At 41.4% G+C, this 71,601-nt stretch overlaps 2 protein-coding genes, 3 long non-coding RNA genes and 8 other non-coding genes across 18 annotated transcripts; 6 read left to right on the forward strand and 7 right to left on the reverse strand.

Moving 5' to 3' along the window:
- Window positions 1–17,152: 17,152 nt before the first annotated feature.
- LOC108090022 lies at window positions 17,153–19,355 on the forward strand. Of its 2 annotated transcripts, none has more exons than XR_006245902.1 (2): window positions 17,153–17,490; window positions 18,821–19,355. It is a non-coding gene; the product is annotated as an uncharacterized LOC108090022 (long non-coding RNA). The 2 variants fall into 2 exon arrangements; XR_001771318.2 differs by having other exon boundaries at window positions 17,153–17,469.
- Window positions 17,638–17,708, forward strand: Trnag-gcc. Its single transcript has one exon. It is a non-coding gene; the product is annotated as a tRNA-Gly (tRNA).
- Window positions 18,047–18,117, forward strand: Trnag-gcc. The gene has a single exon. It is a non-coding gene; the product is annotated as a tRNA-Gly (tRNA).
- Window positions 18,184–18,254, reverse strand: Trnag-gcc. Its single transcript has one exon. It is a non-coding gene; the product is annotated as a tRNA-Gly (tRNA).
- Trnag-gcc lies at window positions 18,519–18,589 on the reverse strand. The gene has a single exon. It is a non-coding gene; the product is annotated as a tRNA-Gly (tRNA).
- A 10,757-nt stretch (window positions 19,356–30,112) lies between the features above and the next one.
- Trnag-gcc lies at window positions 30,113–30,183 on the forward strand. The gene has a single exon. It is a non-coding gene; the product is annotated as a tRNA-Gly (tRNA).
- Window positions 30,184–30,257: 74 nt separating this feature from the next.
- Trnag-gcc lies at window positions 30,258–30,328 on the reverse strand. Its single transcript has one exon. It is a non-coding gene; the product is annotated as a tRNA-Gly (tRNA).
- A 251-nt stretch (window positions 30,329–30,579) lies between these two features.
- Window positions 30,580–30,650, reverse strand: Trnag-gcc. Its single transcript has one exon. It is a non-coding gene; the product is annotated as a tRNA-Gly (tRNA).
- A 134-nt stretch (window positions 30,651–30,784) lies between these two features.
- Window positions 30,785–30,855, reverse strand: Trnag-ccc. The gene has a single exon. It is a non-coding gene; the product is annotated as a tRNA-Gly (tRNA).
- Window positions 30,856–48,130: 17,275 nt separating this feature from the next.
- LOC108090065 lies at window positions 48,131–49,552 on the reverse strand. Of its 5 annotated transcripts, none has more exons than XM_017188576.2 (4): window positions 49,082–49,551; window positions 48,746–49,003; window positions 48,481–48,685; window positions 48,131–48,412 (listed from the first exon to the last, which is right to left on the reverse strand). In XM_017188576.2, exons 1-4 carry the CDS (start codon window positions 49,373–49,375, stop codon window positions 48,261–48,263), a joined length of 909 nt encoding a protein of 302 aa, XP_017044065.1. In that variant the 5' UTR covers window positions 49,376–49,551; the 3' UTR covers window positions 48,131–48,260. The 5 variants fall into 5 exon arrangements, with proteins under 5 accessions (XP_017044065.1, XP_017044064.1, XP_017044063.1 ...); XM_017188575.2 differs by having other exon boundaries at window positions 48,481–49,003; window positions 49,082–49,174; window positions 49,235–49,550; XM_017188574.2 differs by having other exon boundaries at window positions 48,131–48,409; window positions 48,481–49,003; window positions 49,082–49,550.
- Window positions 49,553–55,782: 6,230 nt separating this feature from the next.
- Window positions 55,783–56,541, forward strand: LOC108090032. Its single transcript, XR_001771322.2, has 2 exons — window positions 55,783–56,331; window positions 56,415–56,541. It is a non-coding gene; the product is annotated as an uncharacterized LOC108090032 (long non-coding RNA).
- A 3,628-nt stretch (window positions 56,542–60,169) lies between these two features.
- LOC108090019 lies at window positions 60,170–62,304 on the forward strand. Its single transcript, XR_001771317.1, has 3 exons — window positions 60,170–60,989; window positions 61,311–61,402; window positions 61,455–62,304. It is a non-coding gene; the product is annotated as an uncharacterized LOC108090019 (long non-coding RNA).
- Window positions 62,305–64,797: 2,493 nt separating this feature from the next.
- On the reverse strand, window positions 64,798–65,493 carry LOC108090014 (ubiquitin-conjugating enzyme E2 N). Its single transcript, XM_017188515.2, has 2 exons — window positions 65,415–65,493; window positions 64,798–65,352 (listed from the first exon to the last, which is right to left on the reverse strand). The coding sequence occupies exon 2, from the start codon at window positions 65,334–65,336 to the stop codon at window positions 64,881–64,883; it is 456 nt and encodes a 151-aa protein (XP_017044004.1). The 5' UTR covers window positions 65,337–65,352; window positions 65,415–65,493; the 3' UTR covers window positions 64,798–64,880.
- Between the last annotated feature and the right edge of the window lie 6,108 nt (window positions 65,494–71,601).

A 71,601-nucleotide genomic window follows, 5' to 3' on the forward strand; every position in this document is an offset into this window, starting at 1 on the left:
TAGTATTTGTTGTCTGTTGTTTTTTGTTTTTTGTCTATTGGTGTCTAAGGTTATTTCGGGTGATTTGTTGTCTTTACACTTCAAGACACTTTATGTTTCGAATTTATGGGCCCATTAATATAAATATAAATATTGTACAATGCTAAAGAGTATTTTCCGCTTCTTCAAAGTCGAACAGATTACTTAGTCTGTTTTCGTTGTCATGTTTTTGTGGGCGCTCGGAATGGAATTGATTTCATAACGACACAATTATGTTGGTCTAATCTAAATGAAGAGCAATTAAAATGGAAATTTATGGCCCTAATGTGCCACATACTCAGCGAGTTCAAGAGCCTAGTCGCCTGTCATCAGCTTATTATATATTCTAGAATTTTACGAGCTCTGCCACATTTGAGAGATAATTTTTCGGATGGGCAATTAAAAATTTGTTTGACCAAAAATTTGGTAGATTTTCAGCTCAGTTTTAGGATTTTCCTGACAGTACTTTAGAATGAGTTAAAAATAACTTGTGCTCTGCGGCATTGTTATAATAAACAATAGACTGATATTCAAGTGCGACTATTTTCTTTAATAACATTACTGGCATTAGGCTACTTAGCTTCCGAGGCAAAGATAATAAACAAAATTTGTGAGGAATTTAGAAATGGAAACGACGCAGGAAAACAAGATAAAACTTTCTGTTGGGTCTCGTGATTGTCGTGCCGCCTCTCGACAAGGTCTTTTGTTCTAGAATTAGAGAGGATCTGTCTAAATTTAGTAGTCATTCAGTTTGTTTGCCTGTCATTTAGATAACACACATCTGGGAGATGGGAGATTTTGCTGGATTTGTTGAAACTGAATCCAGATTTAAACAGAAGGTGGTGGATTGCAGCAAAGTTAGCTGTTTACAAATCTTGACAGCTTTTATCAAATTATTTTATGGAGCAATTGTTGTGTTTTTTAGGTTGCTTAAGAGTTATTAAAATCTTTCTTGTTTTAATATACTAATTAAGTGGTGATTTATTTAAGTTTTTGTTCACTATCTTTTTCAGATTATTATATTTTAAGAGATTAGTAACATCTTGATAAAGAATATTGTAGAAATTTAAATTAATATAACTTTTTTTTTATAAATACCATTTCACTTCTCTTGAATTAATACCAAGTGCATTCGTATTTTAAAGCTGTTCCGAACCCAAATTGGCGGTCAGTCAGAGCTGTCGTGCATTAAGGCCGCCCACCATTTGGTCGACAGCCCAGGATCTGTCCGCCACTCTGCCAGTGGCACTCTTCTCTTCTCCTGGCCATTTAATCACAGTATTAACTCTTTTGCTGAGCCGCCTGTCACTCATGTCTCTTCGGTTCGCTCGGCGGTGGTTGTGGGACAGACGTCGATGTTATAAACACTACTGTCTTCCAACTGTCAAGTCGGTCTAAGTTTTTGAGCGCAAAATAAAAGCCGACTTGACAGCTGAACGGTCGACCAACTCATGTTGATGATGATGATTATTATGTATTTTGTATTTTTGCCGTTTCTCGTTTTTACTACCCAATGACAGTCGTACGCTGCGAAAATAAATGTAATCTATATCACTCAATTTAATATTGAATTTTTTTCAACTTTATAAGTTGCATTTATTACAGTTTTAAAGTATTCTCTCTATTTGAAGCAAAATAAAACTCTCACATTAATAAAATTAACAAACACAAATTGTAAAAAAACATAAAGCTGTTTGTTTGTAAGTTGAATAAACACAATTTTATTAAGCTTTAATTAATCTTGTGTCCGATTTCTTTCCGTGTTTTGAGACTCAGTTGGACTTGAACACAGACACAGACACACAAGTCGCCCATGCACATTCGTTTAGGCTTTTAAACGCTTAGGTCGTCTTATGTTGGACTTAACGCGCTGCCCGATGCCAAAAGCCAACAGTTGGACAGCTGAAGACGCCTCAAAAACTCGATGGCGGCGGCGGCGGCGAAACTTGAAATGAATTTGGACGCGCTTCGGATAATGAAAACGAAACGAGGCGCGCGCGCTCCACAAAACGGACAGAGCCACAACAACAACAACAACAGCAACAAAAACAAAAACCACACCGAAAAAAGCCAAGTAAAATCCCAACCGACACAAAGAATAAAAACGTCAAAAGTGATTTTGCGCTTTGGTCAGCGGCAGCGACAGCCGCAAAGCGAAATCAAAAAGTGCCGCCGCCGTCAGCACCTTCCCCCTCCCCCTCCCTCCTTCCCATCTTAACCACCTGCTCCCCTTTCGACCCCACGAATGGCCAGTGTCCACTGTTAACTGTTTTGTACAAGCTGATGAGCTTTTGGGCGCTTGGGGATTCTGACATTTCATTTTTTGAGTCCCTTGTTTTCTGAGCGGGGCACTTTTAGTTTTGACCAATTTTGGTTATTTCTCCGCGTAATTTTTAAGAGGTCAAAAGGATATTTATGTAAGAGCTTATTATATAAATTGTATTTATTTATTTAAGATTTTTTTTAAAGGTTTTCTCTTTGATATATTATAATTTAATCTGACACTATTTAAGACCATCTTTTCGTGAATATAGTGATACTTCCGTAATCTATTAATCTTACAACTATAAAACTGAACAAAAATATTACACAGCCCATAAGTTTCTTCCCGTGACAACCACAATTAACTAAATAAAAGTTCAAACGACTACGATAAATGATTGACCTTTTGCACTCGTAAATAATCGATGATTGCACAAAAACAAAAATTTAACAGCTGAGAAATTTCAATTAGTTTCCCATGCAATGGATTCGGGTTAAGGCCTCTTATTCCCCACGCACATCCGAACTCACGCAAAAGTGCAGGCCTTTTCTTCGCCCTCATCTGGCCAAATGCGAACTCACAAAAAATTGTTTATAAATTATTGATTAAATGACAATGCGATGTCAGAATTTGATTTATGGCCTGGCAAAAGACACGCAAGCAACGGAGTTGGCGAGTGTGAGAGTGGGCACGACAACACACTGAAAAATTATTAAGCAAACAATAAAAGATGGCCGACGTCCCCCGCCGAACGATTTATGACAGCTAATTATATACGGGGAAGGAGGCCCAGAGCTCCAAGAAGCGCTTGGCCCAAAGTTACACAACGGCCAATGCCAAAAACGCAATAAAGATGGGGAGGGTGGGTGGTTATACAGTCGGCTTTTTTCCTGTATTAATTTATCATCGGAAAACGGCGAAACAAAAGTGACATCAAGTCACTCATCAATCAAAAATTACGAAATGGCTAAAAGAAAAGTGGGAACAACTTTGCAATAAATTAACGCTGAAATTGATCCATTGCCTGCTAAGGTTTCCAGTTTTTCTTGGGTTGTTTTCAATTAGTGGGTTTAACTTCATTGGCTTATCTTTAAAATAGAATATGCTAATTATTGCGTACTGAAATGCCACTTCAAAAATCAAGCTTTTCGTATCAGTGACAACGACATTCATTAAAGTAGTCTTCCCCCTCTCTTTATGGAAATTTTTTCCCTGCACCTTGTGGCAATCTTATCACAACTAAGTTCATGTCTTACCCCAAAGAACTTGTTGAATTCAATTTGTTTGAGGCTTACAGAAAAGATCAATGGTACTAATGGAATATTTTTTAGTTTAAAGGTTCCTATATGAATTGAAAGTAAATCCCTCTTAATCCTTTAAGTTACCAAACCGATTGCAGTTTTTGTTATCAAGTTTTTGAGACTTTCTGATATAAGCAAGTGACATTATCTTAAATGGGGTTATTAAGGCCTCACAACTGGCTTAATCTTTTGATAGTTACCCAGTTAGGTACAAATAGCCTAACCTTACTTAACTAATGTCTACGTAACCTCTTCTGACGTATCAATGCTATTTCTTTGCTTTATGGACTTGGAATTAGTGATTTTGGTCAATTTTCAGCAAACCCAGTTTTTGAAAGGGGTCGATCATAAAAATTGAAAAACTTTTGATTGAAATTAAATACCCTCTGCTCTGGGTATAAAAAGATGTTGAAAACCTCTTGAATTCTTCATTGCGCACACCACACATTGTTATTTACTAATATAATAATCAGCTCCTATGATTTATGATGTGAAGGAGAAACACCTCAAAGTCTGAAGTATACGCCATATATAAAAAAGTGAAGATTTACAGCGGACATCATCTGTCACACTGTGAGGTGTAAATACCGGGGATTATGCTGCTACGAATGCTACTGGGTTCTTGGCAAATAGGAATCAGAGGCACCCACTTGGATAACCACTTTCGTAACCCTTTTCCACATCTTCCACCAGAACAACTGTGCTAATATTTGCCAAACATTCCCCGGGCGGTATACTCGTATATGATATGACTAAGTTGGGTTGCGTCGAGAATTCTTTATACGCCTCTCTGCACCGCCAGTGTTTATCAAGTGTAACACGCTGTGTCTCTGTTTGTTTTCCAACACTCGGTGTCTGGCCCAAAGTTGATTACAAATCCCGCTTTATGGCAAACAATCCAAACCGTTCCTCTTGACTCTTGACATACAATAACTGAAAGAGATTTACAGCCGGTGGACCTCGCTCTATCTCGGTGTAGCCGTAATTTCCAGTTACCAGATTTCACTTTTATTTGTGTATTTTATTTAATTTTTTGTTGGCTTGTTTAAATAAATGGAAATAAATCTGCACGTCAGGCCGGTGGCATGGAGTTGATTTACACCGTATAATGCGCATTTTTCTCGTGTTTAACAGACTTAATGTCTGTTTATAAGGCCGGGGCGAGCTCAGTGGGTCCGTTCGTGTGCTCTGGGTGTTGTCGCGCTATAAAATATATTAAACAAACTGATTTATTGCATTTTGATAACCCCTCACTGGGTCGGGCCACTGCCTCTCCGCCACTCGCTGTCTCCGATTCATATTCGTCGTCTAGGAGCTGTCGTCGGTCCTCAGATGGCTTCCAGCTCAACTGTGCAAAATGTCGAGCGACACCAGATGAAGAAGAACGCGTTTTATAATTGCCTTGGTTATTTATGAGCGACTTTTTATACTTATTACGTACACATATATATGCAGGCGAACGTACATTTTCAGATTTATATACTTTTATTACGGGAGAGTGTGCCTTTAATGATTTTGTTTACAAACGAAGTCTGTTTTTTTCGCTTTTGGTTTATTCCATTTCATACATTTTTTTCTAGGGGCGCCAAAAATTAATGACGCAATAAAAAAAAATAAATTTGATTCGGCAATTGATTTAGTTGTAGGAATAGTCATTTCTCATATATAACTTTGATTTTTAGAGTTGTTAGCCTTGTACCCAAATAACAAGCTTCACCTAAATTAGGACACAACGCTGTCAAAGGTTTCTTTTCCCTGTCTCAAGATTAGCTATTTTGACATTTTTGTGTCAAAATATTTGCGCACACAAATTCTTTGACTAAAAAATGAGGTAGAGGGTGACTTAAGCGATACGTAATCCAAGCACTCGACATTTGACGCAATCTGCAAAGTTTGTTCACGTGTGGCAAGGTTAATTTTATTCATAAATGAACTGATAATGCTTGAGTTTAGTGTGTGTACTTATGAAATAGTATACGTGATTGAAATGACAGACAGCTGGATTGACAGTCAAACAGACGAGATAAGAGCGCACTTGTTTTGAGGAAAAATTCGTACGCTAATGGGTTAGATATTTCTGATAAATTGGAATACACAAAAAATAATTGAAGTAAATTAATTTAAAGATAAAATGCAGTTCATTAACTATTTCAGGAATATTGCACTGATCAATATATTAACTTAATTAATTTGAATAAATATTTTATGACAAATGTTTACTATATTTACCACAATTTTTTTAATCTTAATCACACTTCGGTGTAATTAAGGTTATTCTGCTCATAAAAAAACAAACCTAAACCCTTTCAGTTTCAAAAATCTCAAATCTGAAGTAAGAAACAAGCCAAGAATAAGTGGCGAATGACATATGCACATGGGTTGCAATAAAAGAGCACCACCTTCTGCTGGCTTTCAGTCATTAAGTCATTTACATATTTGCCAACAAAATGTCAGCCATAAAATATAAACTAAAGCAACTGTGTGAGAGGAGCAACTCAGAGCTGTGGCAAAAGCCGGGAAGATAAATGAAGGCGCAGCTGCTGCGGCTACATCAACGCTAATTGCTCTGTGCATCTTACAGATACTCGACGAGCCGAACAGCTAAGATACGCGGGGCGCGAAGACTCGGAGATATATACGAAATCATAACTCATATTTCCACTTTTTTGTTGTCGCTTTTGGGACTCTTGTTGTTGTGTCTTCGGCGGACTTGTGATCTGTGTGACAGGGACGGATGGCAAAAGCAGCGACAGCAGAAATGTCAAAATGCATTAACATTTAATTGAGGCTAATTTAAGGCGAAATATTTTGATTGGCATATATGAAAATTTATGCGTCTCATTTCGGCCAGATCTTCGTCAGTTCTTTCGCTTTCGTTCGCATTCTGTGTTTTTCATATACATTTTTGTTTCTGTTTTTGTTTGTTTTTTTGCTGGCTGTCTGTTGGAGCCGGATATGTTTGAGAAATGAGTGCATTTTGTAAAAATGTCACATTACATTTAATTTATGCACGCCAACGCTGAAAGGCACTTTGGTATCTGTATCTTTTGTGTGCCCTTTTGCAGCTCCTTGCACTGGAAGTGTGGCATGAAATTGTTTTGATGGCGATGATGATATCGCTTGTTTGCTCCCCATCTCAATGGTTTCTCTGCGAAATTGTTTTACATTCATGGTGAAAGGCATTCTGATGTTTATTTTTCTTGTAAGGGGTTTGCTGGTGCTTGTTTTAAAATAAAATAAATTTAAATATTTTATAATAATATAATATATTAAATATTTTATTTATTTATATATAAAGGGTACAAACCTTTATGTAACCCAAATCAATAGATAAATAAAACACACATTTCAAGTTTCGAATAAGAAATTAATCCCAATTTCGGAACTTTAGCCATCAATCATTCAGCCGACTGAAGGACGTCCTTAACAAACTTTGCCCCGCCCAGTGACAAAATTTGACAGGCAAGTCGGCAGGAGGTCTTCAGCCGCCCCACTCGTCAGTAAGTGAATGTGAATGTGGACTTGGGTCCCGACTTCGGACTCAGGACTCCGGACTCCGGACTTCAGACTGCGGACTTCGGACCACCAGCTGCCAGGATCGAGCTGCGGCTGTCAAGCTTTTTAAACCCAAAACGTTGTGGACGAATTGATTTTGCTCCTCTCAGCAGGACTCTGAGCCAACTGACACTGGCAGGCGGTCCTTTGGGCAGTAATGCTACTTTAGCTATTTTCTTTTATTAAAAAAATCTAGAAGAGTAAAAAAAAAAATTTTTTTGTATTATGTTTTTGGATATTTATCTTTTGGTTAATTTTACATTACATAAAGATCTTTCAAGTTTTTGACTAAATTCTTTGCAGAGTGTATCTAAAGGAACATGCATTAATTAAATGTTTTTTATTTTTAGCTCTTTTAAGGTAAAATCAAATTTTAGCTACTTTCTGTAATCGATATTTAGCAGCACTGACAGTCAAGCTAGAATAAGCATCAACCACCTTGGACTTGTCACTGATAGCAGCTGGAAGTGGAAGTGGAACTGGAGCTAAGTGGATACGCCCAGCAGCTAAACAAAGTTTGAATTGACTTTGTTAACTCGACTGACTGGTGGGCTCAAGTGGTAGATACGTAGATACTTGCGCTCGTGCATGCCGCTTCTATGAGGCATGCTGTGAAATCTGCAAATTGCCGTGTCATTATTTGTTAGCATCAAACCGAAAACTCAGCCAGGATGGGATGTCGACGCCCCTTGGCCAACCTTAACCCCAAGAATTTAGCACAGAATAATACACACACTTGCACACTCACATGTATTGTGCTCGGCGTCAAAAAGTGTAATTGGCAGCCCGCCCGACAGCGGACAGTCGATTCCTGTGGATCGGTCCTGGAATTGCGAATTGGGGTGTAACCCACTGTCGGCTTACACACTCAAGTCAAGCGTCCTGCGGACCAACCAACAAACGACCCACCGACCAAACGACCAGCCGACCGACAGAAAACCCGGCTCTTCTCTCTCTGAACTCAAGCGAGCTGGAACCGGCAGACAGTTGGTAACTGTCAGTGGGCATGTTCGACTTGACAGCATAATATTACAAATCCCTGCCGAAAGCAGACAGTAACGATGACAGGACGGCCGGCAAACGCAACGGGGCAAAAGGCAAAAAGGACAACCGCAGAGCAGCCAGCCAGCCAGCCATCCGGAGCAGTTGGAGGTGGTAAAATATCCTATGAAAAGGCATATTTTATTCCTCAGGTAAAATGTCGGACTAGGGGAAATCATTTTACCCCAAAATTGTTTGCGGTTAGCCGAAGAATGGGTCGCAATTGCCCTTTCTTGTGGGGGAGGAAATTGAGCTGGCCAGGTCAGGGGTCTGATCCCTGAATAAAATCACAAGTAAATTGGTCTGATTATATTCCATATGACGGTTCAATCAATCAAACATTGATTTATCCTCGATGGCTGGAGGACAAACAGGACTTGCAGGGTATTATAAAAATGTTTAAATACAATCCTCAGAAATATTTTGGTTTATTAAAATCGCCTTTGCAAATAGAAGTATGTATATTTATTAAATTTATGTGTGGGTAAACTAAATGCCACTCCCTTATTCAGTGCATACCTTGGAGCTACCAAACGCGCAGACAGATCGAGATTTCCTTCCCCGCAAAACTTCCATTTACCCCAACAAACTCCGCCGGTAATCAATTAATGTTGTGTAGGGGAAATCACATAAATTTGCGTAACATTAAACGGATCGCGTCGTCGGCTTGAAACGGACGCATTCGATATGGTCACATTTCACAAATTTTACGAGGAGCCTTTCAAGTTGATAGAAACATTTACGAGCCACTCTCGCCTTGGCCAGTTCGCCAGACTTGGTCTGGTTCGGTTGGTAGCAATTGGTAAACAAGTTTATGGCCAGTCTGCATCCCCAACTCCGCACAGTTTCTCTCTTGATTCGCCGACATGGCTATAAATTTATTGCACTTCCTTTTGCATATAATTTTCAAATTAAGTGTTGCTTCATGTAAATTGATACATTTACTGAATGTATTTTCCTAGCTCTTGGCTGATACAACCGACCAACGACTAGTTGGCTGTCGGGCTTTTAAGATTTTAAGCGAACGAGGTTGGATGAGGCTATAAAACGCTGTTTTCCCATGATTAATGTGGTTCTTAATATTTTCCAGAGCCACGAGTGTCTGCAAAGCAGAAAATTTAGGTGCAATAAATTGCTTAAATGGTATGTGATCACAGTCGTTGTTAATTCAGTTTAAATAAAGTAAAACACGTACAAGTTAAGTGGAGTTCAGGGTCTGAAGATTAAACTTGAAGGTATCAATTCAGAATAAATATGGAAGAGTAATTTCTGTATATAATAAGTTAAGCATTCAGATCGACTTAAATGTAATAATTTTTTTAGTCCAGATTTTTAAAGAAATATCCTTTAATAGTTGGCTAACTCTGCTTATCTCACCTCGTTAATTTACAATCCTTGATGCCTTTCTTCAACTATTTCTTGGCCACTTCTTGCTGAACTCCTCGACTTTCGTTCAGCTGACAGTCACTTCCTGTCAGCGCAGAGCCCCCAAACCCCCTTTCGACCCCGCCTGTGACGGCTCATTAGCATGTGTGCGTGAATGTTCCCCCCTTTCCTTTGGTACGCTCGCTCCTTCGGCTCGCCATTAATTTCGCCAGCTCTCCCTGTTGCCAACTCCTTCCCTCCTTTGGGGCATTTACAACTTAGGCAACTTGCAGTGTAACGCTTTGTATTGTTCACGCAAAATTTATTTCCGCTACGTCATGAACATCCTGCTGTCGTCGTTGTAGTTGTAGTTGTAGTTGTCCTCATCAACATCCTTGTTGTATTTGTTGTTAATTTACGTAATAAATACGCTTGAAAATGTTGCACGCACATGCAAAATGAATTACGTTGCCGGGGAGCAGCAACAGCAGCAACATCAGCAGCAGCAACAGCAACAGCAGCAACAGCAACATCAACTTAACTGTCACTTGTCACAGGGACGTTTCAGGGGCCTCCCTCTGGATGTCCTGGCAGAGCTGTCGTCTCTCACATGTCAACGGGCGTCGCTTTGCTTGGCATTTTTGTGATGTGAAATGAAGCAACGAGGTGACAGCAGCAGCAACAGCAACAACAGCAGGAGGAGCAGGAGCAACAGCAACAAAAGGGGAGTTGCTGCTCCTTGCAGCGGCAGCATAAAATGAATTACTCGCGTGAACAACAAAAACTGTCAGAAGGCTGTCAGCTGTGTGGGCGACACGTGGGTGGGGCGCATGTCGCATTTGCAATCGCACAGTGTTGCTGCTGTTCCCTGTGTTGCTGGTGTGCCCCGGTGTGTGTGTTGCTTGTTGTATTGCTGGTGTGTGTGAGGTGTCAGCGCATCGCATTTGAAATCCTCGCACACTGAAAAACAGTTGACAGTCGGCAGTCAGAGCAGCGACAAAGTATTGCTCCCGACAGTCAACGCCAGCAGCAACAGAAGCAACATCAACAGCAACAGCAACAGTAACAACAGCAACACCAACAGTTACGGCAGCAGCAACATTGGCGACTCTGCAGCAGCAACATGTTGCCATCATTCGTGTCCATGGCTGTGCATATGAAATGTGAGTGTGCGAAATCTTTTGTGGGTCCCTGGCCCATGATTATCTTACCTCAAATTGCTTGTAGCAATCATGGAAAAAGCTACGTTGCGGTTGTCAACCACTCGCAGTTCTCCCTTATTTTCGTTTTCATTTTGCCTTCCTTCGGTTTTTTTTCCTGCTTTTTGGCTGGAGCAATTTTCATTTTCGCACTCCATTATAAAGTAATTTTTTTGCATTACTTATGCCTGTCAACGTCTGGCGCTTTTCGCCGCTTTCTTCTTCCTGTTTCCGAGGCAACGCCCCACGAACATGTGGGTATCCTTCTCGTTGGCAAAGATTAATATGTTGCCGCTTCCTGTGTTTCCACTGCTGCTCACTCGCTCAGTTTGCCGCTGTTTGCTGCTGTTTGCCCGCTCGCATGTGTGACAGTTTGCAAATGTGATTGACAACTGACACTGGCATATAAATTCAAAGCTTTCGCACACACACACACACACTCAACCGTTGACAGTCTACAGGAGCAGCAGGAAAAGCAACAACAACAACAACAAATGCCTCCTGCCTTGAAGGCATGACAAACTGACTGACTGAATGACGGACGTGCCGGGGGTCTGAGCAGTCTCACTGCCTGACTGACTGACTGATGGCCCGACTGTCTGCAATGCAGTTGGGTGTTGTCTCAACTGAACTCAGTTAGAGGACTGGGAAAGTAATCGCAATTCATCTTATTTCCCTCGCAGATTGCTCACGGAAAGATTTAGGGATGCCTTCTGCCTGTTGGTTGGGAGGAGAAAACCTCATCTATTTAGTAAAAATGTTAAGAGGAAAAAGAATAAAAGAGTTATAAATTCGTGTAAAAACGAATATCCGAAGTGGAATACAAATCTCACACATAGATATAAAGATAGTTTGGAAACGTTCAAGCAATTTGCTGGGTCCCATAGGTAACAACGATCATTAGTTTGGGCCCAAAAACTCTGGCAAGTCATTTCCCCGAGGCACAGAGCTCCATCTATACTTTGCTAGTTGCTTCCCGTTTCTTTCAATTACCCAGACATGGCCTATAGAAACTAATTCCAATTATCATGACAACTTCCGTTTCTCGGCTCAAATTACTGCGGCCTAATTGCTATTTAGGGCTCCTTTCCGAACGCCGAGCCGCGTAATGTCCAATTATTCAAACAAGAGACGGAGCCCATAAATGCTGACACAACCGTCCGTTGTCGAGTTTGATAATAGACCCATCAGACTTCGGTAGCCATCATCGCCGCGCAGCAGGTAGTTCCTTCCACAAGGAGGGGAAAACTCATTTGGAGGAGTACAGAGAAAGAATTTAACAATAAAAGTATTAAAAAATAATAAATTCCTAGGTCTCAGAAACTAAAGAGATTCACCAAAAGAATCTTATAGGTATAATAATGGGCTATAATAGAAATTATATCTTAATTTCTTATTCTTAATGAGAGTAGTTCTTATAGTTCTTATTGGTAGATATAGTTCGAGAGTTGAACAGTTTTTCTACACAATTCTTTCTTCTAAACTATATTTTCCTCAGTGCACCAGCAATAAGGCCCGAACCTGTCGCTCGTGCTGACGACAAATGTCTTCAGCGGAAGTGACACAACAAAAATCCCAGGCAACCGAAAGGGAACAAAAAATGCTTGATTATAAATGCCCGATGCCGCGAAGAAAATAAAACTAATAAATTGATGTTGATCTGGCGATGCTGGCTACCGTCTCGAAGCAAAAAAAAAAAAAAACAAAAAAAACTAAAAAGAAAACAAACGCGCCGTGACAATGACAAAATCAAGCGGCAGGGCTGACAATGATGGAAGTGACAACGACAATGGCGCTGAATGACAGGAGGATGTGATGGCACTGTAGAATGAGTGGGGCGTCGACAAGGGGGATCCGAGGGGGGTTAAGGGGGTTACGAGGGGAAGGGGATTCAAGCGGTGGCAGCTGTTCGCTAACTCGACACTCTTGGCGTGACTTGTCAACGGACATCATTCGGCTGCCGTTGAGGTTGAGGTTGAGTTGAGGTTGCCGGCGATGCTGGAGCAACGAAGATCATCATTCATGACGATGATGATGCGGTCTGCGCCTTTTGTTTATCAAATTTCAATGAGACGGGACGTCTGCAATGTGACGGAGGTAACTTATCTCTGCGAAAGAAGTCTTTGTACTCAGATGGGTTCGATTTCACTGGAACTAGTTCTACTGTATAATTCAAAAGGGGTTGATAAGAAAGGCTTTCCTAAGACAGCCTGTAACATAAGAGCAAATGGGAAATCATTATAAATATGACAGTTTGTCAAGACCAAGAACTACTACAAAAATCTTGTGAACCTTTTAAACTATTTTCTTAAATAATACCAAAATATTATAACAATAAATTCAATACTATGATATATTTTTGAATACATTGCTTTTCTTAATCAATTAAAAATATGTTAAAATTGTGTGATCATAATATCAAAATATAAACACATATTAAGGTTAATATTTCTCATGTTGTTCCCATAACTCTTGATCTCTATGCTTGCGGTCAGGCTTATTTAGTTTTTGCCATCCTGGCCACAATTCTTTGTTTTGCCGGCAGTCAGTCAGTCAGCTAGTCAGTCAGTCAGTGGAGTCATCGATCCATCAGCCATTCAATCATTCACTCATTTCGACTGTTGTCACTCACTCACACTCGTCGAGTGGAAGGATCCGGGGCAGATGGGGCACCGGAGTGAAGGAAGGAAAGAAGAAGGCAACCACGTTGCACGATTCCGTGGTGCGCTTCAATGAAAACAAACTGATATTTGCCTGACACTTGAGATTGATTGTCATCCATCAAGGGAGCTGCTGCTGTCGTCTGGCTGAGTGATTGAATGGCAAGGATGCGCTGTTTGCATTTCGAATTTACATGCCTGCCTGCCCGGTCCTCGTTCCAATTTGACTGTCTTTTCCCTCGTTTGGATGGCGTGCCCCTCCAACATTTGGGCGTTGGCCTGAATTGATATTCAATTACGAGGCTGGCGTTTTATTTTGCCACGCCAGCGGAGGCAGCAAAGTAGATCCGAAGGTTGTGGCTTTCACACTCGGTCCACAAGATGCTTGACCAACGTCTCCATTACCTGACAACCTGGCCAAAAGTGATGCCTTCGAGATCTTGTTTGTTTTGGCATGTGTTGGCCAAGACAGCCGAGAACCGCAGAAAAGCTGCCAATTCCAATTTCCCTTCTCGAGATTCATGTGGTTAAGCAGCAGCTGTTAAGTTGCCATGTGATACGCTACTTACACGAAAGACGCTCGAATCAGTGAAAGGGATAATTTTATTTATCTTAGCCACACCTATTTTTATTGCCAGCAAGGCAATTTAACCTCGGAAAGTATCAACTCACTCGTAATAAAAGTTGAACATAGTTTTTCTAATGAAATTTCGAATCCGTCTCAATTGCAGTTGTAGTTCAATTTGTTTTAATCAAAAAAATTGTTTATGTCATGTATTCATTGAAAATGTTGTTTTACTCTGTAATATCAATTTGCAGCAATTTATTTCCAATCAAATTTCAATTACTTATCAAGGCATTTCAATGGCGGTCGCAAATGTAGAGTCAAAATTTTGTAATAGAAAATCAACTTTAATTGGTGTTAGATTTTTGTTTTCTACAACATTTTATTGGATCAATTTTTTTAGGGTTTCTAAATTGGTTAAAATTTAAATAAATGCTGCAATAGGGAATTTTAGTCAGCAAAAATAAATGTTGTGTTTATCACTTTTACCTTTTTTTGGAGTGAATAATGACGCTGACCCACCTTGATTAGGTTTTTAGTTTCCTTCGAGTATTAATCTTTTATTTTCACCTAATCAGAACACCCTACTCAAAGCCATCCAAAGACTGAAATCAAATACATATTTTTCATTTCGAGATTTTTCCCCACTGGAACCGCCGGCCATTTTCAAATCGTCCAAGTAGCGCATAAAGAAATTGAATTCATTAAACATTAGCTTCCTGACACGATCGTCGCCAAGCCTCCGCCGGCAGAGACCTTAAAACATTTAGTGTCGCAATATGCAAATCCATAAATTTTCTGGCCCAGACAGACGGGGATGTGGAGGCCCGGTCCTCAGTTCGCCGGAGACAAGACATACACACGCGATAAAGAAATTCGATTAGGCATCAATTTTAAATGAGACGCATTCCCCTTCAGTCGCCTTCGATTCGTGGCAGGCCGCCTGCTGTGGATGCCACGTAACCTGATACGGTGACACTCGTCCATGTCGTTCACGTCGTCGTCGCGGTTGCAATCTAATTTATGACTTAATTATCGGGCCATATTTAATGTGTCCAATAAACTAGTCTACAAAATTATACCAACACGTCGTTGTTTAGGCTTCGCCGAGATCTCTGCTGCACTGAAAACTTGTCGATCGGATGGGATGATGTTAATGGATTTCCTGTTTGTAGTTGTTAAGGTAAAATATTTTATAAATTAGATTATAAAGTAGATTTCACCTCTACGTTTTAATTCCAGGAAAAATGTGTTTTTACAAATGCCAGTAGTAAATAAATATGAATATATGTAGTGAATGTAAGTTAATAGTATTCACAAATAATTTTAGTTACTTTCTCCTGTTCAGCTTTATAAGATGTAAATTGTTCTCAGTGCAGTGGACTTGGTTAGCCTTAACTTAATGCGTAATCGGAGAGCGGGGAACTTGAATTTCAGCAACTCAACTCGCCAACTGTCCATGGTGTGGCCTCCTTTAATTCTGCGGCCATCAATTTGCTTTTAAATGCAACAATTTGGTTGCCATTGCGGCGGCACCACCGCCAGAGTCCGTACACCACGTCATCGTCACCGCAGCATGCAGCATTATTTTTTTTTTAAATACATACGTATTTTGTTTTTATTTTGGTGTGGACGTCGGTCGTCGGTCGGGCCTGGCTTGCTGGTTCAGCAATAAAAATTTCGTGAAGTGGCAATAAAATTCCATTTAAAATGGCAGCGATTATGTCTCAACAGACCATTAAAGTCACTCAAATGACAACTACTACTTAGGCACTCACAGCCAACACACCGCACCACTTTCAGCATCGCCTTGGACGCACAGCAGCATTTATTTTTTTCCTCTTTTTTTTTTCTTAGCTCCTTCTGTGTTGATCGTGGCTCGCAGATCGCGACATTTGATGACGGGCGCCGGACTTGGATGTTGAGCGTTGTCGCACAGTGGGGCACATTTTATTACCTTGGGTGGTGGCGATCAACCGGCGAACCACTTGCGTGGGCGTCCCCGTCAATAAAGTGGTTTATCGCAAATGGCTTTGGAAAGTTCGCTGACCAAATTCGGAATCACTTTCAACTATGATACCTCAATCGAACATTTCAATGATCTTGTTAAGTTTATTTTTAGAAATAGCTGTGAGTGCAGTTAAAATAAGGTCAAGTTATGAATCACGATCGAATTAATATGGTATTTAAATTTATTTTATATTCAAAAAGTACCTTTAAATATACTTTTCCTTATATTTCCTCTTAAGATCCTTTAATGATTTCAATCCCAATGATTTCCTAATTGGTGAGCAACCCCAAGTGAGTGTGTTCAGCCTCTTGAAATTGAATTACCTTTTCAACCCCAGTCGCCTCATCAAGACTTTAAAACTCCAAGCCGAATTGCATTTTTCCCCGTTTTTCTTGTGTGCTCAGCTGAAAAGTGAACGAAACTACCCCCAGTGCGAATTTCCTGCTGACTTTGCATTTTATTATTTAATGGTAGTGTCTGGTTGCTACCACTGCTGCGTCCTTGCCCTCATGATATGCTCGTTTTAGCAAACGACTTTGGCTGCTTATGACCCGACTTCCTGACCATTTTGGCACTGTGCACTTTTTTAGGGCATGACGTCTTCCTCGACTCATGCATCGTTTAGATAAGCGTATTTTCCCTACAAGAGAGCTTTACAACTCCCGATTATATTCAAAAATTCCAAATTAATTAATATATATCAAACTCCTTTGAAGTGGAACTCTTGGATAAAATAAATATGCTTTATAAAGAAGTGAGTTGTGCTGGTGAAACCCAATCCATAAAGGATGTTTGTTCTTCCATCCGAAATTTAATGCCAAAATTTGACTTTCAAGTGGTTGGAAACAAAAAAGAGCGAGAAATGTCCCATCCTCCAGACCCGACTCCAGTTGATCCTCATTAGTGGTCACATGTCAGCCCGACGCGCATTTGCTGTATAATTTTGTCATTCATCATTTTTCGCCCATTTCATTTTGTGCTACATGCCGAAGGACTCGTATTTCACGCTCATCCTCGTCCCTGCGCTTCCCCCGCCGAGTGGTGTCATCTTTTTCAGCGTCGGATGACATGTGACAACAATGTGGAACCGTTGTCATTGTCGCTGCTAGCTGTTTTGCCGTGACACCTCCCAGCATTCCCCTCCAGAAATTTCCGGGGGGAGCCGAGTTGGCTCTGCTCTGCTAGGTGTGATTTTCAACAAGTACGCTCATTTTTCTGGTTCAGTTTTCCCTTTTTCCTACGCATCTCTTCGACGTGAGCCGTGTGATATATTACCCACCCAAAAACTAGGCGCTCGAGTGACTGATGAGTGACTGGATGGGCCACACTAATGAGGGAACCGAGTGTTGGTCAGCAACTGTCACTTGGCATGAAAATGTATGACATTCGGCGCTTGTTTGATTAGCCAGCGAAATTGGATGGCAACAAGAATATATTTCGCTGTGTCTTTTGTGCTTACACCTTGCCTATTTGACAATTTTCGTGCTGTCGGTAGGTGATCTTTGAAGAGTGGTAAATATGTACTTTGGTACAACGACAAGAATTCTTATTCTTATTTAAGACTATGAAAGTCTCTCATTCAATCGAAAGTAGAATTATACGGAACTCCCCATCCCTACTAAAATTGTGGCTGGGTTATTTGGCGAGGTCTCCAACGAAGCATCGGTGGTTCAGTGGTAGAATGCTCGCCTGCCACGCGGGCGGCCCGGGTTCGATTCCCGGCCGATGCAGATTAATTTTTTATTAATTAATTTATAACATGTGATAATTTATTGTTTTTTTTCTTTAAAACTCAGCTTCAATAACAGACGTATTGCGAAAGTAATGGGTGGAGATCTAATTTTCCTTCTTTAAATGTTCTGACCACATATGAAATCCGGTTTCCAACAGTAGGTGCATCATTACCAATGAAGCTCGACAATTATTTAGCTGGAATGGAAATTTATGCTTGAGAACGGTTAAGTTACAAACAGCATAATTTTGATAACTCTTTTTTGATAAATTCTATTCCCAAATTCCTATTTGTTTTAACTTATTCTTTGACAATTTAGATCTTGAACTTCAAGAAGCATCGGTGGTTCAGTGGTAGAATGCTCGCCTGCCACGCGGGCGGCCCGGGTTCGATTCCCGGCCGATGCAGATTTACATTTTTGGTAATTATATTTTTTATAAAAAATTTTTAATAACCTGTAAAAAAAGTTATTTTGCATCGGCCGGGAATCGAACCCGGGCCGCCCGCGTGGCAGGCGAGCATTCTACCACTGAACCACCGATGCTGTTAGGAAAATATCCTTTCCCATGCTAAAATTTTTTCGTTTTTGCAAAAAATTGGCGAACATCATTGCAAAAGATTCACAAGAGTCACCTCCTGTTGGAAAACCGGATTTCAAGTAGCAGGTTGCTATTGCAGGCGCAAAACGAGTTTACGAACAATTACTTTGGTAATTTTCAGGCTATTAAATTTTAATCTCCAAAAAACAGTTCGACAAATTATAAATCCAAAATAATTGGAATAACTATTGTAATTTAAAAAATTAGTATGCATCGGCCGGGAATCGAACCCGGGCCGCCCGCGTGGCAGGCGAGCATTCTACCACTGAACCACCGATGCTTCTTGTTTTCCGTCGCCAGAATTTTAAAATTTTAACTTAAATTTAAAAAGGCAGCTTGCCTAATTTTGAAATAAATCGAGGTACTAGTTACTTTATTTATCTTTAAAAATACATTTTGTGGCATATTTCAGATGAAATTTGCTTATATGATGAAATATATCTGAATATGATTTTAGCATTAAAAACTACTTTTGAGCTTATTGAAAACATACAAAAATATACAATTTCAGTTCCCAGAAAGAACCCGCCGATCAAAACGTGAAAGACGAGTACCGCTGACAGCCGTCTATTAACTTCTGTGAACTCAAACATCCGTCTAAGAGCCTATTAGCAACCGGAGCTCAACTATTCATGAACACAAACAAACAAACCTCTCAGGATACGCGGGCATCAAGAGCCCGTAATTAAGGTAACCTGAGCTAATTTCCCGAGCACACCGCACCGCGACAGACAACAATTGTCGCCAGATTTCCAACCATTGCTGCCAAACAACCCTTCCAGGCAGGATGTCCATCATCTGACAGGCCCATCCCATCCCAACCCAACCCTTTGTGTCCTGGCCCCGTTGACAAGCGTTGAAAAATATCAAATTTCATGCAATTTCATTTTGAAGTGGTGGCAGGAGTTGCGAAGAGCGAACCAGGAGAAAGCCAACCAACGCAGATTAAAAATTTGTAATATGCCGACCTCTTTATACCACTTAAGTTATGTTAAAAGATTTTATAAAAAGAAAAAATTACTAAAATACAATTGCAAAATTTTTAATAGTTGTCTGCTAGAATAAGTTTATATACATTGATCTAATAATCTTTAATAATAATAGTATTTATACTAAAAGCGAAAAATTTTTTACCTCCATCAAACAGATGTTGATAAACGATATACCCTTTTTCTCGCTGATTACAGGGTACAACAAAAGCAGACGCTGCGCGGGACTTGAGGGAAATATGACGATGGTTTTTGAGTGACAGCAGCGCGGCAACACCTAATTCAATTTAACAATTCATTTATCATAATCAGGCATCAAGCCGTTGTCACTCACAATTACGATCAAGCCGTAGTAAAGGCGCAGCAAAAAAGGCCAACAAAAGGACGCCGGGAATCTTCTGTCCTCCATCTTCCCCTCAATCTTTTCGGTTTCCCCGTATTCTTCAGTGTCGCCTGATTGCCCCGCGCTACTCGTCTTACTCTTCCTGCCGCCGGGATCTCCTTTCTCCGCCCCATTGTCCTCGTGGTCCTTGTCTCAGTCGCTTCCTGCCAGCCTGCCAGGGATTCGCTATCTGTCACTTGGCTGCCAGCGGTGCAACGCAGCACGAAGTCCAACCAGTCGGCGGCGAAACAGCCAACAACTCATTGTCAGTTAAATGTTGAGAGCTACTCACATTTTAAATGAGACAACGGCGAAACAGCTGCGAGGCGCAAACGACTGACAAGACCCGGGAGAAAATTGGGAAAATCCATATCAGTCGAAAGCATTGCGGTTAGTAAAAAGATATGCCGAATAATTGCTGGGTATTTTCGTGGCTATAAGGCATTTTAATAAAAAAATATTTCACAGAAAACTTGAGCTATCAAAATTTAGTTATTAGTTAACAAAATATATCTAGAATCTGGACTTTTTATTTTTGTTAAATCACTTGCTATAAAAAATTGTATTAAATCCAAAATTGGATTAACCAAAAGTTCAAAGAAGAAGTTTTTAAAAAGCCTAAGACAATTCTGCTTTCAGACCAAACATCCAATTGTGTTCGCAGATTATGGTTTAAGTAATTATTCGGCCAAAAGGTCCACATTTCTTCGATGTAAAGTTGGAAAGCCAGCACATGTGCATACTACATATATTTTGTGCAGCATTTCTCTTTGCTCAGCTGCCACTTCCACTGGCCATTAATTTAACGGTCAACAGCAGTGACAGAGGGAACACCCATGCTGCCCCCTGTGCTACGTTGCAGCGTTACGTTACGTTAGCAGCCCCCCTACTACGTCCATGGATGTGGCACTATCTGTTTGGGTCGCACCACCCTCACTTCGAGCCCTTTCGAGCTGTCAGCCAACAATGCTTTCACTGTCAGAAACAGCAGAGTTGTTGCTGCTGCTGTGCAATTTGTTATACGTTGCAATGTACTCGCTGTTGTTGTTGCTGTTGCTGTTGCCGCTGTGGATTTTTATAACAATTTCTACCATGCTGCAGAAAGGAGAGAGCAGGGAGGTGCATGGGGCATATAAGGATGGTCACATGTCAACAACAACGATGCATTCTGACAGCCCAATGACATTTTCTACATTTTCGTAAATTGCTTCGATTTGTTTGGGGGCCCTTGTCGTTGTTGCTATTGTTGTTGTTGTTGTTGCTGTTGCTGCCATCGCGGGTGTGTTATATGACCGAAAGCGAAATGGGTCCCCACTGCGTTGTGCAAATGCAACATGGGGAAGGATATGACATCCACGTGCACCACCCACATTTATTTATATACATTTTTTATCGGCTGCACATTTTTGTAAACGCGGAAAAAGAACCTGGTTCAAGAGCTTTTGGAATTTTGTTGAAGTTCGATACATAAAACATTTTTGTCAACTATCAATAAAATCTAAATAATTAACTGTTCCTTTTTCATTTCTTTTCCAGAGTACTTCAACATATTTCTTTTATAGCTTCGACTGACACATTCATAAATTTTAATATCAACTACTTCCTGTTCGTTTATGATTTTATAGCCGCCATAAATTCTCATTAAGTGAACATTTTTTGTACATTTAGTTTCACAGTTTTCTTTCATGTTAATTTAATTTAATAGCTCTTTTTTGAATATGCATTTTATTAATATTTCAGCTGGCTTCTATAATGATCTACACGCGCCCACCACATTAACCCCAATGCAAGCGTTTGTTTTGGCTATAAAATATGAGCCAACACGGCACTTAATTCTCAACGAAGCATTCCTTGCAACAGCCCCATGCACTGAAACTTTAAGTATGCCTAATGCATTCTATAAATACAATTTAAGTTTTAATTAAATGAAGGAGAAACAAAGTAAACGGAATGATTTAGATGTACCATATATAATTGCTCTTTGTCTATTTGCATAGTGCTTTTGATTTATAACATTTTTCTACAGTGGACGACAGCAACAATGTTGCATGCAATTGTGTTTAGCAATAGCTTTTGAGGCTGTGAGCTTGTGCCAAATTGAATGGACCATAAAGCAAAGACACAATAAACGCAACACGCAAGATTAACGAAATAAGTCTTGGATGTCCGACCACAGAGCCTCGTACCTTTCGAAGAGCTCTATTTAATAATAATATTTATGCATGGCCAGGCCGTCAGACTAATTGACTCATAAATTAGCCAAAGAACGGACCCCCTCGACCATCACCTTTTTCGCTTCTCGCTTTATGCTTTTATAAAATCTTGACAAATTCACCCGCATGTCTGTGACACTCGGACATCAAGCACGGGGTCTGGGAAATCATGATGGGAACTGCGACAGACAGTGACACAAAGTGCATTTGACAAATGACATTTCACAGACGGCCAGACACACAATCCTGGGGTGGATATTCAAGGGAAGGAGGCTGTGCGACGGGGGTACACACATTCTGGGGGCCCATCAAAACCAAAGTGTTTTTAAGTGAATTAGTTTCTTCTGATTCTTTCCTTTAAGTACTCTTCATTGGGGTATCGTGATTAAAGCAGAAGGGTATTCCATTAATTGAAATATTGTGTCTTTTTGGGGTTCAAGATTAGATCTTTCGTAAAATAAGTGTGTACAAAAATGTGTAATTATTAACTCAAATTACTGCACTACTCATTTATTACCTATTTGTTTGTATAAGGCACTATATATTCGTTGATTATATTTTTTCTTTTTATCGTTGCTTATAGGTACTTTGTGTATGTGTGCGTTTTTCCCTCAAAAATATTTCTTGTGAAGTTTTTTACATTTTTTTTTCGTTCTTTTATAAGCTTTTCGTCGTTCAGCGATTCGCATTGCCATCACCGTCTTCTTCGCCCAAAAGAAGATCTCAATTTCCACTTCAATTTGTCTGCTGTCACTGGTAATTGAGTTCAATTTACAATAATATGCTCTGACGTCCGTGCGGCTGAGCGCCAGCTGAGAGGCAGGGACATCCAGCCAGATGGAGGAGGAGCTTGTGGCAAGTGAACGAATGTCTTGCGATTGCAATTTGTACCCGCTGACTCCGGACTCCCGACTCTACACTCCACACTCCCCACTTCGATCCCAAAAGGAGATCCCCGACCCCTGGGATTGTAGAGTCATCTCTTTGGGGGTCAGTGGCTGCGGACAGGGGGTTCAATAGTTTCCAATCGAGGGGGCGTGACTGCCAGGGGGTCGAACATAAATTGTAATTGATGCCCTGGATATTGATGGCACTTAGTGGATTTGAAGTGGTCTGCATTTCAAGAACAGTTCAAAGATCTGATGGGTGGGCTTCTTAAATCAAGTAATTTGTGTTATCAAAAGTTGCTTTTATAATAAGCTACATTTTGCCAATTAATTTATTAAACTTTCATTACACTACCTTGCATCATTTATTATTCTTTAATAAAGATATTAAGTTATTGCATGCAATAATTATATTCTTGGTCAATTACTTAGACAATCCTGTTGGCCAAGGTAAGTTTTGTAGACACCCAATAATAAACCTTTTGTTATCTCCTAGTTCTTTTCCCGCTCCAACGAGTGGTGGAAATTTTTGCAAAGTTTTCAAATAAAGCCAAGGAGAACCAAGAAGACCTTGGCAAGGGACTCTTAAGCTGGTTTCGGGTTCATGCATAGCGTATAATAAATCTTTTTAACGAAAACAATAAATCGCATTTCACGCATACTCTAACACAGGCCCAAACACACAGACACCGTTTGGGGGGAGCCAAAAATAATAATGGCAAGACCTAGAAAACGGCTGGGAAAAGGGAAGCCGAAGTTAGCCGGGCCAAGAGCAGCGAAGGTAAACCCTTTTGCCCGAGGAAAATTGTAGAATTTATGCATTGGGTGGAGGAATTCTCGCCGAGAGACAACCAAAACCCATGGGCCAAGTAATTTCTCAGCGTGAAGCAGTCAACGAGTTTCCTCTTTTGAAAAAAAAAACACTTAGTGTAAATTTTATACTCTTAGAAAGGGTTTTGTAAATTTTTAAAAAGCTTACGATTTATAAAGAAGCAATTTTTACAATTGTTTAAGTAGTAAACCAGCATTATCAGAATTTTCCTTTATATTTTTTATTTTGTACCCCCGTATAACAATAAATAAACTTTAGCCATCTTCGGAAAAAAGTTTGTAACTAGGAAAGGAAAAGATTGTTACGATGTAAAGCTAATTTCCGAGAAGGTTAAGGTATTACCAAAAACGTGTATGCCTGTCATTTAGGATTTCTGAACCTATTTAAGTGTGTGTGTCTGTTTGGGAGTGTGAGTGTGATTACACCTACTTGAAGTCATATATCTTTCACTTTGCGCTTTCAACAGTTTGTGACGTCGTCTTCGTCTCCGTCTCCGTCTCCATCCACACATTTATCCTCCACTTGGCTCCACTCGAGGGGGCGGTTAACAAAAGCTCTTTGATATACCGCCAGCAACTCGACGCGACTCGACTTTCGAGACATGCTACCAACACTTGAGCCCTATACCATATACCATACCCCATGCCCCATACCCCATTTACCATTCCACATACCACACCGCATACCCTCGCCTCATTTGCTGCTCCTGACTCTTACTCTGCCCGAAAAGCTCAGAAGTGGGCATGTCAGCGAAAATCACCGTAAATTTTCCGCATTGTTTAAAATTTATTACACTTTCAGATTTGCCAACGAACCGCACCGCACCGAACCGAACCGAACCGAACGTGGCTGTCTGTGGGGTGTTGGCCCGGTTGATGAGGAAGTCGTTCGGGGCACGCCCTTTGTTTGCCGGGGTTTCTCCGGGGCCCAACTGCTAGACTGCTATCTCTGACATGTTGCTGTCTAATAAGTGTAACCAGTAATTTTCTTATCACTTAACCTGACTCATGGAGCTCCCACCCACTGCAGTTGGGCCTTGTAATTTGAATATTTTAAAATCTTTCTTAATAGCACGTTCCCATAGGCAGGGAAGGATCTTTGCTCTTTTGAGATACGAATTTAGTTCTTAGCTTTTTACACTAACAAAATGCAAATGAGTATTTTTAATTAACATGTTATGCTCAGAAATTTCGAAGTGTGGGAGTGTGTTTTCAATCAAAATTCAAATCATATTTCTGAATTAATTTAATGCTTCACTTACATAAACCGATTTTAAAGCTCTGTGCATTCAACCTAATAATAATAATTTGGCTTCAATTAATAATTCCTATCAAACGCTGAGCTATTTTAAATGCTAAATTTACACAACGGAAGCATAAATATTAAAATATATATACTAATGTTATCCCATAAGCCGGCAGTGTGTAATTTATGCATAATTTTCGGCTAATCCATATTTCATGTCGGACAACTGCATTGGCTTGTGGACAAACTCTGCGCTATCAAAAACATCCTGTTTTTGCGGAAAGCCCATTTATAATATATATACGAATATGTGCAGTCCTGGATATTTGTGTGTCTAATAGATACGGGTGAATAAAAAAATGGTAAGCCAGAACCAAACTCGAAATTCGAGTCTAAGCTCTGACTGCATCCGCTTGTAAATCATATTAAAATATTTATGCTGCCGCTCGATGTTTCCCCTGTTGTTGCTTTATTTTGCTGTTTTTTTTTTTGCTGTTTGGTTTTCACATTTTGTTGTGCCACCGATAAATTGTGAACAAATGACATTATGCACATGTGCTTCAGTATCTGTGTGTTTGTATGTCGGTATTTGTGTGTGTGTGTGTGTGCGGTTTATTTAGTGCATTTAGATAAAGCGAGCGAAAATGTCAACTTTTGCGACTATTTTTCGTGTTCATAAGTTTGTCGGGACTGACACTGCCACAGCTACTGCAACTGGCTGCAATTATCGTGCTACAAATCATGGCAACATTGGTTATTGTTGCTGCCGCCGCTGTAGTTTATGGCATTAGTTGTGTTAATTTATGTCCCATTTATGAAATATTTACAAATTTTTCAGCTATTATTATTTTGGCGCAGATTTCTCACCACCCCCCTTTGCCGCCCCTCTTTTTGCCACTCGGCCTTATCGGTTGGAATAGCACGAAAATATTTTGTAAACCATTTTTCAGCTGAATTCAGCTGGGATCTGTTCGGTTCTGTTCGTTTCGGTTGGGTTATTTATGGGATTTTGGGTGCCTGCTCTCTATGACCTCCGCCGGATGTTTAGTCGCATTTACTTTGCTGCTGCCAGCGGAGGTTGCAACTTATAATATTTATTAAAATTATGCATACGATTTGGCGTTTAATTTATGTAATGACGGTTAAAGAGGGAGCTGGTTTTATTGAATGGCAGACCAGTGCAAGCGTAATTAGTCCCAAAAGCCGGCTCTAAATAATTAATATCAATTGGCTAAAATTCAAACGATGGATGTATATTAGAAGGGTTACTTTATTTTCACTTTTTGGGTACAATTTGGAAACCTATAACTTGTTAACGATTTGTAGACATTAGGAGCCTTATTGTTATTAATTTAAAAATGTAATTCATTATATTTTAATTCAAATCAAATATTGATTGCTTAAGAACACTCTGCAATTTATGTTAGTGAAGTGGAATTAAATTTTGTTAACAAGAAATATTTTTAATAGCTACTTTCGATGATCTGCATGCAGTTGTTGACTTGACTAGATTCACATTCTCTCTTTCTCCCTGTGTAAAACACATTTCCCAATTTATCTTCCATCTTCCATATCAAACATTGACCAAGTCCAGAGACCCAATGTCACAACAACCTCCAATCGATTCCCAGCACAATTGCAGTTGATTAAGATGCTGATGGCCCCTGCTCCGCCGCTGTTGTGTAAATGTTTGTGTTATTGATTAATTACATTTACAACAATCAAAGTTCATTGAGTGATAGCAATCAAAACAACGCCAGCGAACAACACTGGATGCAGTGCGATGCAATGAATCTTCGAGTTGAAGTGGCGGGACCAAATGGACATGGAGCGATCGGAATGGCCGACTGAATGACTGAGCGACTGGATGACTGAGTGACTGAATGACTGACTGAGTGACTGAGTGAGTGAGTGACTGAAAGACTCGCGGAGAACATGTCTAATGCGGTGTGGCATGGTGTGGTGTTGCCCCTTGCTGGCTGATTGCTGCATGTTCGGCTTGTCGCTGCTTGTATGGCATTTGTCTGTTTTGGGCTCCGCGTTGCTTTGATCTTATTTCTTTCTCCTCTCCTCTGCTTTTTTTTTTTTTTGATCTTCACTCGCTTTGATTGATCAATTAAATTCATTTGTAAACAACTTCTTGCCGACGATGACGCGGCATAAAGAGTACAGATGTATTTCCATCGTGGAAAAGGAAGACGGCGTCCTCAAAGAGCGCCCAAGATTTATTTGGTTTTCTATTTATACGCGGGAGTCAGTCGATCCGATCTGCGGGCCGGTTAAAACCACAACAAATACATCCCGCTGATAATAATTACCAGATGATTTGGTCTATCCGGATAAATTGGTTTTGAGGTTGCAGCTTGTGGCAGGAGTTTTTAAATTTGAATGATGCAAGTCTTGAAAGGAATATGGTTTAGTAAAAGATGGTATTATACTTAACTTTGATTAAATCTTGATTTGAATAAAACAAAACCTAAAATAAGTATTACTTGATGAAATGTATATTGTTAAAAGACTTTAATTAATTCCTAAATGCCTTCTTAGTATTTTTCTTGAGTTAGTTTCTCCGGCAATTCTTTTTATTAAGAGATCAAATGAAATTATTCTTTCTTGATTTTCCTCAGTAGTTTCTGCCACTGTGCTGGCCATGTACTGCAAGTTTATCGTACATTTTTATAGCTGTCAGTGCGTTGGCTGTCAAGTGTCAAAAACATTTGCAGCTTGCAGCGCGCCAAATGCAAAATGCAAATGCACTTACGAACGTCTCTCGCCAAATGCCTGACAATGACAGGCCAACAGAAGAAAATACAGATATATGTGGAAAAAGTGTACGTAGTTGCTCGACGGATTCGCATTGTTCGCCAGATATGTATTACACAAGTCACAGGCAGTCAGCATAACAGCAGTTGGGTTTTACAATAGTTCCTCGTGTTTAAACAGGGGTACACACATGACTAACCGACCAACTGACTGACTGACTAACTGACTGAATGACTAACTGACTGAATGGCTGACTGACTGAACGTATAGTAATGATGATAATGACGGGGCCGGGGGGTTGATGATGCTCTGACATTGCCTGACGCCTTGATTAAACTGTCATTTAACTTCATTTATTTTGACATAAAACTGACATGAGACCCCCATTCTAAGTGGCAGCTTATTCAATTTTGAACACCCGTCAGCGGACAAAGAGTATTCAATGAAATAAAATTAAATAATATTTATTAAATAGTACGTATATGGATTCAATAAGGCAAGGTCCGATTAGGTCATCACGACGTTGAGTAGAATATATACGAGTACAGTCAGAGATTGCATATTCAGATCGAGTAACAAATCAATTCCACTCATCCGCAAGTCATCCCAAGAGGAGGCAACTCATTTATGCTAAATAACAAGTGATTAAAGTTCGTTTTGCGCCGATATAAAGCTGTCACTAAACATAAATTACAATATGTCAGTCTCGAGAACCTTTGACTTTTATTAATGTAAACATGAAAAGCAACACGCACGCCGAACCTCCGAACGAGCGCACAACAGCTACAACATGCTGACACTGAAAGCCGAGATAAGTTACCCAGTACCCACACACACACACGCACACACACATTCCCGTCTTGAAACCCCAGCCAAGACCCAGACCCAGACCCATAACCAAAGGCCCAGGCCGAGCTCCACTTGGAGCCAACACTGACTGGCAAAAGTTTTGTCCGAGCGTCGGGTTGTGTGTTTTTGTTATTGAAGAAACCGATGCGCAGCGGCGCAAAGATGATGCAACACTTGAGGTTGCTAGGACGTTGATTATGGTGCAAAGCCAGTTACAGGCTCCACTTCCTATAGTTTAGCCTTAGGATTTTGTGTAATAAATATGTTCAAAATATTTGCTTGTTCAAAAAATGTATTTCTTAGGTTTATTATACTCTATCAAAATCCCAAAATCTTAGTTGTTTCAAAAGTTTTCTTCAGAAAGCAAATAAATTTATTCACTTTTATAAACTATTTGAGGAACTTAAATATAAATTTAATAAAAAAATTCCGTTGCCAATAGAATAATTTCATGATATAGTTTTTTATATTACCCATTAAAAATAAACTTTAGATAGCAGAACTGCTTTCCATTATTTATTGAGCATCATATACATGGTTCCATGCTTGGATTTCTTGCAAAATTTCCATCTTAGCTGAGATGTACTGTACTAGTTGGCCCTCCCTGTCCATTTTGCATTCATCCGACTATATCTCCGTGTGCCGTATTCTGGGCTTTTGTGTGTTTGCGCTCACTTAGCGATCATATCATTTTGACATGCTCGTGTGTTTAAGCTGTCAAATTGCCTGCTGTCTACGGCTGCTGTCTGCGATAGCTGCTGGCTCCATCTCCATCTCCGTCTCCATCTTTATCGCCGTCCCGTTCTGGCGGAGTCTTAACTATCTTTTCGCTTTACATGGACTAGTCGCACTCTCCTCGGGGCCCCGGTTGTCTATTTGTATCTGGACAGGCACTTCGGCCGGCCTCATGCCTCCTTAAGTTGACGTGTTACGCTGTCAGCATGGAGAAAACCTCAATTTCAAACTGTCAGTTTATATGTCAGCTCCAACTGACAGTTCTCCATGTTGTCGCTGTCTCTCTCTCGGCGATTCGTTTCGTTTCGTATGGTTTCGTATCGTTTCTTTTCGGTTGGTTTACGTGGTTTGGCATGCGCTGGCTTTAGCTTTGGCTTTGGCTTTGCCTTTTCCACGGACTCGGATGCAGACGGAGACGGAGACTCAGACGCAGACGCAGATACAGATACAAAGCCAGCGACAGCGACAGATACTTAGATGGGCATTTGAATAATGCGCACACAAGTCGGGCTTACAAGAGGGGCTTGCCATGGGATACTGCTTAAGGCTGCTCATTTGGCCATGATCCTAACTCTATTCATGGTGCGCGCCTTCTTCAGGGGGAACAACTCAACTCAACTCGACTCATTCGGACTGCCTGTCCGCAAGGTGAATGGGAAGAAGATACGGATGCGAGTACGAGTCCGCGGAATCCGGTGATCATTTCCCAACTGATGCTTGATTAAGTTTTACAACCGCAATTCCTGGAAGCCTGCGACCGATGCTACTGTACTGATTACTTGTGGATCATGAATTTCATGAAAAAATATTTGGTTTAGAAATATGATTATCAAATATACTAGATATGTTCACGCACTTCCCTTACTATGAACTTTTTATTTGGAAATTCAGATGCTGTATTTTAAGAAGCATCGGTGGTTCAGTGGTAGAATGCTCGCCTGCCACGCGGGCGGCCCGGGTTCGATTCCCGGCCGATGCAGATTTACATTTTTTTTTTGTAATTATAGGTATTTTTTATACAAATTTTTTAATATCCTGTAAAAAAAGTTATTTTGCATCGGCCGGGAATCGAACCCGGGCCGCCCGCGTGGCAGGCGAGCATTCTACCACTGAACCACCGATGCTGATGAAAAACTTAATATTTTCCAAGCAGAAATTTTCCTTTTGGCGAAAAAGTTGGCGAGCAACAATCCCAGAGATGCACCTACTGTTGGAAACCGGATTTGAAATGTTGTCAGTAGCATTTGAAAAACCAAAACTTGATTTTCACCAATTACTCCAGTACTTTATCTGTTACTAAACCTGCGTCTCAAAGATAAATAACACATGACCGAAATTATCATATGACAAAAAATAATTAATGAAAAACTTAATCTGCATCGGCCGGGAATCGAACCCGGGCCGCCCGCGTGGCAGGCGAGCATTCTACCACTGAACCACCGATGCTTCTTAAAAAGTTCTTTCTGAGATTCCCAATATAAAGTTAGTTTCAAGAGGACTTTTAAAATAGTTTTACCAATGAGATAGTTGTCTAAAGAATTATGTGATAAGGATAAAATAGTGCAACAAAATACTTTGTCTGCATCGGCCGGGAATCGAACCCGGATCACTCGCGTGGGAGGCGGGCATTCTACCATTGAACCACCGATGCCTCAGTGCGCATTTGGGAAAAAGTTGTAAATATAAGCATCATTAAGGATCTTTAAGTTACAACAATATCATAAGTTGAACAATTACAATTAATAAATTTCTTTTCTACTTTAATTGTAGCTAGATAATCATTTCTTTTCTGGAGTATTTCATTCATTTGAAGATATGTTCGGAAATTCAAATATATTTTTAAAATATTTACAATAATAAATCGTATGAAAAGTTGATCCAAATTCTGTTTAAATTGGTGCTGCGCTTTTAAATCTTCTTGGCTCCCATTCACCTGAGAAAGACACCCTTTCTCAGCGAGGGACAGTTACCTGGCCGTGTTCTTAAGCGATAAATAAAGTTGTGAACATTGGCCCGATTTGTTTGTAGGTAGGTCCGCCATTCGGTTCGCCTGGCGTGGCATGGGTTGGCTGGGGCAACCGCCATCCCCACGGCCTTATAGCTGCCGCAGAGCTGCCTCCAAGCTGCCTCCAGCTCCAAACTGCCCCCAAGCTGCCCCCTGTCCACCGACCCCATGCCATCCATCCCGATCCGAGCCTTGGCTTTGTCGGCCCTGTCGTTCGTTGCACTGCGTCGGACACAAAAGATTTACGATTATGGCGCGACTATTAAAAAGTTTCGCCTCTCGCACACCTCCGCCACCGCAGCTCCTCATCTCTCACTCAAGCCCACATCCAAAGTCAAAATATTGTGTAAAAAATAAAGCCAGCAAAGTCGCAGTCGGCGACGGAGTAGGGGTCTGGTTTGCAGCCGGCCTCTCTGGATCGATTAATTATGTGCGGAATTTGGTTTATTGAGTACGAACCGCCTTTAAATTGTCTAAAAGACCCAGAGAGCTGTCAGGGCATGTTCATTCGTTCGGGGGCGAGATCGCAGATCGCAGTTTGCAGATCGGAGAACGGGTTTCAACGGCTGACTACGCCTGTAATTTATGAGTTTAACTATAATTTTTAACATTTACGCTGCGCCTGCGTGCGCTTGCAATATGACAATTTTACTGCACGACAAGGAGCTCAAGGAAGGGAGTAGTCGGGAGTCCCATGGATCGTGGTTCGAGGGATCGGAGATCGGCGATCGGCGATCGGCGGTCGGGGAACAGGTCATATTTGGACTCGACGTGGACAGCTGGTCAATTGAGTTGGTTTCCAATGCCGGCGTGTTGGCGGGGCAACCATTTTGTTGTTTTCGATTAGACTGTTAAGTTGTCAAGCTGAAATTGATTTGTAGCCACTGGCCGGCCGATTTTAAATTGCTCAAATTAATGTTACACAAGGTGTTGCTCTCGATGAGGTTACAGCCGTCCGGCTGCTGGCCAACTGGATGCTGATCGTAAATCGATCTGGCTAACCATGTGCCAACTCGGCCTGCCGAGGGGTGTTATGACTGCTGTTAGATGCCGGACTAATCGCGGTTTTGTACGAGTGTCCGAGCGTTAATCGATACTGATTGGTGTGAACTATTTGCCTGGAAAATTGCAGCTGGCTAGCTGTCCTGACATTTTTCAAGTCCGCTAACGTGTTTGCTATAAGTATAAGGTATGTATAAATATTAAGTCTGTAAAACCATTTTCCAACGTTTTATTTTATTACCAGTTTTTTATAAATACATTTAAATTTCAAGTGGTCAACTTGTTGTCAGGATTAAATTCCTACAAAATATGAAATGCAATTTCGGAAATGATAGCATTTTTATTATCAGAAAACTTCCCAGAGGCTATCGCTTTCCTAGAACTTTATCTGATTTATTAATTCTACCAAAAATAGAACTCAACATGATTAACTAGCTTTATATGCATCCCAAAATAATATAAATATAGAACAACTTCAGTATTTTTATCGGCTTGATGAATGATTGACACTTAACACTCGGTTGGCAATGGAGGCAATCTTTCTGATCGGACCTGAACAAGTGGTTAATCGGTATAACGAGCGCCACTCCACGGATTACCAAGTGTGATTTAAAACACCTCAATTAACTGTCAAATAAATTTTTTTCTAGTTTTTGCTAGATTATCAAAATATTGATTGCGATTGCGACATGCATGGGGACACCATCATGGTCGGACTTAGCAATCATTTTTCAAAATCCACTTCGATTAGGCGTTGTGCACACGTCGACTAATCCACTAAAATTTCCGGCTCACTGATCCGTGGACTGCAGTGGGGCGGGAAAAAGGGGGTGGTGCGTGAAAAGCAGCTCGCTGTAACTAGCTAACTGGCTAACTGACTGGCTGACAGACAGATTCGGGGTCTCTATCCTCCGGATCTGGCTTCAAAGGAGTGTGCGACGCCTTTGACGGCATCGGATTTGAATGGTCCCGCCCCTTCACTTCACTCCACTCCACTCCGTTCCATTCTATCTGGGGTTCCAAGTGGCGGGGGCTTGTGTGTGTCACGACCGACTATAATCTGACATTTAATTAATAATAAAGTTGACAGTTTGTTTTGAGTGACTGTGACAGTTTTAATTGAGATTTGTTCTCCAAATACCCTGCACGTTCGCTGAAATGCTTACGCGTTTTAAGAACTTCTTTTGAGGAATTTGATTATAAATGATGATAACAGTTTAAGGAACGTTCATTACATTCATAAATAAGAAATAATTTAAAAATTGCTATGATAATAAAATAAAAATAATTCCCTTCCAGCGAACTGATTGGTTTTTACCCCCAATGATCTCACTCCCACTCGATCTTCACTTTTACCCACTTGTATTTGGACATCGACAAATGACCATCGCTATCTGCCTTTGATCTTCAAGTGCTTCAATCGTAGCCCCCTCCCCCTTCCCCTTTCCCATCCCCATCCCCTTAACACTAATTGGGGTGTGCAGGGCATTCGAACCGACTTGATACCCGAAACAAGCGGTGAGAGTCAGTGAGTGAATGAGCACCCACCAGCGTCAACGAGGTGCCACTCAGAAAAGTCCAAACCACTTAAGTGCCTTGGGGGCCAAGAAGGGGGATTTTCCAGCCGAAAAAAAACACCGAAAAAAAACACGGCTTTTGTGAGTGTAGTCAGCCCGATTGAGAGGCGATTAGCGAACAAAACAGAAGTGGCATGTTTTGATGATGATCAGGCGGGCACGTCTGATTGCCGGCAATCAAATCCGAACGTTGTGGGGGGGTTGGAATCCCATATACCATATACCATATTCCATATTTCGTATTCCGTTGTCCGATGTCTGTGGGAGAGCTCCGTAAGCTAGACACGCGTAAAAACGCTCCCAAATGACTTTTCAATTGAGTTGTTAAGCTGTCTGATGACGGTTGTCAAGTTCCCCTTTTGCCCCCGCGACTCACCAACAACAATTCGCGCTATATGGCAAATGCTTGCGCGATAATTGAGTTTTATGATTGACACGACAACTTTGCTTTTTAAATTGACATAAATTTCAATATGTCGCATACAAAAGCGAGGGAAACAGCGGCGAGTTAAGCGAACCGAAAGCGATCTATCTCCGTATTCCCCTCTCGTTCTGTCCCGGCGATAAATTGTGCAATAAATTTCAATTACTGTTATTTTGCCGGCAAAGCGCCCATAGAATCCGCACATAGAGTTCCAACCCAACTCAGCTCTCGACCAAAAAGCCATATAAACTATTTAAGTGAACTAACAAAAAAATACGGGGGAAAAAAAAGGAATGTGGAAAAAAGAAGGCGAAACAAGAAATATGCGACACACAAATTGTGATAAATTTTATGTTAAAGTGCATGAAATTATATGGCGACACATTTGGGCACTCATAAATTTTATTTAAACAATTTACAATTGTCATTCGAGAATTGCTTGTCGCAATTGTTGTTGCTGTTGTTGTTGTTGCAGTCAGCGAATGGACAGTGACTTTGTTGTTGGGCTATAGTTCATGTTGTTGCTTTTCTGCGGCTTTGGCCTGCGAATTATTTATGTTTTATTGTCAGCTGGAGGTTATTATATTGCCATATTGAAGCACGTTAGCGCTATAAAAATAAAAAAGTCAATGATATGCAAGTCTGAAGTGACTGAAAAAATAATGGCGTTACGATTGTAAACGAAGGTTGGGTTTAGGCCAATGCAATTGTTGATTGGATATTTATGGGGAGCCATTGGATAAGGTCCAACGCCTTATCGGTGTCTATAGGTATATTTCAAAAGTGAATGTTTCAGGCATTAACTGACATAAACAATAAAATACTATCTAATATTAATATTTAGTTTATTTGTTTAGCACTATTTCTGAAGTATTTTACCTAAACTTTCCAACTGTCTTAGGATGACAGCTGGGTAAACCAAATAGTTACTTATTCAGTTGGCTTAAATTAACCCAAAGACTTGGCCCAAATGGCTTCAATCTGGAATGTGCAAAACATTTTGCCCTTTCCTGGCATTCGTAATGTGCGTTTGATTTGCAGCTAAATTAACCCAGCGAGTCGCTGCAAAACATTTCCCATTGAAGCGCAGGGGCAGCCGCAAGTCAATCAAGTTGGAACATCAAAGCGAATGTCGCCTGCACTTTGCACTGCCCAGGAGATGAAGGCGAACCGTTGCGAAAGTTTTGTGCAACCCGGATTCCAGGGGACTTCACTCAAAGTTCTCGCCCTCGTTTCGTTCAGCTGACATGGCCAGACACTCGCCCATCCACAGCGATCCACTCCGGCATCCAGAGTCCAGAATTCAGCATTCAGCAACCAACCAAGAGCATTTAGTACCCAGAACCACTGGCTGTGCCAGTGACAACTTACTTTGGCATTTGGCTGTCAACATGCTGTCAGACATTTAAACAATAAATGACCAAACACTTTTCATTATGTTGCTTTTTGCGGTCGAGAGTGCAGCAGACAGGAAAACCAACCGACTTTGACTTTGGACCTCAATCGGAATCCCAATCCGGTTCGAATCAAAGCCCTTTTTATAAATTGACTGATTCTCGCACAAAGTACGAGTATGTTGGCCATTCATACGAAAATACTTTTCGAATTTCGGTCCATGATGTGGGTCAACTGGGGGTGGTCAGAGGTCAACGCTTTTACTGCTGTTACTGTCATAAAAACGTTGCCAACTCCAGCCAAGAGCCCAAAAAAGTTATCCGACTTGCCTCCTGGTTCGGCTGAATGTGCTTTTCGGTCGGCGATACAAATGCGAACCCATTTCAAAAATGTTGACACCCAACATAGGGCAATTAAATTCATTTTTCATTCATCTGTTACGTGTGTGCCTGCCTGTGAGCTGAGCACAGTTGGCAGCCTTGTTGAAAGTAATTGACATATTGCGTTGCAAAATTTGAAAGGTTTTTCTCTTATGGGGGGGCACACACACACACACTCATACAATCTCACATTCACAATCTGCGGCTGGAACTTTGTGGACTGGCATTTCGGGAGCCTGGCTACAATGAGAAAATTTGTATTTCGGTAAATGTTTTTGTGATCTGCCATAATGGAATGCCGAAGTTGAGGAGTTCAAATCTAATTTTGTGCTTTGCTTTTTGTTCGAGGAGGAAATCAAATTATTGCGCAGTTCTAGTGGAAAACTTGTTGAAAATATTTCAAATTATTGTTATTGAACAGTCTATGAAAATTCATTTTATTTTCTGCTTGAAAAGTTTGTTAATATCTTTGTAGAGCAGCTTCTCTTTGGCAGTATTGAACACATAATAATTTCCCATAAAATATCACTCAACGCAGCCATTAATGCCCAGAATCGATGCCATATATCCAGTGCCACCGATTTATCGCCTCACCCCCAATCTTCTTGTCACTTTCAGTGTCAGTTGGGCATTAAGTGCGTTTCGAGGCCATTAATGGACTCTAAACACGTTGTTGGAATTCTTTGCTCCGGGACAGAAGAACACATTCGAACAAATTGCTCAACACACATTAGGGAGATTTCGAATGGCTTTCTCCCCGGTTCTCAGTTCCCATTTCTCGTTTCTCGGTCCTTGGACATCGCTCCTTTCCAAACCCACGCACTTTGGGTTAAGTCTCCTCCATTGGCGGGCCATAAATTTCGTTTTATTTATGAGCATTTAATTTTCGTAACATTAATTTAAACATAACTGCCAAAACATAAATTAGCTTCCGTTTCAACTAATTATGTCCGCTGCCATCCCGCTTTCGTGGCAATCGCTCAAGCATGAAAATTGTTGACTGCACAAAAGGCAACATCTGAAACACCCCCGCACAGTCGAAAACCGCATAAATTTAAATGTTTCCCCCGGTCCCTCTACGCATTTAGGGATTGTGTGAGCGCCACGTTTTATCTTTCCCCTCCACGGGGATGGACTATATGATGGGTCCGCCGCTGGAGTGGAGTGGGTCGATCGCTTTGGGGCTGGAGTTCTTTAAGTGCCGTTACACATGCACCGCCATCGCCACCGCCATCGCATGCATATAACTTCTGATCTGTTTTGCCGGCTGGCCTTTTGAACTGCCTTCAAATTAGTTGTTCATCCAGGCAATTAAACAAAATGGGATGAGCCAGGGATGGAAAAGTGCATACGATTATGTTTATATTTACTTATATTTATTTCGGAAAATTATTTTAGCAATGCGTAGCTCTATAATATTCTATATTCCTTGAAATAATAATTTATAACAAATAATTTTAGCTATTTAACGTGCTTATCCACGAATTATTCTGATACCATAATTCTGACTAATTAAATTCTCTGATCAAAACCAACGATTCTACTAAATATAATCTTAGATAAGCAGTTTATAATTAATATAAATTAATAAGCCTTACACTAATTTGAGTTTTATTAAATATTATAATTTCTTTAGATATCGAATTTCACTATCATCTTAATCAGAATAAATTTCTTCCCGTCTTAACTCCTTCAGCAGTTCCACTTGGCTGATTCGGGTGCCCTGGAACCCAAAAAACAAAAGCCGAATAAAGAAATACGGCCAAAGACACGGCACAAACATAATAATCATAAATATATCAGGCAGCTAACTTTCGGCTTGGCATAATAAAATCCAATTAAAAACCAAAGAAAGCAAATGTTTACGACCTGACACAGTCCAAGGGGCGAGGAGCCCCAGAAGGGAGTTGGGGATGCCGAAAAGGGCTGCCTGTCTGTCGACGGATGCATTGAGTTATGTTAATGGGAGGCAGAATGTCTGCGCCCCCACAAAGAGGAGCCCATGTCGAATTAGAGTGTTATTTTGGGGGTAGAAATATGATTCGGAAAGTGGAATATACAAAAATATTCATAAAAGGGTTTGGAACATATTATAATATAGTTTTTAAGCACAATTCATATATAAGTAATCTTTTAATAAGTTATTTCTGTAATTTTGTAAACCAAAATATCTTTGAAATCAAAATATAAATCATAGTTTATGAATGATAGTGTATAAAATGCACAAATAACCCCTGTGGTTTAATATCCGTAATAAATCCAACTTGAACAGCTTCTAAGGAATATTACTCTGCAAAACAGATTTCCAGCACTTGGGGTGTAATATTTTGGCGACTAAAGTTTTATTCTCCCCCCATTTGGACACAGACAAAACGGTAGTCAACAAGCACTGGCAGCAACAGCATCCATTCCATTCCCAACTAACACCACATAATTCACAGGAAATGACAAACAGCTGAGCTCCAGCCATCAGGGCAGCCTGCCCCTCTGGCGGTGGAAACCCCCCAACAACCCCATCACCCCTCACCCTCCCTTTAATTCCCTGCCCCTTGTCAAGTGTCAGCGTAAATCTTAAAATTCGCCGAGCAGAAAGTGTTGCCTTTGTGGAAATTGACTTGGCCAAAAGCAGCAGTAGCGGCACCAACAAAACCAAAGCCAAAAACAAAAGCAAAAACAGCAACATCTGACCAGACTTCGACTTGAAGTGGGTGTGACGAGGTGGACCGAGGGGGTGCCGCTTTGCACTTTATTATTTATGGCTGTCGGGTTGAGTACGAATTCATTTTATTTATGAAGCAAGTCAGCCAAGCGACCAGCCAAACAGCCAAAAAAGAAAGACAACCAAAAACGAATGGCCAACGGACAACTGTGGTCGTTGTGGCTTTCTCAGCTACTGGAAAACAGAAAACACCTCTTTTTCCCTTAGTTCAGATCAAAGATGTTTTGGGTTGCTTTGATACCTAAAAAATGATTTAACATTAAATACATTTTAATTATTCCTATGAAGAATGTTTGTATCATGTTTAAATTGCAACTGTCCTTTTATTTTCTTAACATTTAAAAAAAAATGTATTTCATAAAAAAAAATTTGATAATCATTACATTTATAATAAATCAGTAATATAAGCAAAATATTTATGATTTCAAGACCACAAAATTGTTATCTTAAATATTTATTCTTAAAACTAAAGCGTAATACACATTAACGTTTAAAAAAACTTGATTTATTGCGTCACAAAAAGAGATAACTTATTAGATCCTTGGATAAGTAAAGATCCTAAATCATTCCACTGTCTTTATGGTCAGGAATCCCCAAAGAACTTAATGCCATCCGCAGTTAGCTACACTTGCACTCTGGCTCAGCGAGACAATAAAGGCCACCCCTTCGCCTTTGAGCTCCTCCCTTTGGCCACGTTTGTAGCAATTTTCGAGTCGGCTAATTAGCTTTGGGTGTATTGTTTATAAATTTATGACGCATGTTAAATGGGTTTAATTTATTTATGGCACTTTGACCGCCCGTACAAGAGTCCGAGACCAAGAATACAGTCGAGTCGAGTGCCTAAGCTTTGGCCAATTGAATTTTCGTTTGTGAATTATGTTTATGAGCTGCTGGTTCGGTTCAGTTTGGTTCTGGTTGTGGCATGATGGGCGGTTTTGGATGGGGGGCACTGAGGCAGTGTTCTACATATTTGTGCGGTTAATTAGAGTCGCCCCGTGGCAGGGTGCCACCAGAGTAACCGAACGACAAGAGACCCAATTAAAACTTCAAGTTGTCAGCTATCCAGCTATCAGCACCATTTTCCTCCCCCGCCGGGTCAAATGGCTCTATTATGCGGATTCGAAGGAAAAGCGGGAAAATCCACCCCGATAATGATTATGGGAATACAAAATTCCGATGACTATCGTTATGAGTATGGTGATTATTCAAAATGCATAAAACTCTTTAATGTGATTATGGGATAAGAATGACTTAATTGAATATTTTCGGGTTCTTGAGGAACTTTGGGTATATTTGCTTTTAAGATGGGTAAAGAAAAATGTTGATTGGTTTGAGCGGACTTATATTAAAATTAGTTATTTTGAAACAATTTTAAAGTTAAAACAGTTGTTTAAAGAAATAAGGAATAGTTCTTAGATATTAAAAATAAATAGTTAAGTTGTTTGATCATAAACTGTTTTATTATTGTAGTAACAAATAACTTTACTGAATAGGTAGTTAGTATTTTGAGGGTTAAGTCTCTGGGTTAGGGTATTTATCAAAGGGATATTGATCCAGCCAGGGTTTTCTGGCCATAAAAGACTCCTTAGCAAGAAATTCGGTTGTCACACCCAGGCGCCAGGGCCGAATGATCAATGGGCGCTAATTAGTGTGTCCTCTGCCTCGGAAACTTTACACATGCTCGCCGGCCTGCTGGCCATGGATCCCCTCAGCTGTACGCCCCCCTTCCCCTCTCTCCAATCCCCCTTGAACCTAAGGGGTTTTCAGTTACAAGTGCTGATTACGGCCAAGCCCTTCCCCCTGTTTTTGTTGCTGTTGTTCAGCGTTGTTTTTTCCTTTGTTTTTCGGGCTTCCCGCTGCGGCCGCAGGTCATTTATTATGCTGCTGTTGTTCGGCGAGACTTGAATTTCAATCATGAGCTGTTGTTTCTGCCGCTGCTTTCGCTGCCGGGCCTTCGATTAGAAATTGCGATAATGTCCAATGGCGACAAAGTTTCCAGAGGCGCCCAGAGCGAAAGAGAATGGCTGGTTGGTTGGCTGTTTGGGGCACCGACTTTCCCCGATTTGCCCCGCCATATCCTATATCCTCGCCCATGGGCGCCTGTCTGCAGTTTGTCAATGCGACGGCAGCCACAGGGCTTATCTGCACTTGGCTGCCACTAAATTATGTTTTATCTGCATCTGTGGGTCATCGTGTTACTCCCATGCACACGCGAGTACATCCGAGTATAGTGTGTGTAGTATATATCTCTCCTCCGCTGTTGTGGTCACTTTGATCGATGGGCCCGGAGCGCTAATGAGCAGCAATTAATAAAGCCATGGACTTTGTTGACCGCAACAATATTCCAGTGTCCGAGTATTTGTGTGGCCGTTCAGGGGAATAGAGACATCCGGTGATCCGAGGGGCAAATGGAGGGGGTGTCCCAGCGACTTGTCGGTGTCCAGCTGATTAATGCCCCGCCACGATAATGAGGTTTTGACTTGGGCTCGGGCCTTGGCTCGGGAATATGTTTTAATGCCCATTTGATTGATGCTCAAGGCGGGTGCAAAACCGCTTAAGGCACTGCCAAAAAGTAAATTCGGGGGAAGCGTTTTACCGACAGCTGGATGACTCGAGGGTTGATGGGTTAAGTCTTAACGAATCAAAAAGGGTTGGACAACTTAAGCAAAGATTTGTCCATGTCATAGCTTAATTATTTTAATTAAGTTTTCAAATAGATGAGGCACTTCAAAGTTCCTTATACATACGTGCAAAACTTTCTAATTTTTGAAGAAATATCTAAGAAATTATTTTACCATCTAGCTTAATGAAATGAATAATAAATATGAAATAAATAAATTAAATAATAAAAAATAGTTGTAAGAGCCACAGCAAAATACGTTTCAAAGAAATCGAATTCTTACTCATTGATATTTAAATAAATGCCCTCGAGGTTTAAGCATTGATTAATTTCAATTCATTCCGCAAACTTTTTAGTCAGAACCAAAAATAGCTAAACAAGAACTTTCTTTTCTCCCCGAACTTGCTAATAAAAAAGATGAAAGCTTTATTCAGGAGCCACCTTTCCATTCTATTTCCATTCGCTGTCGCTCCTTCGTTTTATTTATAAAGCGCCCAAGGATAGGACAGCTGCAACGATTACCACGGAAAAAGCGGATATAAATATATTTAAGTTATGTAAATGAAATGCGCTCTGCAATTGCTTTTGGCCCAGGCCCCGCCCGCTACACTGCGCAAAAATACATACTTTTTGGCGCAGTAGTTTTGGAACGCGAAGCGCGTGCAAAAATAATTTATGGGGGCCATCAACAACCCTTAGAGCCGAAATGATAGATGGCGTGCCAGGATGTCTGCCATCCAGCGAGAGTCGCACTGAAACTGAAACCAAAACTGAACTGAGTCTCCGGCTGAGAATGAGACTGAAACTGAAACTGAGATGGAGAACCGGAGAACTGGAGCCAAAGTTGAAGGCGAGTTAACCCAAAACCCAAAATATGCTGCGGGCGCTATATTTCTCGCACTCACTGTCACCGAACTGCGGAAGTTTGGGGGAATCCGGGGGAGAACCATCCTTTCGACTGGAGAGTGTCGAGCACTTTTCGAATTGAAATGTCGCTTTGGCTGGCGCTAGAATTTTTCATTGCCAATTGCTGCCAGGAGTGGTGGCCCCGGGTTTTTCGCCAAGAGCTGCCATATTTCTCGAGAGCCAAGGCACAAATGTCACATCAATCTTGTGTCCAGCGTTGCGTAAGAAGTAAAGAAAATATTCATTTTGTTTTTTGCGCGGGGTTTCCCATCCCCATCATCCTTGTGCCGAAAAAAAAAAATGAAATCAAGTCTTCTTGCTGGCTGCTTGTGAAAATGATTAATGGCCTGGCATGTTGTGCGAATTTTAAATGCAAGACAGCGAGTGCAAAGAGGCTAAAAGAGAGGGGCAGTTGGCCAAGTATTTTGATTGAATGAACTTGCCAAAGGCGCTCGCATTCGAGTCAGTAAATAATGAAGCCGTATTATGTGGTAGTGCTTATGAAACCATGATGTTTTATTTCACCATGATTGGGAACCTCTACTTAAAGGTTTATTATATAAATTAATTTAAGAATGAGCTTACTCTACACTCCCTTTCTTTTCGAGGTTTAAATTTGCGCATAACCCTAATTAACTTTACTGTACTTTTTGCTAAATTGATTACACATTGTGCTAAGAATTGAAAATTTAGCGCGCCATAATGCAATTAAACGGGGACTCAACATAATTTGCCAAGGAGCGTTGCCTTCAGAACACAAGTTATCAAGCCATCAAGTGAGATTCCCCTCCCCCTCAAAAGCCACCACAGACTTGACTAGACTAGCCGCCCCTTTTTGAAAGTCCCCTCTGCTCCACTGTTCACCTCTAACATGGCCACAACGTCATTTGCGCTGCTTAAAAGTTGATTCGAAAAGTTTTACACCGCAACCGAGCGGGGAAAAGGTGGTAAATTTCCGAGACAGGAAGTGAGAGCGAGATCCTTGAACATGCCGCCGTCGACGCCTCTGCTTTTGGTCCTGCCACACCCTCACATACCGACACACACACCAACACACACACGTGCAATTAGGCATAATCACCTACACACACAATTAAGCAGGGACCCCCTCGCCAACACACACCTCGCACAAATACAAACGCACACATGCAGACAGGACTATAACCTGCTTGCAACGCCGTCGTCGCCGTACAATTTCCGCAAGTCGTAAAAGTCGGTAATTTATACCTTTTGCCCCATATGCTACGGCATGGTAATTTGTTAAGTAGAGTTAAAATAATTGCTCGTATTTATAATTTACACATTTTGCCTTGGAAATTTATCGTCGCGCTGAAAGTGCGCTAGATATCACACACACACACACACACTCATATACAAGTATAATGGCGGAACAGGCCCCAAAGGAGGATCCTGCTCTCCAAAACACAACTGTAAACTGGCGAGAAGTGTCGCGGGGGAGGGGCAGTGGGAAAGGGAAAGGGGGATGAGGGGTTGCAGGTCGGCCAACTTGCCTCCGCAATTTTTCGGTGTATTTTCCACTTTTGCGCTGCGCGCAAATTTATGGCCACAAGTTGCCCCTGCTAAACTGAATGAATGAGTAAGTGAGCTCCTGCTCCTGGCGATGCTGCTGCAGCTCCTCCTTTCCCCTCCCCCCTCTTCGTGCCCCCGGCAAAGTTGAAAGTTTTAGCCGCTATTAATTTCCCGCACCACCCCTTTTTTCGGGGGGGATCTGAGTTCGGGCAACCTCTCTGTGGGGAATATGAATTGCAGTTGAAGAGATTTACCGACCGTTGGCATTCTGAACGAAAGAAAAACAATTTGATTTCATTTGATAAATGGACGGTATGAGAAAATATGACATCTTACTTTAAAAAGGATCATACAACGATATTTAAAATACCTTAAACTATTTCTTCTGTTTGGAGAATTAATCATTTATCATATCATATACTCATAAACAAAATGTAATTTAAAATGCATTTAAGCCATATGTCCTTGCATTTACCATGTGTTAAAAAAAGCCAAAGGAAATAATAAGAGACAAAGTAACATTTTATATGAACCCCTGGCTTGGTAACATTCATTTTCCGACCAAATTACCAAGTAACTCCATTTTGCACGAAATTTCGAAAACCATAAAACATTGTGAACGATAAATTTCATTTTAATGGCTGGAGAATCGTTGGGGAACGGCTCTTTTCGCTCTCACTCTCGCACTCAGTTACTTTGTGTGCTGGAAACATTTTATAAAACATTTATTTGCTTGATTCCTAGCCTCATTTCCGCCAGACATTTCGCACCCGCTTTGAGCCCCATCCTCGGAAAGCTCCAATTCCCCCTTTTCCCCGGTACAATTTTTACCCCAATTCAGCAGAAAAGATATATATTTTGTCTGCACTCCGCGCTCTTCCTTTTTGGGGCCATAATGAGGCCATAAAAAGGGTTAAATAAAATGTGCAGCAATTGCTTTGCTAAAGCCAACGAGGTCTAGTGTACCCCCCCCTTTCAACCCCTTTACCACTTTTTCACCCCCTTCACTCCTTATTTCCCAATGCCAACCATTAGGTTCCGACCACTGACAGCGAAAATTTGCCCGATTTTCGCGCCGTTGCTTAAGAATTATCGACGTCTTTTTATTTGGTCGAGGAATGTCAGAAGAGGCGTTGGCTCTTGGTAGGAAAAGTGTTTGGGGAGGGGGGAAGCGGGAAAAGTGTGCGACGGGAGGGAGGCAGAAATTACAGCTTGTAGCTACAAATTGCTTCCGTTGCAGGCACTTCGGAGCTCTTTGCTTTTGGCTTGGGAGGAGGGCAGCCCAAAATAGACACATCAATGAAATTTATTAGTTTGCATGTGCAAGTGCAGCTGGCGGTGGTCGGGATTTTCCATTTCCCGCCGGACCGAGGTCTAATTCGCTTCCTCTGCCCCTTTCGAATATATTTCCCTTTGGCCCCTCGACCCCCGCAACGGATGTAAATTGCTGCTAATTTGCTTCGTACACTGAAATTAATGGAAACTGAAATGGAAGCCAGGTCGGCGGAATACCGGTAAACATGATAAATGCATTCGGGGTTTTAATTTATTCAAAAGTAAGTAGAATGGATATTTTAGCTTACATTTGGATTTTACTTACTTAAAGTTTTTTTCTTTAGGATTGAGGTCTTGAACTTTATGATATTAAAGTTAGCGGTTGGCATAAATTTAATTACATGTAATAAAACATCTTTTGAAACGAAAAGGGGTTAAGAGGTTTTAAGTCGTAAAACAGCTTGGAAAGCTTTATTAATAGGAATTCCCCCGTTCAGGCAACCAAAAGGGTATATGTAAATATAACTTATCTTTTAGGTTCCCTTCAATTTTGCGGAATTGATTTGTTTCAAGGGCTTTGATCTCGCCGCGCTCCTTTCACACATTTGGTGGCTTTATGATGTGCCCCATGTGCACGACAAATGCAGCGAAATAAAACTTGAAATCGGCTTCCCGATCCGCCCACTTCCCCCACCATTACGCCCACCCACCTCCACACCTCCCTCGTTACGTTAGCTATCCAATCTGGCTGTCTCGCTTTTACGATGCCTCAAATGGTGTGATAATTAGGTGAACAGACGTCTGCCAACGTGCTTCGTTCGGTGCAACATCAAAGCGGATACCGCTCCCCCAACCCCCCGCCACTCTGCCACTCCCGCAGCCGCCCACATTCTTGTGTAGGTGGGCGTGTGCTCCGTCGGGTTTCCGCCCCTGTGAAATGTGCGATGACGAATTCCCAGAACTGTTTGTTATGTCAGTTAACAACTGTTGGGCATTCCGCGGAACTAGATTTAACAATCCCGATTCCCGACGTTTGACTGGGCGTCGACATTTCGGATGTTTACACGGTGATAGCTCAGTTTTTTATTTAATCACTGCTTCAGATGTGTACTTACAGTCTGGGTAAACAGCATTTCAGATGCAAAAGGTCAAAGGTAGATAAACAACTACTGGACAACCTAAGAAAGAATTATATAAATATACGAAGAAACGTTTCTGGAAATTTATAAATTGAAGCCAAAGAGCTTGTATTTGATAGGTCAATTAAATCTGGAATTTATCTTAAACACATTGAAGTACTCATAATTAAATTATAATTATAATTATAATAATTATAATATTATATTATAATTACATAAAAAAAACTTCAGTTCTTCATTCTTACTAAAAGTCGATGACCCACTTCGTCCCCTAATTCAGCATATGATTTATGTACTAGACAATCAAGATCAAATCTATTAACCAAACTCATAAGAGAGGTTAAAACGTTGTGTAAACCTTGGGGCCGTTGTGTCCAAACAAACCTCATGAACAATGTGGTCTGGGTTGCCATATTCGGTGGTCTTTCCACCTGCAAACGGCAAATAATGTTGCGGGTCAAAACGATTCAAGCGCCAACGGAACGAAACAGCGGTGTCAGCCACTTTGCAACTCGTTTGCTGATCCGCGGACACATGTTGCGGCATCGTTGTCCGTCGCACATATATCTATATATCGTGTGTGTATATCTGTATTTTTTGTTTGCTCTCTAGCTGGTTGCATGCCGCATGTCGCAGATTACCATCGGCATCGTCATCGCCAATCGTGTCAGCTCCGCAGATAAGCACCTGCCCCCAATGTAATTCCCCTCTTGATCAATGGATATATGGATATATATACACTCCACTGCGACTTCGATGCCACAAATCATTGCCAAACATGATTTCTTATTATGGCCAGCTAAGGTGTGGCTGGAATTCGTGTTTGCCTTCCAGTTTCGACTTGTTATTTCTGATTTAAATGCTTGTAATTTTAATTATAATTAATTACGTACTTATAAATGTGTGCAGCTTGATTTATCCCACAGGATGCTAGTGGATAACAGGTGCAGTCAAGCACCAACAGGTTTTGTTATAAAAATATATTTTGAAACACCTTAATCAATATTTTAAATGGAAAACTGTCAGCCAGATGGAAATGCAAGTTAATCAGATCCAACAAAGATGCATATCTAAGCCCAGCAAGATAAATGGGCATGCGCTTAAGTAAATATATCAATTTCTTTGATAATCCCAACCTGAAAGCTTCCTGCTGAGATCCCCGCCCTCCACATGTCCCCTCCTCCTCCTCCATTCCTGCCACATGGAGTGGGCTCCGCTCATTAGCTGCTGCATTCGGAGATGCCGAACAAGCCACTTAATTTAAATTTAAATGTTTACTTCTCGCTATGCGTGTGTGTTGTGTGGGGCCAAGTATTTTGTCTGCGTTGCTTTTAGTGTTCATACCCCTCCCCAAACAATATATCACTCCTTTGATGCACTTCAAAAATAATAGGTGAACTAGAAATGCAGTATCTAATTTTAAAATGAATAAAATACAATGAGCACCTAAATGTGAGAATACTCTGACAATTATTATAAGTTTATCATAGCATATTCTGTTGGTTTGTTTTGTAAATGTATTCTAATTTATTTGTAATAATTTTTAAATTCTCGTTCAAGTTTAGTTTTATTTTTATGAATTTGTTATTTTACCAAACCTTTTTTTCTCTGTGCATCATCCGCTCTGTGTCACGACAGGGCAAGATTTATTTTCGGTATTCCATGGGCGACTAAAATGCGCTGTCAGCGCAGCAGTTGCTGCCATACGTCGCCATCACACGGCTATAGCCTCGACTACTCGACTACATATCTACATGACTATATGGCTATATGGCTACATTAGCTGATGGTGGTCCGGAATACGGAGCGAGGGACCCACAGAGCGATCGTTCCCCCTCATTGCACTTGACACCCGAAATTGATGCGCCACTGCGCTCAAGCCGGGCCACATTAATTAGGCAAAATATTGACACGCTGACGTGTGGTGTTGGCCATTGATTAACGCATCTTTTCGGGGGTGTGGGTCGGGTTTTATTGGATTATTTTCGTTGGGATTATGTGGCGACTATGGGAATTGCTTTGGCTTAGTTTCGATCTTCACTTGTGCATTTTGTGTATGGCTGGCGTTGGCTATTTCAAAGTGCCTACTTGATGGTCTTCATTTGCGGCAGATACCAGACATTTCCGTTGCTCGAATGGTTGCGGGTTCGCTTTTTCTTGTTCTTAGAACAGCCGTGGAAAGGACGAAGGAGGCGTACGATCAACTGCATGAAGGCTCCCCAACGGGCGTGACCTACTATTTGATTAAAGCTTTCGGTTTAGGCTACATGGAACTGTTCTTAATGGAATGCATTTAGTTCTTACCATAATCATGGGAATTTCCCTTCAACTTGACATCTTTTGGCTCGAAGTCCTCTGATTTTTTGTCCACAATCTCTGCACTGGTGGCCACATTCGAGTGCAGCGATGAAGTTTTTATTGGAGGCTTGGGTGCAATCTTTGAAGAAGATTTTGAAGAAGTTTTCGACGCAGCTTTGGAATTGGTCTTGGATTCAGTCTTCAATGCAGTCTTTGATGTAGTCTTTAATGATGTCTTCGATGTAGTCTTCCTAACTGAGGGTATTCTTACCACCTCCGGACTCCGTTCTGGAACAACATAAGAAACCTCAACGACTCCCGAGTTTTCCTGGAACGGAGTAATTTCTTCCTCCAATTTCATTCCGTTGGTGCTGGCAAAACGGGCACAACTTTCAGTGGATTTTTTGAGCAGATACCAGGATTGCTGGAGTACACTTCCATCTTCTATGAGTTTTTCGTAGCCATTTAGAATGCGACGCACATCCACGTTGAGTAGCTCCTCGGGAACATCGGGTAAATCATCAAATTCCTGTAGAGTAAAATAATAATTCATAACCCACAATATTATAATCCATTGATTTGTATTATAGTTATTTAGTTATCCTACCTGTGAGTTCTTTCGCAGATCCTCGAATCGCTGGATAAGCTGTTTAATATTGAGAGTGCCTTTGGATCCTTTGGAAGTTCCACCATTTACGCCCTTCAAAGGTGTTCCATTTACGCCTTTTTTCAAAGAGTTTTCGTCATCCGATTCGCTTACCATGTTGGAGGAGCTCATCCTGCTGAGAATCTTGGCAGTCTGCTCCATGAAGGAAGCCTGTCGATCGCGAAGCTCCTGAAGACGCATCTTCAGCTCGTCGAGGTAAGCCAGCTGGCGAGGAGTGGCCTGCCTGGTTGCCATTTTAAATTTTATGTACCCAAATTTGGGGTTGATCAAACATCTGAACGGGTTCCAAAATGCAGAATTTTTTTTTTTTTTGGTTTTTGGGTTATGGAATATATTTTGTATTGTGTTTTGAAGTTCAGATCCTATTGTGTCTTATGAGGATGTTGGTAGGTAAAAACTGTGACGGTAATGAGACTGTCTACTTTGGGGGCACCCTATTGTTTAAATAGCCAAAAGCCTTCTTAGTTTTTTCCTAAAAAATAAACAAACAGAAATCATGATAAATTTGAGTTGATTTAGATTTACTTAGTTACAATGTTAAATCCCCGAAGAGTATGCAATAATAATATTGCAAACATATTACTTACTAATACTTTTAGGTTTAAGGATCATATTTTAAAACGTGTGTAAATATCCAAAGATTAATAGAGTGTATCTTATATTTTTTCCTTTAAAGGGTATCCTTTCGTGTATAGTTTTATTTCTGCCCCCGCTTTGGACATGGCCTATTACTCGTTATTTTTATGAGCTCCAAATTGAGATATCGCCAGCAATTCTGGCTGAGCTAACTAAGTTGTAACCGTCGCTCCCGCCCGAAACCGATCCCTCCCGCGACTTTCAACCGTCGGTGGTACGAACAATGGCGATGGGGCACAAGGACAGTGGGCGGAGGGGCTCCTCCTGATACACCTATATATCTTCGGTTTAGCCTCTTACTCGACTCGACTCGAGTCGATTCGAGTTGAGTCGCCTGGCAATTGGATGCTGCGGGTGGTTGGGGCTAGTTTGGAATTTCACGGAGGAAAACGTGCCGCTGCCAACGGCTGACGCCTACAATGAAGAAAAGGGGGCGTGTCGGCCACTCTGTGACTCCCAGACTGCTGTTGATTTCCCCTGGAGGTGGTGCACCACCCCCTCGCCCTTCCCCCCTTTTCTCCCCCTCTTGCCATCCAGCGAGTGTGCAATTGTTGTTTTCATATTTTAATGCCTTTTTGAGTTGGTAGGCGTGTCACGACACGATTCTTCTTGCCGATAAGCTGTTATTTTTATGGGCCCCCGCCGAATCGGATCGACTTGGAGTGGTATCGGTGGTGCACGGTGCTTGGTGGTGCTCGGTGGTGCAGGGTGGTGCGCCGTGGTGTGCGGTGTGGGCTGGCTGCCGACTTAAAGAAGTTAAAATTATTACACCGCAATTGTCTTGATCGTTGATTTATGTGCGCTTTTGTTGTCGGCTCTCTTGGCTCACGGCTTTGGTTTTTTCTTTTCTTTTCCTTTTTTTTTTTGTGGGTTTCGTTTTTTGTTTCTTTTTGAAGTTGCCAGTTGGCCAACAGGCAAATTTGTGTGGCTGTTGATATTTATTGGGCATGGACCGGGCATTGGCATCAATTGTGTATGCAATATGGGAAGTTGATTATGCCTCTCATTAGCCACCGTATTTTTCCTTTGTGCACGAAGTGGCGACAATTCCCAGGGAATTAACATTTTTACTTTTGGGTTCAGTGGTTCACTGGCAGGAGTGCATACCGATAATGAATGTGGAAAAATGTGGTATCTATTGTTGAATTGCACACAAAGGTCCTAACAAATAAATAATTTCAAATCTATATAAATAGGATAAAATAAATGGAAATCTTTATCAGACTAAATAAAGTAAACCTTCTAATCTACCTATAAATTATAATGTTACATGATTCACATTTACTTTTTGCTCTAACACTTTATCACCTGGAGACGCAATTTAACCTTTCCCCAACAATTATGTTAATCCTCCTTTTCGCAGCTTTAAAACCATTCCTAATTGAGTTCTCGGTGGGGCAGCACTACTTCCTTTCAACATTTTTTCGGTGAATGTCTGGGCTGTGTCATAACAGCCGGGGCAATCTCATCGCCTCCTCCCGACAGAAAAGCAAGCCAAACCCAAACCAAACCCAATCCGAGGCGATCCGATCCGAGTGGCATTGTGCGACTCCAGCACGATTAAAGCCAACCGCATTCGCAGCCGCCTTCAATTGCCTGCAAACTTAATGATTTCATCTTTCATTGAATTCAAATTTGTTTCCCCATCGGGCCCCCACGATGTCCGAGTGCGATTTGCAGCTGTGCAGGGAGCACGACGTTCGGTCTTCGGTATCCAATGTTCGATGCTCAGTTTTTCAGTTTTTTGGTCGCCAGTGTTTGTGGGCGTGCCTCCATCATACGCCCCTGGAGTTATTGTCGTTGTTCTGCACTGTTGATAGCCAACCGCCACGGACTTCGTTGGCCGTGCCTCGAAAAATAACGAATTTATTATTTATTTCACCTGACAGCCCGGCCAACAGACTCTATAAATTTCCCTAGCCACTCCGGTCCGGAATCATATTTATGGCCCCATCTGTATCTTTCTGACGATGCGCATATGAAAACGAAATTATTGATAAGCCTTGCATAGCACCATATGTATGTATATGGAGTGTATGTATATATATTTATATGGCATGCCCTTATTTTTCAGCTCTGATTGAAATACCGCTTTCGTCTGGAACTGCAACAGCTTCATTTGGCCAAGGAAGAAAACGAGGAGAAACCGAAAGGTGGAAATCAGCTGCAGCAACAAAGTTTATTGGCAACACACAAGGAGGTAAGAATAATAAAACCTTAACCCAATATCCTGCTTATGGTCATAATTTTTATGCTGCTTCCAGCGAAGAAACCAAACAAGAGAAAAAAAGTCGAGATCGACCGCCTGGGCTCAGCTTATTGCAGTTGGTCGAGGTCCGGAGAACTTTCCCTCCAATCCCCAACATGCCGCGTATTTCATTATGAATTGCTCTTAACGATGTTCCATTTTTCATGAGCGCATTCATAAACCTTTTTCTTATTTTCGACTTGAAGCGGATTGTTGTTTGCATCTCGCCGTTGCCTTCTTTTTTTTCTGCGGTGGAGCGATGGAGATTCTGTCTGGCGGTTTGGTTACCGCCAGCACTTCTTCGCCGCTCCGGTTAGCAAGTGAATGAATAATTGCACCAAGGTGTTGTAAGGAGAGCTCCGCTATCCTGCTCTGCACAGTGGTGTATAGTAATTGCTTTAAAGACATAAATTAAAAAATATTTTTTAAAAAATTCACAAAATCAATGTCACATATATTTTCATATAAACCTTTGCGGTAGTTACCACTTATTTAGTTATTAAATATCAGATATTTTTGGGATTTTTTTATAGAAATTAAATACAATTAACGATGAAAAGGCATTGTTGGAACTTCTTAGATTGCATCTATCTTACCAATAATGTTTATGTTTTTGGGAAAATTCTGTTTTATATTGTTATGTATCTCCTTGCTTTGTCATTTTTAATCGCCATTATGATTGACAATTCCCTGAAAAATATTTTAACTAGCTTTGCTTAAGGTAATTTTTCAAATGCCAGTTAAAGGCCCCTAGGGAGACTTTAACCCATTGCAATGCCCTCCGTTTCCGCTTCCTTCGCTGCTTTCCGTTTTGGCGAAAACCAATTCCCTTCTACAATTCCGCGGCTCTATGGCAAAGAGTCTTAGGCTACGAAATTCACTGCGAAAAAATGGTTATTACAATTATATCATTTTTCCCAAAATATTGTGTATTTTTTACCAAGATAGAGATGATATTATTTAAGTTCGGTTTAATTATGATGATTACTCTTGCAAGGATTTTATTTTTACAGCTTGGAAGGGGATTTAATAAGATGATCACATTTTTTCTCAGTGCCTTGAAGGGTTTCCTTGGACCGGATCGGCTCGGGCTGCTGTCAAAGGCGCAGCGGGCAGTCGTAAAATCGCGGCAAACACAATTGAAAAACGAGCGGGCCGTGGGAGTGGGACGCGACTGTATGGGGTGCGAGCGGGACGGGGCTAGTTGCTGAGTGAAGGAGTGCGGCGGCAAACACTCCACACTTGTCAGCGGCGGACTTGGCCGATTGTGCCGCGGCCAAAAGCAAACCCCAACCCCAGCCCCAACCCCAGCCCCAACCCCAGCCCCAACCCCAATCCCCCTTCGACGCCCCTGACTCACGCTTATGCTCACAAATCATAAATTGCCGCCTTAAAATTTATCTTCAATTTTCGAGACCCCATGTGGTGCTTAGCGAATGGTGTTTTGAAATTTATTGCTGCATTTGCAATAAATATTGTCAGTTGAGTCGGGCCAACAGAGGAAGCGAGATGGGCTGTTGGCGGTGTTGGTGGGAGCGGGATGGCCATAATGGCGGCGTTTGCTTGCTTTTTGCATGATTGCCGCTGTAACGCCTCTGCCCAAAACCCCTGGCAGCCCCCCTCCCCCTTCCCTTTTGGCCACATCCGCCCCTGAAAGTCTCACCATTCAGTTGGTGCTCCTTCCCGTCCCTCGGATTGTTTATTGTTTTCGTGCATATTAATGTACGCTGATTGCGGGCCATGGTTGGCCAAGAGGGGTCGTTCTGCCGCTGGGGGAATCCCCCCTCGTGGCAGTTAGCAGCTGCCGTGCTGTGTCCTTTCCCGCCGAACGCCCCCTGGTACTCTACTCCCACTCCCCCGTGATTGTTAATTTACAGCGCGCGAAATTGATTGCCGTTTTGTTAAGATAGTGTGTGCGAACGAGAGGGGGGGGCTTAGGATCAGAGGAAAGTGTTCCGCGTGGTGTGTCCTTCGATATTTGATGGTTAATTGTGGTTCCTTTGTACTAACGTATTATTTATCGCGTGGACTAAGAGCGGGGATTCGGAGTGGGGCTAATTGGGGTGGAGCTCTAATGAAATCATCAAGATGAAAAAATTGGACAGCTCAGATTGAGCTGCGACTTTTTTTTATAGATTTATTGCGGTTCTATCGAGTTTTTATCCGGGATTAGTTTTAAAACAAGAAAGGAAGCTAGCTTCGGCGAGTCGAAATCAAAGTGCATAAAGGCTGATTCATTTCAACATTATTTAAATTTTTTGGAACTTTAGAAAGGAATTGTATCATAAAAAATTAAACAAAATTGGTCAAAAAAAAAATACAACAAAAATGAAATGATGGAGTTTGTTAGAAAATTAAAATACAAGCCTTTAGAGGCATGCCACTTCAAAATCTGATTAAAATTAGAAAAGTTATGGATTTGGAAAAATTTAGCAAACTCAATTTGTCGATAAGTTGGAAAGGAGCTGTATCATTAAAATAAAAAAAAAAACATAGGCCAAAAAAGTAAACGGTATCAATTCAATTTTATTTTTCCAATACGAGGCCTCGTATTGGGCACCGTTGTTTACTGCAATTTTTTGGGTGGGTTTTCCCTTTACTTTCGCTAAGCTTCCTGAGTACACAGTAAATGCAAGTAAGCCCAAAAAAGCTTCGACGACTCGTTGGCCGTCAGGCGGCATTGGCAGACCCATCAATCAATTCACACAGCGCCCAGACACGGACACTCGAAACGTAAACCTCGTAACTCGGGCGCTGCCTATCGAGTCCAAAAGAAGGGAATAACTTTCCTTACCGCCCCCACTTCCTGTCGCCACAATTTGTTTGCACTGCTGTCAAGCGTCGATGACTCTCTCCGTCTTCCTCCGATTCCCTTCCTTTGCGTTGCCTTGTAAAAAGTGAAGCGGGACAACGATTACACCGAAAAAAAAGAATGCTTTTTACCCAGATCAGATACTAAATAAATTTCACAATTAATTATATTTTATTGATTTTTAGTAGCTTATCGGTGCCCTCCTCACTTCAGAATATTCTGATCTAAAGACTGCCAAGCTTGTATATTAAATCGAAATGAGGGGGGGGATATGCGATATTAAAATTGGAAATTATCTACAATCTAGAATCCTTGTCAATGCTAGTGATTACATTTTTAAAAATGATGTGGGCATATTTTCCAGTGCAGAAAAAGTCAGGCCGTGCACAAAAGCCATCGATTCGAGCATGTGACAGGCATCAGGCAGGGCTCATCAATCTCCTGTCGGTCCAAACAAAATATGCAATATGTTCACATTGCGGTAGGGAGAAACCTCAACACGAAAGGCGAGCATCGATAACGGGGTTTGCGAGGGATCGGAGCGGCAGAGTGAGATATACAAACAAAAATTAGAACTCTACGGAACCAAACCGAACTGAACCCCTTCTCTTGTTTTTGCGGCCTAACCGCATTCAGTAAATATTGTACGGGGCGAAACAAAAACGAAAAAATTAGAGAGTATGTGTTGACAGCAGTCATCAATCAAGTGACACAACTTTTGACATGTCAAATGAACGAGCGAGCGCATAAATTACAATGGCAGCAACCATTCATTCGACCCCGAAAGTTACAGACTCGGCGAGATAGTGATTGTGGGCCTCCAGTAGCCGACGGATAGGTAAACACGCCGCCAATTGGAGAACCGATTTCATTGGGGGGATGTGCGGCGTGTTAAATGTCATTACACTTATCGATAAGATTGATAAGTGTAAACGGTTTTGCGTGTCGCTGCTTTTTATTCTGACTCACGCGCTGCACAACAGAAGCGCCGCATTTAATCACTCCGCAACTGACTCCCAGATACTCAAATAGATACTCGGATACACAGATACTGGTACTCGTACTCTTATTCGTACTCGTACTCACACCTCTCCGTGGGCCATCAGTCTCGGGCCAGACAATCTGTCAAACAGTCACGCTGACAGGCATTTCCACTTAAAACAATGCCAAACAGCAACAGCTGCGGAAAAACTCCTCATTTCACTCGCCGCACTACGCTGTAATTTATCCGGATTCGGATTCGTATTCGGATTCGGCTTTGGGATGTGGAAAACTCGCTGAGCCGGCAAGACATTTCAGATTGAGTTTATCAGCAGGCGAGTGCTTAAGTCGTTAGTTCGAATTCGGGCTGATTGACTTTATTACAACAATTCATTTCAGGCGGTGCAAGTTTTTAAGAACTTTGAATTCAGCAAAGGATGCATTTTATCTTGTGAAATCTTATTATCCTTAAGATGAAACAAACTGACTTCAGAGAGATTCAGAAGCAAAATGGTAAGATTTTTTATATTTAAAAGAGAATAAATTTAATGTACATATATTTTATATTTATCCAAACCACTTATTGTGAAAAACAGACTAGTTTTCATTTGATCACATTTAAGTGGTCTCTGCAGCAATCAGTTCACACTGCGAACCAAAATTATTTACCGAGAACCACCGCTGTGGCATAAAGTGCATAATAAAAGCAAGAGTTGGCAACAGTTTGGAGTTCGTTTTTCACTTTTCGCATTGTTCCCGCCGTGACAGATTTTACTTTTTGGCGGGGCGGGGCGTGTGTGTTGATGGGTGTGTGCGCCGCTGGCAGTGACAAATCCTTTAGCGTTATTTGCGCATGTCGACACTTTGACAGGCGCCGACACACGAGAGTCGCTCCACGTACGCAGTCGGCCAAAGCCCCTATCATATTTCTTTGGGTCTCAGTGGAATCTCTTTGTTGCCGTCGCTTCCTGCCTGCCCAGCTTGCGGCAAAGTTTTTAATAAATTTGCGTCGTTTTCACTGTATTTTGTACATTCGTGTTTTTTTTTTTCACAATTTTTTTCTGGTGCTTTCTGGCTTGCGGGTGAGCGAAATCCACCGAAAACATTTATTTCAATTTTCCCCTCATGTCGGACAGGCAGCGCAACATGAGAAAGGAAAATTGCTGCTGCCAGAGTACTTTACAAATTTGTTTCCGTCTCAAGCGCGGCGACAGGCGAGGAGCGTTGACAGCTGTCAGTGGAGCTGGCTCTTGAGCCAGAGCCAAAAAATATTGACAGTTATCGTACGTCACATGCAAATCAAGTCAGACGCGGTGCAGTCGTTCGATATGTTTACCGTTGCCCCTGCATCAAATTGGAAAATGTTTGTCTCTCTGGTTGTACTAGCTCTTTGATGAGTTGGTTTAGTTTAGACAGCTCAATACCTGTTACTTTAACATAAAACATAAGTTTATTCAATACAATATATTCTTAATTAAGGTAAGCCCTCTTTGCATTAAAAATAAAATTCGCTTGAGCAAAGTGATTTGTTTTGTTGAATTATACAAAGAAAATATTTATAAATACTTTTGTACATTTATATTATTTATTTGGCAGCTTATAGCTTATCCCAAAATCTTTATTTGCCTCCCATGTATTTTATTACCCAAAATAAAATTTTATAAAAAAAAGAATTCCGATTTGCATGAATTACTTCAGCAATACTTTCGAGCATATAGCTAAAAATTCCACGAGTGCGAGGCATAAGAATAAAAATAAATTGGCGAAACGTTCGAAAAATTCACTGTTTGCCAAAATGAAACGCAGCGAAACGAAACGAATTGAAATGAGAAAATCCTTTGCAATTAAGAACTGTCAACGGTCTTTTGTACACACAACATTCTTGGAATTGTTTGCGAATTCCTCAACACTCATTTGATTTACGATTTACTGCACCGTGTTGAAAGTAATTTGGCGCTCGATTTTCTTTTCCGAATTTCCCTGCCGTTCATGCCATTCGCCTTGACTGTTCGCCGGGCTGTTTGTTGCCTGTCTGGGGTCTGACATGTTGGCATCTCTTTGTAATTGATTAGCCAGCGGGGTTATTCACTGACACTGCATGTCGAATCCAATGAGAGCAGTCTCCTCCGCTCCTCAAGGGGATCGGGGAGATCTCCTCGAGAGTTTTCGGGGCGTGAGTCCGTGTGTGATTGATGGCAGCGATCGCCAAAATCAATTGATCGAGCAACACTTTTATGAACTCGACGAGGTCATGGTTGATTTAAAGAGCGATGTGTAGTCCTGCTTAATGAGTGATTAGTGGCATATGATACACATAAATTCTCTTTAGCTACGAATACAGATAAATCACTTTAAACCTTTAAAAGAAAATTATAAATATTCGTTAATAATTAAATAAGTAAAGCTTACTGCATTTAAAAAAAACTTTGTGTATTTGAATATCATATTTTTTCTAGTTATTTCTCTTAAGCAAGTAAATAAATTTGTCATATCCGTATATTCCGTACAACATACAGCAAACATGTATTTGCTTTTAGATCCAATCTTGATCAAATAACTGAACAATTGCCCTGTTTGTATTGGAATTATGGGCAGGTCTCCCTCATCCGTTCGCTTATCTTATAGCCAATGTTGATGTTAGATTGCCGCATTCCGCTCGCCAAGTGATCGATGAGGGACCATAAAGCTGACAAAGTGTAATTCCAGTAGGCGCCGCATTCGAGAGCGGGCGACTGCACTTAACTATACGACAGTATCTATAAATCCAATGCTAGCGTGTTTATCTTGTGGATATTGTGGCAGATAAGCGGCGAGTAAGCCCAGTGATTTACAGCGCTGGCCGCCAGGCCATCAATCAAAACCGGAAACGTCAGATCGTCGCCTTAAATTATGATCGCTCGCTCTCGAGATAAACCCTCTTCGGTTCCTTTGTGCCCCCAGCATCGATCAATAATTCGCCGCTTATCGGGAATGCAATTTATAATACAAAATGGCAGTCGAAAGCCGCTCGAGAAAAAGGGACCATAATTAATATTTAAAAGCTAAAAGCGGCTCGAGTACTCTGCCTCCCGGCTCCCCATTTCCTGCCCCATCTGGTGTGGTGTTGGTGTGCTCTCCTGTTGCTTCATCGGCGATTCCAATCAGATAACATTAGCACGTCACATCACACAGCGTGCAAAAATTATTATTCATTGAATTTGTGATAAATGTGACAGGCCCAACAGCACTCCGAGGGGTCTCAACAATGCCGACCGACAGGCCGAGCACAACTCGCCTGCATTTCCATGCCCCACCACTCTACACCAGACCTTGCCCCACCAAACCATGCCCCATCAGACCAGACCGGGCCAATACGGGCCAAGACCGAGCCGAACTGAACCAGGCCGCATTGAAGCTGTCAAAAATTTGTTGCAAAAAGATATTATCTGGTATGGATGGGAAGGACCGGCGATGATGATGACGGACCCTGTCTTTGCCGCTGAGTGCGAATCAGAGATGGCAATTTGGCTTTAGTCTAAAAGGATTCAGACTTTTCTGGATATGCTCTATATGCTAATTTAATATTTAAATAAAAATTTATTTAATTTACAAATGAATTATAGTTGCTTTCAATCTCATATTTCATCTAACTTGCCTGTTTACTCTTTTATTCTTAATTTTAAATATGGCATAAATTCACATAAATGCACAGAAATGGTTATTATATATTTTGTCGTATTTTTACAAACTTATCTCTTGGCCTGATCCACATTTTAAAATATATTTTGAGCACCACTGACCAGTCTGTGTGCTTCGGGCTCATCAATAATGAGGCGACGAGGATGTGGCTCAGCTCATCGGCTACGTTGCTGATGATGGTGATGACCATGATCGATGATTGACCTGTTTTTGTTTTGCCCATTTTTAGAGTGACGATTGCTGGCGAGTCTTGTCTCCTCCTGGCTCTGACCACACCCATTGACAGGCATGTGCAATGTGCAATTATTTGCGGAGAATCACCGCGGCAACAAAAACAATGAGGGGAGTACTCAAATGGAATTGCCACTTTGATTGATGTGCTCAATAAATTGCACGACGAGCATCAAATGTTTCTGCAGTCTGGCACTGGGAATGCGGCAAGTGATAAGGAGAATGGGCGGTGACAAGCTGAGGAGCCTTTAAATGTCCAATAACCGACACAATTGGACCAAGAAAAGGATTGGAAGAAATAAATTTATGATCGAAAAATGTTCATAAATCAATTAATAACCATTTGCATGCTAGACATTGAAGATGAGGTGGCTTTGCTTAAAAAGTTACTAAGCAAGTTGAATTGAAACTTGAGGTTAGATACATTAGATACATTATTAATCAAAAACTAATTTGAAAATTTAAAAAATGGCACACCGAATAATCCAAAATAAAATGTTAACAATGGTGAATCTGATTTTTTATGACACTCAAGTTAACTCTAACAAAATGTGCTGACATTTTGAATGACACCATATTGCCGTTTATTATTCGCATATGCCAAAGGGATCTGAATACCCAGCGGACTGCCTTTCAACGCGTGAATCACTGGTAAGGCCCCACAGAAGGAACAATCACCCCGGGCCCGAGGAACATTTTAATTATGGTTTTTAATTTCACGGCCCATATGGCCGGTTGTCAGGTGATTTCCCCTGAATTATGCACAGAACAGAACATCTATCAAGAACGCTTGGGTTAAGGCACCGCCGAGCGAGGAATGCGCACCGAGCGATGAAATATTCCACTCTATTTCTGTTTTCGTCTTTCGGAAGGAAATTAAGTGTTAATCTCATTTGATTTGTCATTTTCACATGACGTGATTTGGCGGCCTTCGCGTTCTCTTGCAATGGAGGCGATCGTGTTGGCCCGTGATGTATGGGAAACAAATGTTTCTCTGACACATTTATTTGTTTAATGAGACGTTGAATAATTAGTTGGATATGGCACAAGCGCGCAAGAAAACACAGTCGAGTACAAAGGCGAAAACACAGCTCGAATATATGTGGATTTCCTCATCCTCACTCCCCCGCGCACATCAGTTGGCAAAGCAATTTATAAATTATGATTGACGACTCTGTGTGCGGAATTGTGTGACCCATCGCAGTTAGCCCCATCCCCTCCTGGATTCCTCCTCTGGTTCCCCGCCCCCTCTGATCTATCATGTGAGTCTCGTCTGACATTTTTCCATATAGTTTTTTGCCCTGGCCTCGGTCATTATGGCTGACAGCGCGCCTTCAAAATGATGAGTTTAGATTGATGGCCGCACATCACTCAGCGAGATGGCAGCCACATCGAGCGGAGGCCAAGAGCTGAGTGGGTTGTGCGAAGCCAAGATACCCTCACTTAAGGACTCTTAAAGGTGCTTAAAAATGGCATTCTTAAGAATCTTTATAGTGAAAGACCTACTGATCATACCAAAAGTAATGCCTACTCAAACTAAACAGAACTTCAACTATTCAAAATTTTTAACTCTTTATTATTAGGAGTTCTTAAAAATATTACACATGTTATTATTTGTTGAGCTGTGTTCTATGGAAGTTTGTGTACCTGTTAAAAGTCGGAAATTTGTGAAAATGTATGTATTATTTATCAACTCCTTGAGTTTTCCTAACTACCCCACAACTTAGGGAAATAAACCCAATACGATTGCTGATCTCCTCTGTGGTTTTTGGGCCCAAATCCTCGGGCTCCCCTGCCTCGCCTGTTGACATGTCACTAATTTCAGAATCGCTAAGCTGATTTAGCTGGAATTTTGATTTTCGCTGTGGGCCAGCCCTTTCGCAAACGCCGGCGATGATTGATGTGTTTGGCATATGAAAAGCCCGACCGAAAACAAAAACCCTTTCTCGAAACATATTCTATGTCATTTGTGTGCCGCCGGCGGTGGGGAGAAATGTATTAATCATCCTCGACGAAGTCAGGCGAGTCGAGGTGATAAATTAAGTTTGAAGACGATTGGGAAACGTCTGTCGAGTAATTAGTGAACTGAGCCGGGTCTGGATGGGGTTCCTTTCGGGTCTGCGCAGGCGATACGACGATGATGATGATGCCTAGGAGGCAGCGGCGGCCTAAGAGAGCAATAATGATGTGCCTGACAGAAGAAATGCAAGAGACCGAAATTAAATATGATAAAAGACCCACACAGTCTGTTGCCATAATTAAGTATGACATGCAAAAGTATGAATTATCACTGGGATGTCAAAGTGTCACAGCTGCCATCAGGCGGAGATGGAGAATCTGGCGGAAGGCATAAATAAAGCCGGCGGAGAGAGTGCAAGAAGCCGACAACGAACGCCGCGTGTGGGATTAACTGACTTGAAAATTTATGATATGAAAAATTACTTTAGCCCCGACGCACACAAACACACACACACACACACACACACGCTCAGAAAAACTGCAAAGATGCAGAGTGCTGGGTGAGATACAGATACAAATACTGAGATACAAATACACAAATAAATACACAAAGAGAGATGTTTATTTTGTATTTTATTCGTCGTCTCCCATTGAGCATTGAGAAATTTGTGGCCCGAACAAATTTCCCAAAGTCTGTGTTGAAAAATTAATGTGCACAACTGTCAGTGCAGTGACAGAGATGCGATGTGAATGGGGTTCATATTCGAATGCGGATGCGGATCGGATCGGTTGGATTCGGGGCGTGAGGGTTGCTGTTGTGAAAGCTCTTGATAAATGATTTTGAAATGTGACAAAATGCTTACGAGCGGGATTAAACGGGGACGAGACGACGACGGCCCAAGGATTGTTCGTTCGTTCGGGCTGCGAAAAAGAGTTATTTGCCGTCTGAGGGACCGGCCAAGTTTGTTTTGTGCCATCGGAATCAGATGGGATTATAGAGATTTGCCCAAATGAAGTTGTAACCGAAGTGGATGCTGTGATAAGTGAAGGGAAGGTGCGAGTCCTCAGCTAGACGAATAAAAATCAAATAAACCGAGATTTGTTTTGTTGGCACTTCGAAGCAATCAATATTTTACATCCATGATGGAAACGGGTGATTGTTTTGAAAAAGGAAATTGCTGCCATAAGCTGGACTAAAAATTGGAGCATGTTTTCCTTATTCTGACTATAAATTATGTATAAATGATAAAAAATATATATACACTTTTAACCATTAGTCTTCTTCCTGCTTTAAAATTTGATATGCTTAAATATATACTTGTAAATAAAAATAAATTTAAAGAGTAAATGAAAAATGAAATACCATACTTCATACTCTCATTTTTACTCCTCTCTTCTCCCTTTTTTTTTAATAATACAATGAAATATATCTTGAACCCCACAATATTTCCTTATATAAGTGCGTCAAAACATCCATCAAACGCTGTCGCGACATTATAACGACTGGAAATCAAAGTCGCCACGAGTTTGCCTCAGTGTTTGCTCGAAGATATCGAGTTGCGACGTAGACACCAACGATCACTTGATCGGCGATCGGTGATCGACGCCTTTTGGCGTTTCCATGCCATCCATCTTGTTAGTTTTGACGCATCTGTGAGTGGCGGCGACAAAAGTGGCAATGTGAAATGCAAAGCAAGGGAGCCACCGCCCCGCCAGATCGATGGCCAGATCGCATCGGGGCCAAGAGACCATCAGTCAAGTGGCGCGACTGGCTTCATGGCCGGGTCAATTCGCGTGACAGCTCTCTTGATTTATGCGCCAGACACTTGAGTAACCCTCGAGATAATCGCCGAATTCCCCGCCAGGGCGCACCACAATTTATCATATAATTAACCAAATCGATAATGTTATTACCCTGTCTATAAATCGGACACCGCCAGATCGGAGCTCCGCTGATAAATTGGGCAGAGAGTGTGGCAGGTGTCTCGACGGGTCGTTGAAGAAGTGGCAAGTACTTGGGCCGCATTTGACACGACGGTAAATAGTGATACAACCCTTGGGCAGTGCCTTAAATGCGGGTCTTAGACTCCCCAGTGATTGGAAAATACGGTGCCATTCAGTTAATTGAAAGTCCATATCAATGTATTTAAATAAAGGGTATTGAAAAGATTCGAGGGTATTTACGGTTCTTGATACATTCCATATTCATTTGTTGGTAAAAGCAAGACAAACTGGAAAATACACCTTATTACTTAATCTTTTTGTTTAAGAGGTGTTTTTTTATTGGAAATGAAAAATCATCTTCTATAAATCTTAAATTTTTAACAAGGTAAGAGTGTTATTCATTTTGAATAGAATCAACATTTCAGGTTTTTATCTGGCTTTTATTTGTAATTCGATTAGTGGGTATCTTTTAGTCGATTATAGCGACCTGCAGCTTTCTTTGTTTGGGGGCGATTAAGCGAAAGCGCCACTCCCTAACCTCCGAGCAGTGTCCACTTTCCGATCCAGGCACCCCATATAAATCAATTAATTTAAACTGTCAGGCGGCTGTCAAATTGTGTTGCTACCGGGAGCGTTTTTCGTTTCGCTTTCGACTCGCTTGGCATCGCATCGCCGGCGTTTTTGTTTTGTTTTATTTTGTTTGGTCTTCAGCTTGGGTTTGGGTTTGGGTTTGATTTTGCCTGGGTTCTCGAGGTTCGAGGAGCGGAATGCGGGTGGCGGGGGAGGAGCAAAAGCGAGTAAAGAGACTTTCGGTACGGCGACATGTCGGGATTTACTGAGCTGAGTGATTGACGACTTCATGTGTCATTAAATACCGTTAGCAGTCGCCTTTTGTATGGCGAACACTGGACCCGGAGTCATTTTTCATGCCACGTCGGTCGTGGTTTAGTGAAAGTCGCCTCGCCGTTGCCTTATTGGTTGCCGAGGCACTTGTGGCTGAACATGTATCTCGGTGTGATTAGTTGCAATTAGACAAGCCGCCGTGGGGGCGACAATTACTCTCAGACATAAATTAGTTAATACCCAGTTCCGCAGCTTAATTCAGTTAACCCTTAAAGGCAATAAATCACTCCATTAAACTGAAATATAATGTAAGCCAGAATAAACTACAATTTATGTATCCGAAAACATTCGAAGACTAACAACTTTTTTTTATAGAAATCCCTTTTAATTATTGTTCATCGTATCAATCAATTTTCGACAGCATATTTCAATGTCCACTTTCGGGCATTTCGAATGGCCTGCGCCTCGTTGTCCTTCCATATTTCAGCCACATCGTTGGCCAACGGATCATCCGGATTCGGAGCACTTAGCAATGCCTGGATCGAAAGGAGTACGGTGCGAATCTGGAGCGCCGGACTCCATTTATCCTTCAGCACGTCCAAGCAAATTCTTCCCAAGTTATCGATATTCGGGTGGTAGATCTTCGTCAGGAAACGAACCTTCGGAGCCTTCATGGGGTAGTCCTCTGGCAGAAACAGCTCCAGTTTGAATATCCCCCCCTCGAAGGGAGAGTCCTGAGGACCTGCCACGACAACCCGAAAGTATCGGGCATTATGTTCATCCGGAGTGGCATCGATCCCGGGAACTGGATCATCCAGCAGACGCTGCGTCTCCTTGATAATTCGTCGTGTCAATCCTGACATGTCCTCCTTAATTAAACTATTTAGAAATCAAATTCCTTTATAAGTACACCTTCTGTCTATTTTTCACAGACAGCTTACCCCTGCAAAATTTTTACAAATTTGAAAACTAATTTTATGGTACCAAAAAACTCTAAACTACAGGCCTACTATGTCTAATATGCATTCTGTTCCTTTAACGATATATCTATTGTAAATCATAAGCTAACCTGTCATTCACTCAATCAACTTGGCTGATTCGATTACCCAAATCATCTCAATAAGAGCGAATCAAGCGTTCAATTCCCATACACTTGCAATTATCCTTGTGCGGGCAAAATTGAAATTGACTCGAAGCTTTCGCCCCACTCCCCCACATTCCCCTTTGCCCTCCCCCCATCCACAAACAATAAAAGCGAACCACATTCCCATTCAGCCATCCTTGAGTCCTCCTCAAATCCCGGGTGAACTGGCAATGTTAACTGGCACTCAACTAGCAGCTTATTAGCAAACTTTCCCATTGGATTATATAGTTGAATATTATAATAATCGAGTTAGGTTCGTGTAAGTGGGTGCCCCACCAGCCCCTTCCCCCGTCGCAATCCTCTGGCATTTGGGGCATGGCTGGCAGTCAGCTTTCATGCACAATTTCCGTTTTCATGGCACCGGGCATGAAAATAAGCCCACAGTTTACGAGACGACGAGTATGCGTCTCATGTTGCTGTAACAAAAAAGTGGGCAACTTTTTAGAGCGCCGAGGAAATACTTTGCTAAATTGCCAGGGCAGTGGCGTTGGCTCCCTGAAAATCCCCTCCACCTTTTCCCCTCCCCGCTGCCATCCTGTTTTGCCTGCCCTCGTGGAATGGCTACAAAAACCAATAACAGGACGTAATACACTCATGTGTGCGAGAATCGGGGGGATTCCAACTTTTACAAATCGTTAGCATTTCGCACGTTTATTGAGTTGTTTTTGTATGTAAATTGGTTGCATAACTTTTGCCATGGAAAGTGTCGAGTGGCCGGAATGGCAACTAACCCTTTCGGTGCTCCCGCACTATTCTACACTGGATTATTGTCTGTAGATTTTCAGATACGCCGGCGAACATTCCCTGCCCGTCTGGATGTCCTCGTGTGCATAAACTTTGATTCCACTTCGAATGCGCCAGCGAATGCTAAACATGTTGGAGTCCTTCAATGGGGAGATTCGATAGGACAATACCCTCTAAAAGAAAATTTGAAGGTCGACTTTGCATTTTTAAGTTTTATGGGTAAACCTATACAACAGATTCGATTGGCTTACCAATATCATAAAGCTTCTTGAACATAGAACCTTTTATACTTTTGGGAAGTCTTATCCGAAAGTAGTTCTATTTGTTTACCACCCTTATTGAATAATACATTACGAATTTTTATAAAGTTAATATACCCTGATCCCCACAACACTACTGTGCAAAAAAAGTTTAAGCTATTTGCGTATCTCGCAAGCGGAAGGCTTTTCCTAGTGGGAAAATGAAGCGGCAAAAGGTCGCCTGTCTGTGGTTGTCGGTTCGGTTTGGTTTGGCTCGCTTTGGTTTGCTGGTGCATATTTGTCGTTTGCGGTTTTCAGCTGCAAATATTATAGCAAATTGAACTGTAAATAGTTTTTATTGCCCTTTAGCCGCAGAGTCGGAGTCAAACAGAGTCAAGTCGAGAATATGCCGGGATGAAGTGCAGCAGTGCTCTGTTTTTGTTTTTCAACTATATCGGGGCTTGGCAGGCCACAGTTTGTCGGTAGGAATGCCATTTTCTGGCCAGCCCTGGAAACGGCCACAAAATGAAGTTGCGGAAATTCACAAAGATTAACTCGTAGAAATTCCAAAGTAAACAAGAGACTTGATAAGCGACAATGTTCAAATATGACGAATTGTTTTGTATTCAATTTAATTGAACGTATTGTTATTATTATTATATTACTTTATCAAATATACTCAAGTGTGTGTTATCGACTCACCTTTATCGTTTCAATTATTTAAATTAGGCGGCAAGTATTCACTTAAGGCAAGGCACAACGCAGCTACAAATTGCCACCTTTGACACCAGCCCAAAAGAAATCGAGGCAGAACGGCGACACCCCCTCATAAAATGATTAATGGCTGGCAAATTAATATGAAATTCCGTCGCCTGACTCGAGAGCCAACGTCGTCATCCTCGCAGAACACGAAACTAATAATTTGTGTGCCGTAATTTGCATAGATATATCATTATTATTATATTTCTTCCCTTTTATTTCGTACACGCCTCGCATTTTCATCAATCAATCGGTTTGCAGGACTGGCGAGGGGAATGACATGACATGAAAAATATGTTTGCCAGTCGATGGAAAAATTATAATTTATAAAAATTTTAAGAGCACTGCAACGTGCGCCAGTCGCGCCATCAATCAAAAAATCTCAGTGGACATTGCAGGCGAACAGAAGGTGGACAGATGGACGGGCGTCTGTCTCGGATCCGAGATTACGACGGTAGCCATCAGTGGTGCAGACCAATGACCGATCCACCGTTCACTTCTTTGAAGACTTCAGCTCAAGCCGAGGTGATACCCTTGAAAAAGTCTCTCAACTTTGATGAAAAAAATAATAAAGGCCAAACATATATTTTATGATAAAACAGAACGTTAATTACTTACCAGATAAAATCACATTTAACTTGGTTTGCGATGTATAAAATTATTGGTAATATTTTAAATTTATTACCTTTAAATATTTGTATAAATATTCGATATTATTCCTTTTTAAATTTTAGTACATCTAAAATAAAATATTTGTATTTATAGTAAATTTTTAAGAAGAAATTATGGTTCAAGTAAATTTAAAGGAGGTATATACTGTACGATAGACAAAACTATAAGTCCACTCCCAGTTATAAATGATTCGAATTACGGAACCGACAATGAGATGAAGACCATGACGATGCTGCCCCGACTTCTGATGATGATGATATTTGGTTCTCGCTCGTTGGCCATTGTTGGCCATCCCGGCATGGCGGATGTTGAAAAATGTGAAAATTGTGAAAAATTCTACAACAATTCGAAATAACAAATGCCCAGACGGAAATGCCGGAAAAAGAAGAAGTATATTAGATTTGTTCCAGGCCAAGACAGGCCATTCGGGCTTCCAGGGGGCATCAATTTGTTCGCTCTCGAGCGAGATTAATGATGTTGCACTGGCACAGGGGCCATCTAACATTAAATGCCGGCTAATTAATGATCAAACTGTTGCAAGATACGACACGCCCCCAGACGTCACGTTATGTATGTGCCCACATTTCGCACGATTGGAGCTGAGAACCGAGTGACACAGTCACTCCATATGGATGATGATTGCTCTACTCAGTCGCACTCCCCTTCCGGTTTTCCGGTTCTCAGTTCTCGGTTTTGTGTGTCCCATGATTAATGAGCTTATTATGTACTTTGCCACTCGCTCAATCCCTCCTCCTTCACTCAGTTTCACTCGGTTCAGTTCCTGTGGACAAGTCAGAATTTCTTTTCTTTTTGGCACAGGCCTCATTACTCTTCATTGTTCATTTGGCGTGGTGTGCCGGCAAGATTTATTACGATCCCAATGGGCCAGGGTTGAAAAAGCTATCGGATTATTTGGGAAATAATAGGGAAATCGTAAAGATACAATCACTTTAGTAGTAAATATATAATTCAATTATTAATCACATTTATCTGAGAATATTATAACTATATGTAATTTATTCTTTAATGAGAGAAAACATTGTAAGAGTGAAATTTTTATTTAATTCTTGAACCCTTGTATAATACGATGATAAGAAGGATATTGAACCTCATTTTAAAAGTCCCATTACCCTGCTGGATTTTTCTTTAATGCCACCAATTTACTGGCCCAATGCAACACGCCTCGTTCCCTTTGCAAGTGGATTAAAATGTTTATCGGCCACTGAGCTCGGCAATTTGCAGTATCCCCGCTAAGGCAGCGGCAACATCGCAGTGGCAACAAAATCAACGAGCAGAGCGCTGACAGCTGTCAACATGTCGTATGATTAATGTTGGCCAAATGCGGTTGCATTTTTGTGCGTTTCGCGCTGTAAATGAAATGATAAATTGGGTGTGCAAACATTTCGCCTCGCTCGCCATCCCGTGGACCGATTTCGCAGCTTAATAACGAAATGAAAACAGAGCTGGTCGGTCGAGAAGTCCCTCAATTAAATTGCCTTTCACCAGCAGAATGCCATTCAGGAAACTTTGCCACATATCCGTTCGTTCATTCCGCACTTGGAGTTGCACAAACAGTCGTGGTTGACGTTCTTCGCGTTGTTGTTGCTGTTTTTGTTGTTCTTCTTATTGTTGTTGTTGGTGTTGCAGTTGTTATTGCTGGAGCTGTGGCAGTGGCACACCTTTGTTGACACCTTTGGCCAACACAACCTCGGGCGCTTTCGTGGCGTGTGTGAAGTGGCATGTCCACATCCGTTTCGCCTCGCGTTTGATTGATTGAAACTGCAGTTGCAACTTGCTGGCACCGAAGGCGTTGACAGCTCGCCTTTGGCGTTGGTTGATCGAAGGGGGATGAGGAGGGGTAGGGGGTGGTGCCCCTCACAAAGTGCACAAATCAACGCTAATAATGTGCGACCTTTTGCTCTCGTGTCGGTTGAATTCACGGGAATTGAAGCCAATGAAATGTCTAAATGGAAAATCGCTGGGTGTGGAATTGATGTAATTTAGCCAAAGAGTTAAATGATTGCTTGCAATTTATTTTGCTATCAAAATGAGGAAATGTGGTAATAATTGTGGGTTGGTTTTTGTTGTGCTGAGAAATAATACTCACTAGCTAGGTAATTTTATTTATTGCCTCTGCAGGTTTTTTAAATTACAATGTTTGGTTATTTATTGGCCATCTTATCTGGGTATTTAGGCATTTATCTTTTGTGTCATTTCAATTAATAAATCTCAAATATGCAAAGAATTAAATATATCTGATTTACCATAACTATTTTTGATACTAAAAAAAGTAATTGTATTTAGCCCCAGCTGTTTCTTTCACATTGCATATTCATCTGCTTCAATGAACAATCAATTGCATTTCTCTAATGCGTACAAATTGGCCATTTGTATCTTAAGATGCAAAATCCGCCAGTCATCCAAAAGGGGCCCCAACTTCAAGTCGAGTCAATTTCCTGCTGCGACTCCAAATGCACAACTAATAACATGACGATCCAAGAAGGCAAACATTATAAATGCAGCCATAAATGCGTCAAGAGGCAGGCGGCAACACGGAATCAAGGATTGCAGGGTGGCGGGGATTTCCCGACGATGATGGCAGCGTCGCAAAATATGGCCAAAGGCTGCGAGCGGCAACAACATAATAAATTAATTATATGCAACATCAGCAACAGTAAGGTGCCCCCCTTTTCCCCCTCCCCGCGATGGCCGACAATTCGCATGAGTGATGTGTGGCATAAAGTCGTGAGCGTGAGCGTCTATTAGCAGTCAACGTTGACGACGTACAACAGAACCGGCAACGATCCACCGCCCCCTTTGCCCTCTTTACTGTTTCTTCGTCTTCTTCTTCTTGACAAGTCGCACACGAGCGCGAACAAACAAGGGGCGTGGCATGGGGCATGGGGCATGGGGTAAGGGCAGGGCAGATAGTTTAGCATGTGTGGCATCTCGGAAAGGCGAGCCAAGTCAAGTCAAGTCGGGAGTAGAGTTGCGTTGAGTTGAGTTGAGTTGCGTTGCTTTCTGCCGGGTTGCAAGGGTGGCAAGGTGGTAAGGTGGCCAATGGGGGCAAGGGGGACAAGGGGGCACTTGGCAGATAGGCAACGGAGCCAGTCAAACGGGCAATCCATCCATCAGCCGCTGGCAGACAGCAATTGCAAGCTGCAAGTTGTGCGGCTCTGTGGCACGTTTGATTCTGCTGCACACTTACCACTGCGATCCAGTTATTGCTGCACGATGTGGTGTGGTGGTGCAACGATGATCCAATTTTACCGGGATTTACCCACCAGAAGGGGCTTAAATAAGTCTTTGGAATTATTTACAATTTCCTAGTTATCACAATTAAAATCAACTTAGAATTGCATTCTATGGGTGGAGTGTTAAAGTGAATTTCAGTTTTAAATTTCGATTTGCAAACTTTATCATTTATTAACCAGTAAACACATAAAAAATTATAACAATTCAATTGAAATGATGCGAATTTAATAATTTTAATTATAAATCATGTGCATTATTTGTACTATATTTTTATTTTATTAGATTTGATTTTAAAAAGTGCAATGGAGTTTTATT

This window comes from Drosophila ficusphila, unplaced genomic scaffold, assembly GCF_018152265.1.
Source record: "Drosophila ficusphila isolate 14025-0441.05 unplaced genomic scaffold, ASM1815226v1 contig_174, whole genome shotgun sequence".
Taxonomy (NCBI): Eukaryota; Metazoa; Arthropoda; class Insecta; order Diptera; family Drosophilidae; genus Drosophila; species Drosophila ficusphila.

Excerpts from the sequence above, each read along its gene's own strand:
- LOC108090065 (XM_017188572.2), bottom strand. The coding sequence starts at position 49,375 with ATGGCAACCAGGCAGGCCACTCCTCGCCAGCTGGCTTACCTCGACGAG. Across the intron at positions 49,004-49,081 it reads ATCTGCGAAAGAACTCACAG|GAATTTGATGATTTACCCGA; the intron begins GTAGGATAACTA and ends TTTACTCTACAG. Across the intron at positions 48,413-48,480 it reads GGGAAATTCCCATGATTATG|TAGGTCACGCCCGTTGGGGA; the intron begins GTAAGAACTAAA and ends TTAATCAAATAG.
- LOC108090014 (XM_017188515.2), bottom strand. The coding sequence starts at position 65,336 with ATGTCAGGATTGACACGACGAATTATCAAGGAGACGCAGCGTCTGCTG.